The sequence below is a fragment of the Humulus lupulus genome, chromosome 5 (genome assembly GCF_963169125.1).
Source record: "Humulus lupulus chromosome 5, drHumLupu1.1, whole genome shotgun sequence".
In the NCBI taxonomy this organism is placed as follows: Eukaryota; Viridiplantae; Streptophyta; class Magnoliopsida; order Rosales; family Cannabaceae; genus Humulus; species Humulus lupulus.
The window spans coordinates 14647079-14719167 of NC_084797.1; the positions used below are offsets into that span (position 1 = coordinate 14647079).

The window sequence follows — 72089 nt, forward strand, 5'->3', positions numbered from 1 at the left end:
AAAATTGGAGATAATATACAAATGGAAAGAATTTTTGAGAAGAACCAAAATTTACTAAAATCTTATCTATTCAATATAAAATAAAGATGCAGTCAAAGTTTCAAAATAATCACAATTTTTTTTATGGTTTGATAATCATTATAAAAAGGGAATTTACTTATTTGGTACCTTATGTTTTTGCAAAGTATCATTTTGGTATCCTTTGTTTTCAATAATGCTCATTTGGTACCTTGTATTTTAAAATTATACATATTTGATACCCTAGACTCAGATTTGATAGATAAAATTTTGTAAATATGATCAAACTGTCATCAGTTATAAGTAATTAAGTAATTAAATTTAAATTTATAACTTACATAATTGACAGTAGTTTGATTAAATTTGTAAAATTTTATTAATTAAATTTGAGTTTAGGGTACCAAATATGTACGATTTTGAAATACAGGGTACCATATGAGCATTATTGAAAACAGAGGGTACCAAAATGATACTTTGCAAAAACACAGGCTACTAAATGGTTACCTACCCTTATACAAATCAACTAATCTATTGATTTAAAATTGAGTTTATACTTTTTTGGACTATGTGTTTTGTCCCATTACCTGTTTGGACCCTGTGTTTTGACAAATTCATTTTTGGACCCTATGTTTTGTAAAATAGTTAAAATAGAACCCTAAACTCAATTTTGATGAAGAAAAAATTGAATATAACAACACAGTTTTTAAGCTGAATAGTTTTATTTTTGTTCTGAATTGTTAGTTTGGTAAATTATTTGGAATTTTAGTTGAGAAAACATTGACTAAAATTGGGTTTAGGGTTCTATTTTTAACCATTTTACAAAACATAGAGTCCAAAAAATAATTTGTCAAAACATAGGGTCCAAACAGGTAATGAAATAAAACACAGGGTCCAAAAAGGTATAAACTCTTAAACATTTATAGCCTTGTTATATAGGTTAATGTTGGATTAAGCAAATTAATATGTTATCATGATACAACCTTGTTATACCCAGATTTCGAGCTATGTTAAATATGACCTCGAAAGTTGGATTCGCAACAAATGGTCTCGTAAGGTTTGACGTATGCTCCAGGATTGAATATCGAGCCTGCAAGACTCGATATGACCTCGAATGTGGCGACCTCGAAACATTCACAATCTCGAAAGGTAGCTCCCTTAACGCATCTATCTTCAGGAATGACCTCGGATCAGGGGGTCCGAGCTCGACGCACATACAATCTCGAAAGCCATGTGACCTCGGGAGATGTCTCTAGTTCGAAAGATGACGAGAAACCTGGGAAGCTAAGGCCTTGGAGGATATATGATAAAAACCTTGAATATCTATAAGTGTTGTCCATACGAGATGTAATTCCCATTTATTACTGTAAATCCCCTAGAATCGTGGGATATTATTTGGTCAGTTATACGTCCCCTGGTTTTCAGGGGACGTTTCCTTTTATATATGATTATAGGCATTTAAAGCCATTTATTTTATTTACACAAAAAGAGTAACTACCCAAAATATGTGGGATAGTATTCTGCAGCCTTCTCTATAAATAGAGAGGTCATGCACCATTGTAATGGACCGAAATTCTGAACCTTGGGAGAAAACTCTAAAGAATTCATGTTTAAGAATTTTCAGAGATAATCTTGAGTTTAATAACAGAGACTCGTGGACTAGGCAGATTTAACTGCTGAACCACGTAAAAATCGTGTGTTTGTATTGTCATATTTTAATTGGCCATTATCAGTTATTGTTTACGTGCTCTCCTTTCACTGTTGACAAAAAACGGCGTCAACAAACCTAAATTGTCATCTCTCACTACTACAATAATCTTTGCTATGTTGCTTTATTGCATAGGTTAAATGTGACAACCAAAATGAAAACGATGTTGAGATTTTTATGTTGGTTTGTAGGTGACGGAAAAATTTCTACACTTTTTGAAGGTATAACATCTATTTAAAATTGACATTAAAGTGTTAAGTATAACCTAATGTGATATTTGGTTGGAGGTAATAAAATGAAAATCATTTTTTTTCCAGTCTTTTGTTTGATTGATTTATAAAGTATTAAAATGTCATTCCAATAGAATAATTTTTCCATTATTTTGGTGGAATGACTATCCTATCCAAAAGTGGGAGGAAATGCCATATCAATACACAAATAAAAAAATTAATAATTTTTTAATTAGTTTTTTTTACTTATATTAAATTTTATTTCATTCCATCTTTATTCATATTCTTATTACCATTCTTATTTTTATTTCATTGTTTTCATTACATCCAACCAAACATATTTTATGTGTTAGAAAACTCATGACAACATGTTCAGAGCCACATGGTGATAAATGAGTGTGGAAGCCCCCACTTAATTTTTTATTTTTTAATAATTTCTTTTATATATATTAATATTTTTATTATAAAAATTCTAAATATATAAATTAAATTCTATTTAAGCGCCCCTAAAATAATAATGAAATCTTAAATTTAAGAAAAATTACATTCAAACCTCTTAAGTGACAAAAAAAATCTCCAAATTTAAAAAATAATACATTTAAATCCCTTAAAATTACAAAAAGAAAATCTCCAAAATTAAAAAAAAAAAATTAAACCCCTCTAAAATTATTATAAAAAAAAAAATAGTCCACACTCACTTAAAAGCCGGGCTCCGTCCCTGCATGCCGATATATTAACTTTCATCTATCAATTTGCCACCCCTTCCATGTATATTTCAGAGCCAAGATTTTCATATTTATCTCATATTGGTATTTTAGGGGTCCCCACCATTCATGGTTTGGAGTAACCTTCATTCATTTCTTGTGCTCGTAGGCTTCGTTTGTTTCTCATATGGGTATTTTAAGGGTTGACATGGCCATGATACTGCTTTGTGGAAAGAGTATCACTAAAACACAAAATGAATAAAACTAAAAATAACACGGCTACCACTTAAATACTAACCAATGTCATCGTCCAACCTTTGCCATTGATTCTTATTGTTATGAAACATGGAACACCATCATTCCCACAAGATCGCTAGAACGTCCACATTTGAAATCATATATATGTAAAATGATGCATCTACTACTACAAAATGATCCACAGTTGATACTGGACTAAAGTGAACTAGGCTTGTGCCTAAAGCTCTTCAAGCCAAGGATACCTAAACTTAATTGGTTCGAAATTCGTCTAGATCTTCTGTTTTTATATTTTCTATTTCTTTATGTTATGTTCCGTTTTGTATTATTTAGATAGGGAAATTTGGGTATTTATGAACAATGTAGGTACATATATAAAAAATATATAATTCTTTAACATCATTCCAAAATAATGCTACTATTTGTTTGGTTTCCAAAAATACTCTTATCATTTTTTAGCCTTCATCTCTCTTCTCTCTTCTCTCTCTCTCTCTCTACTCCCTCTCTCTCTCGGGTCACCTTTATTATTTGGAGTTATGGTAGCCAACACTACCAAACCACCATCACCACCAAATTTCTTTGAGAAAACGTCTGCAACTTTGGTATATTCCTTTATTTTCTTCTTCTCTCTTAAAGTGTCCATGAATACTAAAATAAAATGTCTCATAATAGTTTTTGATGATATAAAACTTAAACCTACTAAAAGTTCAATTAAGACACCAATTTATGCATTTCGAATAGATCTGTGTCATGATTTTTTGGTTTTTTTTGCAATTTTTTTCACAATTTTTTAGATCTGAAACGTAAAAACTTGCTGAAAACTCAATAGACCTCGTTATACCTCGATGCCCAGCTCGATGGGCCGTTAAAATCATGATTTTCATGAAAAAAACCACTTGTCTCGATAGGCTACGATGGACCTCGACATGCCTCGATGCAAATTAATGCAATTCATAGAATGTGCATAAATTTTCACTCGGGTGTCCGTTTGAGGTGATTTTTTTTAATTTTGGTATTTTCTTGAGATCTACACGTCTGAGATATGTACACACATATTTGAGTAGTTGAAAGTTTGAAAACATACCCAACTTTGAAAATATAAGGGTATTATTTTGATCTTTGGTGTATTTTCAATCTTTCAACTTGGCAAATGTGCGTGTACACATCTTAGATGTGTAGATCTCAAGAAAATACCAAAATTCAAAAAATTATGTGTGTACACATCCATCATTATCTAGTCATTCTCTGATCTCATCAAACTATCATTGATCTTGAGCAATCAAATGATCCAATCAAGTCCTCCTATGAGATGGGTTAAAATGTTGTTCTTTGAAAACCCTTCTCAAAATTTCCTCAATTCATCCCATCAGTTCCTCTCATTCTACTTAAGGCTTCCTACCAATTTGGTGCGCTCCTTTCAAACTTGGACACATTAAAATTAACATGATACTCTTAAGATGTTCCCATAATGTTTATGTAATGACCCAAATTTCCTAATAAGATTTAAGAACTTGATTAGGAGGCCGAAAGGGCCATAATTGATTTTTTATGCCATTAAATGATTATATGCATGTTTATGTGAATTATATTATTATATGATGATAAATGCATGCATGTGGGTCCACATTTCAATATAAGGGCATTTTGGTAATTTGGCCCGTTGAGGACATAATTGTATATCTGCATGCATGTTGGTTATTATTGATGAGGCCACATTATAATGTGGATTTGTTCAAGCTATTCGCATGAGACGGTCTTTGAATGCAAGTTAGCGGTTTGGTCATAACGATGTTAATTTCGGGGCTCGGGGTGAGTCTCAGGATAATTTGGTGATTAGTACATTATCGGAAATTAAAAGGTAATGGGATATGATTTATTAGCATTTGAGAATATTGGGAATAACGGGAATTGGAGGACATTAATTATGATTAACGGGATTAGAGGAGAAATGACGACTTTGCCCTTGGGAGCTGTTAAGAAGAGAGTTAGGCTTGGGGGCATTTTGGTCTTTTGACCAAGGGATATATTTAACTAGGGAAGGCTGTAGAAAGCTTAAGCAAAACAGATCCCTTTTCCTTCCTCTCTCACGATCATCATTCTCCTTCTCCTTCCTTCAAAATTTTGAAGCAAGTTTGAGGATTCAAACTTAGAGATTGAAGCTTGAGGTCCTAGGCTAGTGTTCAGCCATTGAAGAGGCTTCAATTCGAGTTTAAGGTAAGGTTTTATTTCAATTTTTCTGGTTCCTTGCTCTGTTTTTGTGTTAGTTTTGAGATTGGAGTTTTGATCATAGGAATGGGAATTTGATGAGGTTTTGAATGGTTTAAAGCTTAGGTTTTGTTGGATATATGATGGATAAGTTGTGGTAATAATTGGGAACTTTGCTTTGTGGAATTGGAAGTGTTTTAGTAGGTTTTTGAAATGAGTTCAAAGAGGAAAAATAGGGGGTTTTTGGCTGGGTTTCAGGTGGGGCAGCGACTCTGTTCTAGAGTGTCGCGGCCCAAGCTTGATGAAGATGAAGGGTGGTGTTGAAGGGTCGTAGGGCCGCGGCATGGGGGAAGGCTAGTCGTGGCGCGTGCTGATGGCAGAAGAGGTTGGCGCCTCTGTTTGGGAGGCGGGCCGCGACATGGTGTAGTAAGGCCGCGACTCTAAGGGCCTATTTGGCCAGAATGTGTTTTTGTCATGGGAACTCCTTAGGCCTCGGGATCGTTCCTACTACACGGTTTAGTAGGATTCGACGTCCCGGAGGCTAGGTCTTGGTCCGGGAACCTTTTATTATTCATTTTATTGATGGAATCCCATATTTGGTTATGACTAGGTGACCACTAAGGGACTTAAGGACTGATCGTTCTCAATGGTCGTTCTTTTATTATTCTACGCTCGAACCAGAGGTAAGAAAACTGCACCCAGTATGTGACATGCATGGTTAGTGATGTAACATGTTGACAACTCTATTTGTATATCTGGAATGCATATCAAATTCTTAGCAATTTGCTTATCTGTGTATGGCACTGACCTATGAGTCAGGAATCGACAAAGGTGTCAGTATTGACCGAGAAACTGTGACTCATTAGTCAAGTTCAGCGGTAGTACTGAGCACTGGTCGTATGGTATTGACTTATGAGCCAAGAACGGTATTAGCGTGTTTAACGCAAGCCAAAAAGATTAGATCTAATCGACATAAGCATTATCATCATAAGCATGAAATGCTTGACCGAACTTAAGTTCGATGAAAACTAAAAGTGCTTGCCTAGTCTAAAGGCTAGTTATTTAGAGCTAGAGCCAAAAGGCTAAGGGGACTTACACGTCACATGGATAGGAGGGTATGGGACCTCAGAGATAGAATTATTAGTCATCTACACAGCGATAGAATTATCAGTCATCTACTCAGAGATAGACTTATCAGTCATATACATAAGGATAGACTTATTAGACATCTATACAGAGATTGACTTATCAGTCATCTGATTTTGAGAGTGACTCATTAGTCACCTATCCAGAGTGTGACTCATTAGTCACCTAATCAGGGTGTGACTCATTAGTCACCGATCTCAGAAAGTGACTTATTAGTCAATTATACAGAGATAGACTTATCAGCCATCTACACAGAGATAGACTTATCAGTCATCTACATAAGGGTAGACTTATTAGTCATCTATACAGAGAGATTTATTAGTCATTTACCTCAAAGATAGACTTATCAGTCATCTACCTCTGAGATAGACTTATCAGTCATCTAACAAAGATAGACTCATTAGTCATCTATACAGAGTGTGACTCATTAGTCACCTGTACAGGGTGTGACTCATTAGTCACCCACACAGAGATTGACTCATTAGTTATCTATTCAATAAGCAGGTTCCCAGAGATTGACTCATTAGTCATCTATTCAGATACAGGACCCCATAATCATTTATTTGGACTTGCTTGCATGCATGAGAAGAGTTATTACGGCTAGGCATGCCTATTATGATTTAGTAACATGTTATTACTTGTTCATGAGCATATTGAGTTTTCTTGCTGAGCTTCGGCTCACAGGTGCTATGTGGTGCAGGTAAAGGCAAAAGAAAGTTGGACCATCCTTGAGTTGGAGAGCTTAGGTGATGATGTGTACATATGCGGCTGCTCGACCACCACGACCGAGGGTTTAAAGAGGAACTAGGGTTAAGCTCTATTTTGTAGTTTAGGTCGGCTGGTTGTAAATCTTTTATTGTAATTAACCTTTAAATTATATTCTGGGATCCCAATGTATATAGTAAACGTTTTAGTGAATTGTTGTATCTTAACCAAAAATTTTAACCCTAAACCGCTAATCATACTTAGTTACACGATTATAACCAAATGACTTGATTAGCGAGTTTAGCACTGTTTAAATTGCACACCGTAATGGTCCCTGGGAAGTAGGGTGTTACAAACTTGGTATCATAGCGAGCCAAGGTTAAGAGTTCCTGAAGACAAGTTGGGCATGTACACTCGTTACTAAAGATAGCTTCACTCAAGGAATGGTAACTATTTCTATAGTTATGTGCTTAACTGTTTAAATAGAATGTAAATGTTTTACGTGCACATTGTACTAGGGAGCATGAGATTCTTATAGAGCCTTACTCTTGACTATTAATGTGATTATATGATTACATGCTCCGTGAATATATATATATATATGAATGTAATAATTGCATGTTGGAGTTAGAGGCATGGTATATATGTTGGAAGAGCAGGGATTATGAATTGATGAACAAATCCCATGGGCATGTTTTTAGCACTGAAGTGGTTTGTGAATGTAGTGTGGTAAGATTGTTTCCTGTGGGAAAAGCTATTGATATGCTCATCATGTTTAATGGGTCAAGTTATTGACTGTAGATGAAATCAACATGTATGTATCCAAGGCGGATAATGAGACCTGGTGGTAGTTATACCGGGGTTGAGAGTTACAGCCAGGGTTTGAGTTCTTCACCTGCTCCTCAGAAATTCCAGCAGGTGTTTACAGATATGCAATTAAGATTGCAGAGGCAAGAGGAAGAGATCAGGTGTTTGAAGCAACAACGGAACCTGTCAGGGAACACCTCTTCCTTTGTTATGCCAGGAGTGGCACCAGTATTGGCTCAGCCTAGGGTTAAGAACAGATGAGAATTTCTCCTTGGAAGATTCCAAGAGTATTACCCTCCAGTCTTTGAGGGAGGCCTAGATCCATTCAGAGCTGAGCAATGGATGAGCATGATAAGTTCCATTCTTGACAGTATGGGGATGGTAGGTCACGATTGTAACGCCCCAAACTCCAGGGACCGTTACGGTGTGCCTTGTAAACAGTGCTAAACTCGCTAATCGAGTCATTTGGCCAAAACGTGTAACTAAGTATGATTAGCGGTTTAGGGTTTAAACATTTTGGTTAAGATGTAACGTTTCACTAGAACGTTTAATATATACATTGGGATCTCGAAAATGAAGTTTCAGAGTTTATTACGGAAAATATTTACGGCAGGCCGTTCTAAGCGGCAAAACAGGGTTCAACCCTAGTTCCACTTAAAACCTCGGCCATGGCGGACGAGCAGCTGCATATGTACACGTCATCACCTAAGCTCTCCAACTCAAGGATGGTCCAACTTCCTCTTGCCTTTACCTGCACCACGTAGCACCCGTGAGCCGAAGCCCAGCAAGAAAACATAATATATCATGAGGTAATATCAACAATAACCAAAGTAACCATTCAGAACCAACGGTCCATACAGATGGGTGACAATAGCCAAAAGTCACAATAATGAGCATCGCTCCCTCTAGCCATGTGACGATAGGGTCACCAGGGCTCAACTGATAAGTGATTCTTTCATATGCTTGGTTAGGACAGGTGCAAGGTGATTAGTCACCAACATAACCTTCCTCACGACTCTAGAGTCGAAACTATGGACAACGTCCCTTAGCCATGTGACAAACAGTCACCGGGGTCATATACCTTGGCTATAGTCATCTGGTCGTAGACCAGGCAAGCGCTTGTAGTTCTCATTGACCTTCCGGTCGGTCCAACACTAATACCCCATATGAGTCATTCAATGCCGACCTCGATTAGATCTAATCTTTATTTGGCCCGGCGTTTGCAACGCACTGCCACCTCTGACCCTTGGGTCAGTAAAACACGACCAGTGCTCAGCTCGTGGTGAACTTAACTAATAAGTCACAGCTTCACAGACGGATCTGACATCATTGTCGATTATGACTAATAAGTCAGCGCCATACACAGGTAAGCCATGCCACCAACATATATACCACATGTCCAATATCCAATAACAAGTATTCAGCATGCTTACTCAACAGATATTAGTACAATTAGGACTATGCATTAACACAGAGGCTCAAGCTCTGAACGATATCACACCCAGTATACAAAGCATGTCCTAATCACATGTTTCTCATGCATCATATGCAATATACCCAACAGTCCAACATGCACCAATAACAGCCATGCATGTCACATTTAACAGTCAACCAACACGCATCAAGAATAGCCATGCATGTCATACATAATAATCAACCGACATGCATCAAGAATAACCACGCACGTCATACTCAATAATCAACCAACATGCATCATAATAGTCATGCATGTCTCATATACACAGGGTGCAGTTTTCTTACCTCAAATCCGAGCTAGAACCAATATAAGAACGACCCTTGAGAACGATCAACCTTTAAGCCCTTAGCGGTCACCTAATCATAACCAAATATGGAACACCGTCAATAACATGATAACCAAAGGTTTTCAAACCAATATCTAGCCTCCAAGAGATCAATCCAAACTAATCCAAGTAGTAGGGACACTCCCGAGGCCCATAGCTAAGTTCTCGGGGTCAAAACAAGCAAACGGGGTGAAAACAGGGCAAGGGCTGCGGCCCTAGCACCTTGGGCCGCGGCCCCCAGAATTTCCAGAGGCAAGCGCCGCGGTGCCCCACACAAGGACCGCGACGCCCAGCGAAACAGAAAGGCCACCTGCTAACTCGAGCTAGGGCCGCGGCGCCCAACCCAGAACCATTCTCCAACGTGTTTTCAACACTTCAAAGTCCCCAAAAACACACCTAAACATTCCACAATCATCAAAACAAAGTTCCCAAGCTTCCCAATACCTCAAAACCCAAGGTTCAAACGAACCGAAAACTCAATGATTCACAAAATCAATTCTAAGCTTAGAAACTCGGAATAACTCAAAACTTAAACTTCAAGTACCTTTGATTTGGTTGTTTTCCGTCAAATCCTTCGGTTAAGAAGCTTCTATTCTTTCCTAGGATCGCTATGCCTCGACCCTCGCTTGATTCCGACTCCTAGAACTCAAGATATCTTCGAAAGCGCTCAAACGGTAAAACGGACCGTCGAGAGAGAGAACGAGAGGTTTCCTAACGTACGTTCTTATCTGACAAGCTACTTCAAGCTTAAGTAACCTCAAATAAAACCTAGTGCTCGGGGTCTCGAAAACACCCCCGGGGATACTATAGTCAAAACTTCCAGAATTCCATCCTGATCTCAAATACTCCCAATCCATCACCAAATAAACATTTCTATTACCCCGAAATTGACCCCGTTATGACAAAACCGCTAATCCATTATATATGACCGTCTCATGTCGAATAGCTCGAATATATCTCCATAATAATAAAATCTCATTCACAAATTACATTATGCACCCAATTTACAAATATGCCCTCAACAGGCCAAATTACCAAAATGCCCTCATAATTAACATACGAGCCCATATGCATGCTTTCACCATCATATAATAATATAATTCACATAAACATGCATATAATCATTAAATACTATAATAAATCAATTATGACCCTCCTGGCCTCCTAATCAAGGTCCTAAACCTTATTAGGAAATTTGTGGCATTACAACGATAGGATGATCAATGCTACATATGTATTGCGGGATGATGCCTAGACATGGTGGGAAGTAGTATCCCAGACACGAGACACAACTGTGATGGACTGTAAAGAATTTAGGCAGCTGGTTAATGAAAGATATTACTGTGATGCAGCCCAGACTGCTAAAATGAATGAGTTTATGAACCTGGTTCAGGGCAATGCAACAGTAACCGAGTATGTTAACAGATTTGATGGATTGGAAAAGTTTGCTTTTGATATGGTACCCACAGATGTAGCCCGGAAGGAAAAGTTTATTCAGGGATTGAATCCTAGAATAGATCAAGGCAATAGAGTCGCCCCAGTGCACGAAACCCCTACCTACGCTCAAGTGGTAGGGAATGATCTTGCTGTTGAGAACACAAGAGATCAGATTGAGAAGAAGAGTGACAGAGAGCACGAAGCTTAGATAGTGACACCTCCATTTATTGGAGCGAGCAAGAAAAAGAACTGGAGGACTTATCCAAAATGCACCCAGTGTAAGAGACGTCATCTAGGAGAATGATGAGCAAAGTTATAGTGCCGATATTTCTATCGATATCGATATTTTCTTCCTTATTACTCCTTGCGAGCCCCATTCTCCGAGAAACGCGTTGACATATCTCTTGATAGGACTCCTCGAGCTTCTGAGAAGCTCATGTGCCTTAAACTGTTCGATAAGGTGTTCGAGAATCTCGTTGGCACATCTTCGAACACTTGTTCTCGAGAAATAGAAGGTCAAGGTGTGATCCTCTTCTGATTTCTTTCTTGAGGTCCGTCATTTGGGGTAGACGACGGCCATGTGTCGAAGGACTGTTGTGGTGGTATTACCCTCCAAAAAAATACCTTAATCACATTTTATTTATTGATTATTTTCAATAAAATTATTATTGCTGATAAAAAAACACAATTTAGAATACTTTTTCTTTCTTTTAGAAAAATAGCTTTTCATAAAAGGCTAAAACGTCAAAAGAGATGGAGACCGGTAGCCAGGCCACCATTAGATAATAACATTATGGTGATATATAAATTATGAGGTCATGGATGTAGCTAATAATTACGTAATAACATGTATGTATATAAATATGTATTTATATTTATATATGTGTGGACACGTGAGACTTGGGAGAAGGAAGGTCAGTAGTGGTGAGTGGCTCTTCGCACCTGTCCTTATGTGTATGATAACGATGAATCTCTATCTTCCTTTTTTTTAATAAATTTCCAGCACATTACTTCCCTTTTACCGGAGATCATTTTACTCTGCAAATTTCTAACCCCAATATAATTATGTGTGTATAATTTTTCGGAAATTTTAGAATAAGATATATCTTTTTATCTTGCTTGTACGGTAATTTTATTTTAATTAGTTACATACATTAATTATAATTTTTTTAATAGTTTTCATTGTAGTTATAGCAAAATTTATGTAAAATTTTGAGTAATTTATAATGACGAAATAAAAGTTCAAAAAATTTGTTTTCCCCACGCATATAAATAAACAAATTTGACTATGTCTGTAACAAAGTTTTTGAAACTTAATTTCAGTATTGTAAATAATTTGAATTTTTTTAAAGTTTTGCAGAGACTACTAATAAAAAAAGCTTACCTTATTGTAGAATTTTACCATAATTTTATACATAAATAATGCAACACATTACATCTAAATTTATACTTAATTAATACGTGCAATTATATATATATAACTACGTAATAATATAATTTCATTAATAATTAATATCATTTAAATATATATAGATATTAATGCGTGTTGCTATGCCACCCATAAAATGAACTATTTCATACTTTTAATATATAAAGAAAGACTCATTATTTAATAATATTTATATGTGTAAAAGTTATTGTCTAAAACTATTTTTGATAGAGATTGAGCGCCGCCGCACCTTAGCAACTACATCAAATTTTCTTTTACAGAAAATTGAGTGCAATCGCACTAGAACAGTCATGACCGTACATTATTTTCCGACCAGTGAGAATTTTCAGAAAACAAGAGTGATTCATATCAGAAAACAAGGGATTATCACTAAAAGCCAAGCCATATATTCATTTATTTTTTTGTCCTTCATGGAAAATTTTCAACATAAATATCTAATGATCACTACATTTGTAACCAATTTTTCTAGATTATATAGGTTTAGATGTGTATATGTACACAATACATATACATGGCTACATATATGAATACGATGTTGACAAATTGAATATGGGCAAACCCAACCAATTGAGAAATTATGTTTATTAAGGATTTATGTTTTTGTATCATGTGATTTATTCTATTACTTGTTTGAATTATGTATTTTAACAAATTATTTTTTGAATTATGTGTTTTGTATAATAATTCAAATAGAGTCATAAATCCAATTTTGATAAAGAAAAAAAAATTAAATATGACATCACAATTATTAGATAGAATAATAGTATTTTAAAACTGAATTACTAGTTTTGTGAATTATTTGTGATTTTACTTCAAAAAACTTTGGCCAAAATCAATTTTAGGGGTTAATTTGAACAATTTTACAAAATATAGGATTAAAAAAAAAAATTGATCAAAATTCATTGTCCAAACAGATAATAAGACACACCACAAAAAAATGCAGGTTCTACCGACAACATGTGTGGTCGGTAGAAGCCATGAAGTGGTCGGTATATCCCTTTACTGACAGTATTAGGTTGACGGTATTAGGTTTTCAGTATTAGGTAGATCCCTTTACCGACAACGCGTTGCCAGTATTAGGTTGACGGTACAGCTCCGTCGGTAGAAGTCACCATCTACCGACAATAACATTTTCGTAGTCGGTAAATGTTCTAATGAAAATATTTGTGGTCGTTAGAAGGCTCTTCGATTGTCGACAGAGACTCTGTTGAATCATTTGTTTGGTCGTTCTATGTCGACTATAGTGTTGTTAGCAAAACCTTTGCCGACAACACTTTTTTTATCCATATTAATGGTAATAGTATTATAACATATATTTTTTTAATTCATGTATAATTAAATTATGTTTTATATCCACATTAATAATAATAATAATAGTATTATAACAAAAATTATACTAGAACACTTTCATTTAAGGCTTAAAGCTAAATACATATGAGTTTTTAACTTAAAGTCATACATTCTGAAAATTAAAATATCATAATTTATGAAAACAAAACATATAAGTAATAAATTGACATACTGGCTCAGTCCTCAACATCAGGTGGTGGAGGTGGATCTCTCGGGCCGATGCAGAGAGTCTAGATGTGCTCTTCCAATTCTCGAAGGCGCTCCTTCATAGCTTCATTCTCGTCATCTCTGAAATAGGGAAGATGCTAAGATGGAGGATTTTGGGTATATGTAGGTGGATGTACGCTGCCCTTGTCGTAATTATGCGATTGTATCCCATTTGGTGGCCACGTTTGTGGCGCCCCACGTCACTATGGCTGCTTTCTGGAATGACGATTGACCCTACAAACCAACACGAGTCTTTTCATCGTGCTTTGTCCTCACTCACATGCTTCCTAGGAAAACTTCCCAGGAGGTCACCCATCCCTAGATTACCCCAGGTCAAGCACGCTTAACTTTGGAGTTCTCAAGTGATGGGCTACTGAAAAGAAGATGCATCTTGTTGATATAGGTAGTACCCATCAATCCATTTAAGCCCTCTTCAACTGTGTAGTCCCATACCTACACAGTCTTAGAATCATCACACTTGACCTTCCCCAAGCGGTGTGGGATTGCACAGCTTACCCGGTCTTTCCCCTTACGGATCACGGGATTATGACTGTCACAATCACCCCCCCTTACGGGCCCGACGTCCCCGTCGGCCACACTTCCGGCTGGGTCAAGGCTCTGATACCATTTGTGGCGCCCCACGTCACTATGGCTGCTTTCTGGAATGACGACTGGCCCTACAAACCAACACGAGTCTTTTCAGCGTGCTTTGTCCTCACTCACATGCTTCCTAGGAAAACTTCCCAGGAGGTCACCTATCCCTAGATTACCCCAGGTCAAGCACGCTTAACTTTGGAGTTCTTAAGTGATGGGCTACCGAAAACAAGATGCATCTTCTTTTCGGTAGTCCATCACTTGAGAACTCCAAAGTTAAGCGTGCTTGACCTGGGGTAATCTAGGGATGGGTGACCTCCTGGGAAGTTTTCCTAGGAAGCATGTGAGTGAGGACAAAGCACGCTGAAAAGACTCGTGTTGGTTTGTATGGCCAGTCGTCATTCCAGAAAGCAGCCATAGTGACGTGGGGCGCCACAAATGGTATCAGAGCCTTGACCCAACTGGAAGTGTGGTCGACGGGGACGTCGGGCCCGTAAAGGGGGGTGATTGTGACAGTCAGAATCTCGTGATCCGGATGTTTGGATGGATAACCGCTATAAACATGGCAAATGGTGGGTGTCGAGCAAGGCAAAAGAAATATGCATATGTTAGTCATTATTTTTTTTTAACAAATTGATTTTATTTATTTTGTTAATTTACAATTCATTATTAAATTTATCTTTGTTTTGTAGGAAAAAATGTGTTCCGTTCGTGACACGCATGCGTCACAGTCTACTGAAACTTCATCACCCCACTCGACTATGTCGGAAGAAGAAGACTTGTCTCTAGTGCAAACGGTCTTCGGAAAACAACGTGGCCACCAAACAGGATACGGTCGTATAATTAAGACAAGGGACAATGTACATCCGCCTATGTATACCCAAACTCCTCCATCTCAGACTCTTCCCTATACCAGAGATGATGAGATTGAAGCTATGAAGGACCGCCTTCGAGAATTGGAAGAGCACATCTCGACTCATTGCATCAACCTGAGAGATCCACTTCCACCACCTGATGATCCTGATGTTGGAAGACTGAGTTAGTAGGTCCACTTATTACTTGTATGTTTTGTTTTCACAAATTATGCTATTTTAATTTTTTAGAACAATGTATGACTTTAAACATAAAACTCACATGTATTTAGCTTTAAGCCTTTAATGAAAGTGTTTTAGTATAATTTTTTTAATTATTATTCTTATTATTAATATTAATGTGGATATAAATTTTTTATAATTATACATGAATAAAAAAAATTATGTTATAATATTATTAATATTAATATGAATATGGATATTAAAAAAATAATGTTGTCGGTAAAGGCTTTACCGACAATACTATGGTCAGCATAGAGTACCCAAGAAAAGGATTCGACAAAGTCTCTGTCGACAACCTAAGAGGCTTCTACCGACCACGAATGTTGTCGTTAGAGCCTATACCGACTACGAAATTTTTTTTGTTGGTAAATGATGGCTTCTACCAATGAGGGTGTATCGTCAACTTAATGCTGACAACTCATTGTCGGTAAAGGGTACTATCGACAACTTCATGGCTTCTACCGATCACACATGTTGTCGGTCATTTTTTGTAGTGAATAGAAGCTTGGTCAATAATAATGAAGACCACACTAGTTTAGGAGGGACAGTGAAGAATGATTGGCCAACTCCATTAAATTGGGAAACAAAATAGATAATATTGAATCATAAATTGTTGGTTTCCTATTTATTTTTATTAAAGTAAATGTATAAATATAACATGAAATCAGTCCACTTCTTTAGGAAAGTTGTTTAGGAGATCTCACTATAAATAGGGGGCTAATTTTTTCTCTTGTAAACACCAATTACAATTGAATAATATCACTCCAATAAACATAGGTCACTTTCTTTTGGACCGACTCACTTCAAAATCTTGTCTCCTTTTCTTCACACGTTGTTGTGTTTTATTTCTTGATATCTTTGATTATCTCAGAGCTACGTGACAATTCAATTATTTTTGGTTGAAATTTTTTAACCTCAACAATGTTGATTTGGATGTGATTTTGTTTGTGTGATTTGAATATTAAATTTTGGATTTCGTCTCTAAATTTGTATGAACATCTAGGTTTCATGAATATTGAAATGATTAATGGTGTTCTTGAACACAAAAGTGAGTTTTTATTGTGTTTTTTATTTGTAAGATTTGTGTTTTTTTAATTACATATTTGAAAATAAATCTGTGTATATGGGTATTGCGTAAATCTATGTCTTTTATGGAGAGCAAGAATAGATTACATTAGGTTTGAATGATGAACGTACATGAACAAAAAGTGCTTGGATTTATTTATTTATTTAATTTAGAGTATGAGTGATGAATACATCTTTGGGTTTGTTTGATTGATGAATATGAACATGAACGCGATTAGTTTTGATTTAATTTAAATTAACCATGGAAAGATAAATTAGAATCTAAACATTAAATAAGGTAGAAAGATTGAAAGATTTTGTTTTATTTTTAATTAATTTAGTTTAAAGTTATGCTTTGAAACTATTAATAAATTTTAGGGTTTATACTGGACTATGTGTTTTGTCTCATTACTTTCATAAACCTAATTTGATAAAGAAAAAATTGAATATAACAACATAGTTGTTAGGCATGATTTTGGTTTTTTTTTGAATTGTTAGTTGGTTAATTATTTGTGATTGTAGTTTAAATTTTTTTTATTAAAATCGAATTTATGGTTCTATTTGAACTATTTTATAAAATATAGGGTAAAAAAAATCATTTGTCAAAACACAAGGTCCAAACAGTTAATTGGACAAAACACATAATCCAAAAAGATATAAACCCTATATAATATCTAATATATTAAAAAAATCAACTTTTATCAAGTTTCTAAAAGTTAAAATCTAAGTTTAAAAATGAAAAATATTCAAATAATTCTAAGTAATTAAAACCTAAATTTTTAAGACATTAATATTTTTTAATTATTTTTTATACTAAGCAATTATCTTTTAAAAAGCATTGCTACATGAGTGTAATGCTTGATGATTTATTTTAAGTGGACATATTATTACATATATCATCATTAAGTCATCATTGTATGGATCTAAATTCCAACATATTAATCGTTGAATAATTATTTATTAAAGAAAAATCACTAGTACAATGAACCAATCGTTAGGTCTTGCATGCATGTGGGTCCTTTCAAGCAAACATTTTTCAACATAATATACATTATCATTACCATCACCATCACCATCAAATTAATAATTAACTCATTCTTAAATAATATAGAATATATTGTCAGTGTCTAATTCATAACATTTCTAGAACACAATATATAATTAATCACAATGTTCGTAACAATTAATGAGATTGGAAATTTTAATTCGTGGATTGGGCTCTTTTTGTTTTTGGTGGAAAAAGTTATTTGCTCTTTTTCAAACCCTTTGCGTATATAAAAGCAATAATGATCCAATTTTATATCATTTTCAGTGTTAGTGAAAGAAATTAGCTACAAAAGATCAAACCGACATCTAATTTTTTTTTCTGATTGGACTTCGATCTGACTTTAGCATTTTTTTTTTTATAAATTTAATTTATTTTAATACATACCCTTTAAATTAAATGAGTAGCCTTTCAACTTTCTTAGTAGTAATTAATTAAAGAAAAGAAATTAATAGGCTAAAAAAAGCATCACATATATGTAGTTATTTACCAACTGCCAAGTGTACATGATTGAGTTTGGTGCCGCTCTTATTTTTTTAACAATAAGTTAAAAAAAAGTAAGAAAGCAACTTTTTATCTATTAAATATTAATTGTTTATCATCTTCTTGTGAGTTAGTGACAGGTAAAAACGACCGTCAAATTTGATTAATTATCAAATTATTAGGACCCATTAAACAAACTCTAGTTTCCATTACAGATAACTCTACGAATAAAAAAAGAAAGTTATTGGCTCTTTATAGATTAATTAATTCTTTGTTAGTTCATATATACACATTTTATCATGCTAACTAGATTATTGGTTTAGACATTGACTTCTTAGCTCCTTTTTAATTACCAAAAAGTGACCCAAATAGTTAATTAATTCCAAAATATGCAGTGTGTGGTACATGTAACATAATTCTCGTAAAATATATTATAGGATAATTAATTGTTCAAATATATACATGTATAAATATATAATTAATGTATTTCCCAAAAAAAAAATCTCTAAGAACATATACTTACATACAAATATGTGCTTATCTAGTGTCATCATTATTATATGGATTTTAAGTTTTTTTGGTTCAACCATATTATATAAATATATAGATGTAATTATTAAGGCCCCATTTTAGAAAAATATGGTTGTTCATGATTGCATGATCCTATGGCAGACCAATATTTACACTTCTGTAACAGAAACAACCCATATATATATTCATGTTACTTTGCATATATAAATTATTTATGTATATATATATATAATAACAACCTAACTTTGGACCAGTCTATTTTAGTACTCTGCAAAAATCTTAGTGGGTACTTTAGGTGTGTCCATTTACATTCTCCAACAATTTTATAACGATCATTGAAAGAAAGAGAATTAAAGTGACTATGAAGTTAGTTCATGAGACATTATATATCTAAAGTACATGTGAACATGTATGTATGTATGTTATATTATTACAAAGATGTTTGAGTTGAAAGAGTGTAAATATATATATATATATGTATATATAGTGGAGGTGTAATAAAGGAGTGTTTGTCAAGTACTAGACTTGAGCTCTTATCTTATTAATTAAGTTATATATTAAGCTTGACCACTTAGTTCCATATATAATTAATGATGATGCCTTGACTAACTAGGAAACATATTACTTTAATTCTTTATGATTTGCTCGAATACTTGATTATTATGCCTATTTGTTTTAATTAATACCAGAACAAAACACTAAATAAGTTAAATTATTCCTGAAAGTTTAATTTGAATCAAAATTAATTAATTTAAATATAGAAAGAATGTTTAGGATAAAGCAAATGAGTGTGACAAAACATTTAAGAAATTATAATGTACATTCATAATATTCCAATAATTCTCTCCAACAATAAAATGTATATAATATGTATGTATCTAATCTATATATGGGACAAGGTTAGGCCCATTCCAAAAGGCAAGGACTTGTGAAAGTGTGTACCCGTTGAACTTAATCTGATCATGTTCTTTGACCATTTGATAATAGATCTGAGTTTGCATAAATACATACATATATATATATTTATATAGTGATAGGGAATAGTGATGATGGGGTCTCAAGCAGATTTAGATGTGATGAATTCATTTGTGCTGGGCTGTTCATCAAATTCATAACCAGGTGAAACAATACAGAATTATTATTATTATTATTATTATTATTATTATTTTGCTACTTCATTAAATCATTGAATATTATTCTCTGGGCCTTTCTCTCTCTCTACCGCAATTATCTCATCCCAATTCAGTGGTATTTAATTATGATGTATGAACATATATACAAATAGTATTTAAAAAAAAAAAAAAGGAAAATTTACATTGCAAACTTTTTTTTTCATCAATTGTATTTGTACCTTTATTTTATACCCTTTTTAAAACTTAATAGATCTTATTTCCACTTTCTTCTTTGTTTATGCACTGTACACTTACCATTTTTGAGGTTATTTTTTTTTGCGAGATGATAAGAAATTCATAATAAAAAGTAATCTTTGAGTTTATTTTTTATATTTTGTTAACCAAAGAGTAACTAAATTTTAAACTTAAACAAAATTTAATATACCAAAATTTGTATTATTATTTTACATTTAATAGATATATATGATATTCTAAATAACTTTAAAGTTATTTTAAAAATATTTCAAGTAATTTTTTTAAAATAAATTCTTTAAGATATTGTTTCGTAACTTTTAAATAAAACATAAAAATAATCTTTTTGGTAACTCACTAAGTTTGTTGGTTGCTTTAAATTTGTGGCATACCAAAAAATTTAGTATATTAAAAAGTAACCAATTGATATCTTAAATGATTTTAAAAACAACGAAAATATAGCTTTTAAAAGTAACTATGCAGTATCATTGCATAATAAACTATTCATGGTAACTTTGAATAATTGGAGTAACTTTTTATACTATATGATAACTAATTAGTTTCAAGATTGACTTGAATATAACGTAAAAATATATTAAATAATAAGACATGTAAATTACACGAGTGACTAAAAAAATCTATTAAAAGTTACCGTAGAGTATACTAAATTAATTTTTATTAATAAACTATATGGTAACTTATAATACTATATAGCAACTCATTAGTTTCTGAAATAAGCTTGAAGGTTTCCAAAATGTATCTTAAATAATAACATATTATAATATAACCTAAAAAATAACTAATTGATATATTAAGATGTCTACAAATAAATTTCGGAGGTAACCAAAATGTACTGAAATAATATGATAAAAAAATAAAGCTTTTAATAAAAAAAAGGATTTATACATTTTTAGACCTTGTGTCTTGCCTCATTACCTTCATGGACCCAGTGTTTTGACAAATTATTTTTTGGACCCTGTGTTTTGTAAAATAGTTCAAATAGACCCCTAAACCTGATTTTGATGAACAAAAAATTGAGTATAACAACACACTTCTTAGGCAGAATGACTGTATTTTTGTTATGAGTTGTTAGTTTGATGGATTATTTGTGATTTTAGTTCAAAAAACTTTGATCAAAATTGGGTTTAGGGGTCTATTTGAACTATTTTAGAAAACACATGGTCCAAAAAGTAATTTCTCAAAACATAGGGTCCAAACAGGTAATGAGACAAAATATAGGGTCTAAAAAGTATAAACCCTAAAAAAAATGGCCAATTGTTATCTTATCGGTATCAAAATTCGTATGTTATGCTGATGTGGCACAAATATTTATGTAAATAATTTGTTTGAATGTATTTTTGTAAATATTTTGGTAACTAAGTATATAAATGTAAAACTCCAAAAAAAATGTACCAGTAAAAATAAGGGAAATCTACACAAATGCACTAAAAGTTTAAAAAAAATATGAAAAATACAGTACATTACAAAAATACATAATTTTTGGATAAAAACACAGAATGATAAAAGTGTAAATACGGAGTGTCAAAATCATAAATAAAAGCTGTAAAATATAATTTTTTGTGATCAACGTTTACAAACTAGTAAATATCTGTTACATGTTTGTAGATAATATTTACAAAAATCAGTTATAGAATTGTAGATTTTTTTTTTGTAAATAAAACTTACAAACAAGTTCGTAACTATTTTTTTTTTTTTTGTAACAATAGTTTACAAATCTAGTTTTACAACTAAGAAATATATTTTTGTAATTAACATTTACGAAAATATGTTATAGTTAAGAAATTATAACCAAAATATACATAAAAATATTATATTTTTTTCACATTGTTACAATATTGTACCAAAAAATTACAGGAACCTCCATATTTATGTTATACAACTTAAAAATATAAATTTAAGATGTTCATTATTGTAAAGTCCTTTTTTGGCTAACTTTATTTTAGACAAAATATTTTAAAGTTATTAAGAAAAATCAGTAGCATATCTCCATATTGATTTTCGGTTTTATTTGGCAATATTTTCAGCTGGTTTTGTAATGTGAAAAGATCTCTAAGTGTGAATATATTTGTTGCCTTTTTTTATCTCAAATAATCAATTTTTGGTAAAAATATATTGTGCAAATATCTTGAGATTATTTTCAGGGATTATATGGAATTATGGTTATCCTGGAAATAAAGAAGGTGTCGAAAATGAACATGGTCAAGAAAAATGACCATGTTCGTTCTGCCAGATCAAACGGATCACGTTGCTGACTCATTCGTTTCCTTTTCTGTCGACATAGAATCCATCTGGCTGGCTGTTTTCCTAAATCAAAGGAATTCGCAAATTGATTTCAAAGATACCAGAAAATCATGGCCTACGATTTCCCTTCCTATAAATACATTGCCAAGGCCTTTGGAATTTTTACCTCTTCCATTTTCAATATTTGTAAACATTATTTTGAAGAGTGTCTTTATTTGTAGAGATTAAGTTTGTTCACCTTAATCTTTGTGAGAGTGTTGAGTGTACTTGTGGATATCTATCTAGTCCATTGTAAACAGATAGTGTCTATTGTGAACGTGTTCATAAGGATCTTCGGAAGAGGATTCTATCTAAGTCTCACTTCGGGAGGAAGTGTGTACTCGCTATTCTTTGAAGGGAGTTCAAGAGAATCAGCGTTTCATCAAACCAGATTCGTAGAGAAGAGTACAACAAGATTGCGGCAATAGTTTAAGAGGGAGTCTTACATCGTTTAAGTCAATGCTTTTGTACACTTTGTTTCTTTACTAATTGGTTTATTCTCTGGGCGTGGCCCCAAGGAGTAGGTTATCTGAAAGGGTTTCTGAACCTTGTAAAAATTCGCTGTGTTCTTTAATTTTTGCACTGTCTATTTATTGTGTTCAGTTCTGTCGTGACAAGTTCGGATTCTGTTCCGACAGAACTGGTATCTGTGTAAACAATTAATTACCATTCCGCATTTTAATTAATTCATGGTTTAATTAATTTGGTAATTACTAAAAACGGAATTTCAATTATCTATAAAACACTTTATTAAATATATATATATAGTGGTGAAATACAATATATTTTTTTAAACAAGTTTTACATTTTTGTAACAAGAGTCTACAAAACTAATTTCACAACCAAAAAGTTTAGTTTTGTAACTAACATTTACATAAATATTTATAAATATATTTAACATGATTGTTACAAAAATTTATAAAATTAAGTTGTGATTTTAGTACATGTTTGTAACAAAATTTATAAAACTAAGTTTCTTACTAAAAGACACTATTTTATTTTGTAACTAATATATACAAAAATGTTAGATTGCATAAAACAAGTAACAAATATTAGAAAAAATATATAACTACTAGTATAGAAATAGATAATATTTATTAAAAATATTATAATTTATGCAAGCATAAAAAATTGTTTAATATTAATAATACATTCATTTTAAATATATAAAAATAAAAATAAAAATTGAAAAAAAACTGATTGAATATTATTATATCACATCAATATAATTATATTACATTAATTAATGATGTATCTTTTTTACGAGTACAAGACAAAATAAAAGTTCATCATGACATAAAAAAAAAAAGTTCTTCATTACTTATTAGAGACCAAACTTATACATTAGTAAGTTATATTCTTGTTTTATTTCTTTTTACTATTCTCCGTTATTTTTTGTTGTTGAAGAAACTGTATATTTGTAATTATTTGTATTCATCGTATATTTCAAATTTTTTGCAGCGTAACTAAGAGAGCCATTCCATTTAGGGCGAGACAGAATGGGCGGGCACGAGCGGTCTGGTGTCCGAGCCAATTGGTCAGACGACTACTTCACTTATTAGATTAGTATTAGCCGCCTATCCCGAAATGAAATGGGATGGAATAGAAAGAACGCGAAGCGCTAGCGCTATAGGATTGGTTTTTTTTGGGGGGGGGGGGATAAGCTTGCTTCTTCACAAGCTGCTTATCCCCCCCCGACCGGCAGCTGCTGGGTCTCCCCATCTCTCCTAAACTTCCCCCGGTCTTCGGCCCGAGCTGTATGAGTTCAAATTTTTTGTAAATATATAGTGTTTTATGTAATTAATCCTAAAAATAAAGAGTTAAAAACATAATTAATGTTAAACTTGGGTGGTAATAAAGAATAACCCATTCGTTCATTATAGTTATTAATTCCTAGATTTCACTTATATAGTTCTATTGCTATCATGGTCACTTCTATAGTTATAATGCTATGATGTATAATAATTGTTCTAGATTTGACTCTATACAAATGTTTGCGATTTTCAATCATTTTTATGTGAGTACGTGAAGATAACTCATTGAAGCATAATCACAATATCATCATCTCATTTTTATATGAGTACATGACGATAACTTATTCTCGTCTGCAAGTGTGAAGAGAATTTAACAAAAGTTTTCCTTTGCATAATTTTATATTGTTATAGTACACAAATGTCTTTGTCAATCAATAGTATTAAATAACCAGTACAAGCAGTTTGTCAAAGTTAAACTATCGATGTGGTTCATGCAAAGAACCACAATATTCAAAACTTGGTCATTCACATGACAAATCTTGGTCAATTCCATGATGAACGATAGATAAATGCATCACAGAGAAAATTTACTACCACTATAGTATGGTATAATATAAGCTTAATACTGTAGCAGTATTAATGTTTAGGTTGCGGTAGTTAAGAATTATGAATGAGGAACTCAATGGATTGAGACTTGGATGAGTACCACAAGTTACAAAAAAAAAAAAAAAACACATACTCATTATTGCTTTCATTTCATTTGATCTTAGTAACAAATCTCATCATCTGAACCAACCCTATTTTGTTAGTTTGAATTTCCTCACTATATCAAAGGTTCATCAAGTATTTTCCATTATATTTTGATTGGCTCAACTCAAAGTATCTATTGACCTCTTGAAATCACATATGCAAGCTAGAAAAATGAAAGAATGACAAAAGGGTATAATAATAATTTATGTATATACTCATCTGCAGCTTATTACCCAGCAGTACTTCAATTCATTCTTTGGTAAAGCTTAGCCTTGAAAGAACCGCAGCTGCTTGGTCACCACCCAACAAGAAATAAGGATGCCTCAAAGCCGCAGAAGCCGATAACCGTCCTCTTTTAAGGGGTCCCCCCCTTTCTGAAATTAGCTTTGTTGCTAGATCCCAACCTCTACCCGAATCAAGATCAAGAATTGTTAAGTCAGGCAATCGCCGCGTGTATTCTCTCCATTGGATCAAATCATAGTTGAATGTTTTTAGCTCTGAATTGAAATTCTTTAAGCCAGCAGCAGACCTTAATGTTGGTACTGCCATTTGCATGAGTACAATTCCAGCAGAGTACATATCAAACAGATCAGGACTATTCAGCTGCAAAAGTATGAAAGCAAACTCTACTGATCACTCCAAAGAAAAAGATTCATTCAACTAAATCTTATGTAATAACAACTCAGTTTAACTGTAACAAATTGCAATACCTGCCAAAGAAAAGGAGAAAGTAAGGCTGCAATTGGTTCAGGAGGAGGACTTGGTGTCTCCTCTGGCATGACATATAACTCAGGAGGACAATAATCAGGATCAAGCAGGCCACGGTCAGGTACATAGTTTTTGCCTATCCTAAGGTCTGTTGCTGCACCAAAATCTATGAGCTTGATCTGTCCTCGTTTCGTTACCACTAAGTTAGCTGGCTTAACATCGCGATGAACAATGCCCGTGTCATGGATTTTCTTTAGCGAAGTTATAATCTGGCGCATGATTTGCTTGATTATCAATGCACTACGTTTTACTGAGTCCACTCCTTGCAAAACTTGTCCAAACATGACAGACTCTATGTTGAATGGAAAGTTTCTCTCTTTCATATAATCCGCAAGACTTTGATCCCCCTGGTAGGTACATAGGTATTGGTTTTCATTTAGTCTTGAAAAAAATAACTTGTGCAACATTTTATAACTTTACAGAATGTATAGAAAATTTCTCCATGGAGCCATGGAGAAAGTGAAAGTAATCACCTACCTAGGCCTAGCTAGACTCTCCAGAAAAGCATACATATACTTGGTTGATTTCCAAATTGGTATATAAAAGGAAGAATGTACCTCAAATTTCCAAACAAGCCATTTCCCACCCTTTGTAAACTGGGAATTGGTTTTGTCAGACACAAAACTGCCAAGAAACTTAGCACATGTTTCAGGAGCTGCTCTTGACAGTCTATAGTTAAACCATTCTTCAAAATCAGCACACTCTTCTGCCCCTTTGACTCCAACTTTGACCTGCACATTCCCACTAATAAGAAATACACAAAACAGAATAAAACTTAACTAATCATACATTGATAACAAAACAAATCGCAATCTATACTTGGGTGTGATAAATACAAACACTAAATGAACTCCAAAATCTCAACATTATACAATAGCCATAGTATGCAAGAAATTCCAGTATTTGGACAATGTCAATAATGATGTATAATTTCAAACAGTCAAAAATTTCAACTATATTACAATTAAGAAATCAGGGGCAGAATTGTTTGAATGACTATCAATTAAAAGCATCTAATTAAGCCCTCAAAATCCATTTAAAGATTGAAATTAACTATGGAAAATAGATTACCATTTTGAGAATGACTTTTTCCTTGAACCTGCTATCCAACTTCTTTGTTTTGGCTTTTCCTCTCTTCTCTTCAAGAGTCACATTCTTAGGAACAACAGCACCAGAATAAACAACCCCAAAGGACCCTTCACCCAACTTCTCACCCACAACAAAATCAGCCCTCTTCAAGTTTCTCCTTCCAATCAAACTATTGAAACCCAGTTGCAGAGGAGCAAGAAGGTAAAAATCAATGGCACCCAGAAGTACACCAGGCCTTGCAGTTAAGTATATCCAAGTGAGCCCAGCAAAAACCACAAAACCCCACTTCTGAGTCTCGGACAAGTCCTCTGTAATCCTCTCGAATTGCAAGTACCCAGAACGGAAGAGAGAGATTTGGTCCAAATGGAGAACCTCCTGCAAATGTTGAGGGATATCTCCAAAGAATGCATGGCACCTTACGGTTGAGTTGTTGTGATTATTCTTGACGAAACTGAGACGGTTTGTGTTTGGGAAGAAGCAAAAGTTGTGAATGGCGGGTGGTCTTAGAGTTAGAGAAGAGGTGCAAATGGGATTTGGGTTATTATGTTTGAGTGTGCTTGCGCTTGGAGATGGTAGGCTCATGGCCATGGGTGGTTGCTGGTGCAGTGACCTTTAAAATGGTGATCACTAGTACTTTGCGCATGGCAAAGTTCTGTGCTTTGAGTAGTAAGTAACTAGAAAGATAAGGGTAAACAAAAGGTCCGCATGTAACGTAAAAAAAAGTGTGGACGACGTTATTTACTAAATCATTTACTTCAATTAGGATGAGGACTTCTAATTTTAGTTTTCTATTTTCCCAGTAAAGAAAAACACCAAAGCACTTTAACTTAAAGTGAGTTGTGAGTACTATTAGGCCCAGCTAACCAATGTAAATAACAAGGTTAGTCCCCTGAATTTTTAAATATTAAAATTTACATGTAATTTATTTTTATATAAATTCTCACCATTAGGAGTCGGTAATTTTTTTTTGTAGTTTTAATTGTAGTTTTTTATTTCATTTGGTACTCATTTTTATATTTACAGTACTATGTTTTTATACAATTTTTTTTTTGCAAATATATATTTTATCTAGTTACTAAAATTATTTAAGATAAGTTTACATAAATATGTAAAAAAATAAATATAATTTTTGTATATATGGAGGAAAAAATAATTATACAAATTATGATTAGTTTTGGAAAAAAAAAATTTATATATGACAATTCCATAAAAAAATTTAAAAATTTCCTATAAACATAATTACATAAAACTCTTTCTCCATCTCTCCTCTTCTCCCTCACACTATCTCTCCCTCTTTTCTCATTTCTTCCTCTCTCCTCCCCCATTAGGTTCCACCCTCTTAGCCCTCCACCGGAGACGCCACCTCCACCCCAACCGGTGACACTTTTTCGCCCTCGCCCCTGACAGTGATGCTAGGGGTGTTAATCAAACTGCCCACATCGCACAAACCGCCCACATTGCATCACATCCGCAATTTGTGGTTTGAAACCCATTATGGTGCGATTGCAGTTTGTATTTTTGCCAAACCACACAGTATGGTGTGATTTGCGGTTTTTAATTTTATAAATACAGTTCAAACTGTACCGCACCGCACCACATCATTATATGTATTAATTTTTTATATGTTTTTTTTTAATTTTATTATATTTAAACTTAATACATATTTATAGTATAATATACACAATATCTAGAAAAATTATTATGTTTCGTAGGATGTAACACGTATTCTACTTTAACCTAGAAATATTCTTCCTTATTTTAAATCTTTACTTCTATATCACATTTTTATTTGTTATTAGTACGTTTTTTTTTATTGTTTTGCTAAAAGTTTATTAATTTGTTGTATATTTATTGTTTTGTTAAACAATTTTTAGTTATGACCTTTATTATGAATCATTATTAATTATAATATTTAATTATTAAATTATTTGTTAAAAAACTTATTCAAAAAAATATGATAAACAAAAATAATATTACCAAAATATGGAGAAAAAAATCTCATAAAAATGTTAAAAAAAACCTATAAAAAATGCACAAAGTTGAAAACTCCATATTTATCAAACTTAATGAGAAAAAATATATTTTATGTAATTTCCTCATTATTTAATTTTTTCCCTCGTGAAGAAAAAAAAAGTATAGGTTTGCTATTGGGTTAATACTAATCTAATAACAGTATGATCAATTGGCTCCAACTTCAAATTTAAAATAAAATATCAAGTGCATAAATAAAAAATTTAAGGAAGTGAAAAAACTTGAAACCTAAACTCTGTCTATGCTTTATTTTTCTATCTCATTGGCTCTTATTTCCTCTTCTTTTTTCTTTTTTTGCTAAGTAATCTCACATCAATTTATACAACTTTGGCCCCTCGATTGAGTTTACGTTGTGTTGATGTCGTTTTTCGTCAAATTAATTATGTAGAGAAATAAGCAACGATTTATAAAAAATAAAAATCGGAGATTTTAATGTGGTTTAGTAGTTAAAATCTACATATGTCCACGAGTCACTGTTATTATGAACACTCTCCCAAAGCTTCGGATGAAAGCAATTTGGCAGAATCTCTTCTCAGTCCAAATTTGTGCGTAAATACATATGACAAAGTCCAAGCTATTTATAGACCTGGTTGTAGGAATATCTTCCCCCCAATTCGGGGAAGTTACAATCAAATGTTTAATTTCAAATAAATATCCCCATTAATAATACAATTCAAATGCATTAATTAAATAACGATCCCATAAAAATAGGGATCTGTTACACGGTGTTGACCAATCCCTAGGAAATAGGGATTTCCTAACAGCTTTCTCGTGTGATAAACGTGTGATCGAGCTCGATTGTTGCCTTAACGAGCTTTCAAGACCAACCGAACTTCGAGCTCACCATTCCAGCTGTTGCCTCCTCATTTTTCACCAAACCGATCGAACTCACTCCTCAAAGAAGGATGATATGTTCGAGCTTGCAACTCATGCTCGAACGCTGATAGAAAATCTGGAACCATTTGTTAATTTATACAAGTGTATTGCTAACACTTGTTATTCTCGAGCTTACTCTTTACCAACCTACATTTCGAGGCTATTTATTTAATCTCAAGATTTGGGAGTAACATTTTGCCCCCTCAAAAGTGTTGGTTTGAATCCTTTGAGAATGAAACTTTTGAACTTCACTTTAAAAAACGCATCCACCTACTACACTCGAGTATGGACACGTGTCATTAGGGGATTGCATACCAAGAGTACTCGAGTACTCTATTCTCTTCGCACGTCCCTTCCTATCCCCTTTTTGCCGCCAATTTTTTGAAATCGAACGTGGTCCCTCGGATTACGTTTTAACCCAAATCAAGAGCTCAGATTCCCCTTTGAGCACCATATTTTTTCCTATTTAAATCCATTTGCCATCTTCTACCTCTTCACTTTTCTTTTTATTTTATAGAAAAGAAAAAACGAACCAGAGCTCTCACCTCTTTGCATGTTCTCCAAGCCAAAGAAGCAATGCGATCTCAGCACCTTCGGCTTTGTGGGATCATTTCTGCTTCCCATTGTCCAGTCTACAATCTCTACATTCCCAAGATCAACCTTGTGTAGTAAGTTCACTGGACTTTACTACTCACTTCTTGTACGTTTTTTTTTCTTTTGTGCTTTTGTACGTATGAAAACCACTCTGGTTCTTACCACATTCTTGAAATTTTCTTTGCAAGAGGTAGTTTTTTTCATTTGTGTAGATTTGTAGTGATCAAAAATATGTTTAGGCAAAAGGTTTGGTGAAAGCAGATAAAAATGAAACATTTTTTTAGGTTATGGGGTAATAGGTTATAGGTTTCGTGTAGCCTAAGAAAAATGGCTTTGGATTATGGTTTTAACACATGTATCCCGATAATCTCCTTTTTGAGTAACTACCCATTTTTTCCTAGAAATTTGGGATACCCCAAACTAAAAGTAACTGCCCCACTCTCGCGTGGGTCCATTCTCAATGCCCCGAACTTTTAATAGCTTGGTTTTTGCATTTGAGTTAAACTTGCTATTTCGAGCCTTCGGGCTGGATTAATGCGATATCGTTATCTCGAGCTTGCAAACTCTAGTTATCGAGCCTTAATTCTTTCCACTTTTTAAATAATGGGCCCTCACCTTTTTCTTTCTTGTTAGATGTTGCAGTCTTCAGAGAATTGGTCGGGGCCCGAGCTTGCAATCCCTAATCACCCACCGTTTCCTCAACCTGAGTCACCATTTTCTCGAAACTAGCGATTGATCCAGGAACACAAGGAACGCCTCAAACAGGATGATATATGTGCCCACTTTCTACGTCAGATCGATGAGGTCGAAGAGGGAAAAAGAAAGAAGCTTCGATTTGCCATGTATCCTGACCCAGACCCCGAAATCTGAACAATTCTGTTAGATCCCAAGTGTAGGGTCACAATAGCCTTTTCCCTAAGTGAACTCTCTTTTGAATTCATGGAGAGCACTTTGAACCAGCCAACCATACACATCTCCACCAAAGCCATTTCCATCCCAGTCTCGGAGAGCTCTTTCTTCGAGGCTGAACAATACCAAAGCTCCATTACTTCCACCAGGAATATTCCATAATTGTTGTCCTTCCATGGGTCAAAGTTATCTAGTAAACTGGTGTGTCGGCCTGCAAGCTTTAATGAGAGGAGTTGCTTCGCTTCGGGTGAAGATGACCTTGAGAGGAAGATCAAGCTCGCGGCCTGGAATCGCGAACATAAACGAGCTGGGGCATTACTGCCCCTGAAATACTATTTTTGGAACTTCACTGATTACGCCAGTATCGCCCCGTTCCAGCTCCAGTCCAACTCATACAGAGTCCTGGCCGCTCTGTGATCATTATACCACGAGATGAAGTGGGAGGGACCCTCGGCACATGAGATCCTATACCTTTTCATCCTTAAAAGCAATCCTTCTCGAGCTCATGGAGGGAATGGCTTTTATTACCTCTCGAGCTACCCAAAGGAGAAGCGATTGTTCAAGGACATTCCTAACCATCCTCCCAACTTCAAAACTATCTTCTTCTGGACAAACGGTCTCGCTCCTTCCCAATTCCACTCTTTTCAATGTATTCGTAAGTATCTCATCATAGTTTTCTTTGATTTTTCTTTTTTTTGTTTTGAGCTCGAAACACTCATTCAATCTTTTCATGCAGCCAACTATCATTGCCCACAACCCACAAAGGCCATGAAGGACCACAAGGAAGCGATTCTCAAGCTCCCATACGGTTGACAGCCCCTCAATTACCTCCTTCATGAGGATAAGCTGCGACTATGTGGTCTCCTTGGTGAGGGCGAGTCCATGGATGACTCGGGAATCCGCAAGTTTGCGAGATGGGAAGACGTCCCTGTCCCAACCACCAAGCTTCCCTCCAAAAAGAGACCCTCAAGCTCACACACTCGGACCTTTATTCCTCGCTTAGCCGAGGCTCGATGCTCGGGAGTTGAAGTAAAGTCGTGTTAGATCTGTCCAAGTGATCTCCCACTCTTCTTAGATGAAAGCCTAATGTTGTAGTTCTTTTTAACGATCCAATGAATAATTTTATGGTCTGGTCGGGGGTAGATCTTAAGGTACATAGGTTTGATAGTTGGTTAGGGAAATACCAAACTATGTATAGTTCAAATGAAGTTTGGGATGTGATAGTTGTCTAGTATGAGACCAATGATTATAGGGACCTATCGAGGATGTCCCCCACTTATAGAGAGGGAACCCCCTTCGAATGATCTGAAGACAAAGGGATTTCCTTGTAGAGTCCCAGAATGTTTACTTAGCTAGCTAGATGGTAGTAGTAGTAGTAATTAGTATTAGTTAGTAGTATGTTAGTTACCGTGGATTTTGGTTCAAGTCGGGACTTAGTTGGAAACTCATAGCAACAATTGTGGATTTTATAAGTTTAAACTATAGTTTAAGAATATTAATTATAACATAAGGTTTGATTAATATTGATGGTCATAGATATATATTTATGATAACCTATGGTTTAGATAGAGCTAATAAGAGTGTGACCCTTGTCATAATTATGATTATTAAGGAATTAAGTATTTTTTATGGATAGTCTTAATAAAAGAAAGATCTAGAAGCTTTAGACCTTCCAACAACTATTAAGATCGTATTATGACTCAGACAAAGCTGTTTATCCAATTCAAATTATGTTGAAAAAGTGCAATTACGCGTTTAATATATTCATGTATGCCGATATATCGCCTATGGAAGATACAGAGAACACGTCGACTTTGCACGAACGTACGAACGGGGACTCGGGATTAAGGTAGAGCTGATATAACGCATATAGGGGCGATATATCGCCCTTAGTGTTGATTTTTGAAAGGCTTAGTTTTTTAATTTAAAAATTACCCTTAATCACTTAGACCTGCCTTTGAATGACTTTGACCGAGTTCTGGGCGTCAGTTGAACGAAAATTCAAATATTTTTTTATTTTATAAACATTTATTTATTCAAATTAAAAGGGGTTAGTTTCACTCCTTGAACTCTATAAATAGGACCTAGTGCTCAGCCATTTTCTTCATTCTTCAAGCATTTGATCAGAGCTTCCAAGGTGCTAGTGTTACTATAGAGAGATACACTTGGGTTTTGGGTTAAAGCTTTATCATTCTAAGCTTTTATAAACACTGGGAAGTGAGAAATAGTGTGATTTCTGTATTGAGGTTCAGACCAAACCATAAGGTCATTCAAGGTATTCCTCTTCCTTAAGTCCAGTTCTTTATAATTCTATAGTTTTCTTTAGTTTTTTTTTCAGATCCTAACTCTTGTTTATGATTCTTGATTAGGTATTTAAGTTCTTAAAACTTAAGGTCCTTCTTGGTAAGTTTCTTCTTGATGGTTTAGTTTTTATATTCATATTTATTCTTAAAGATTTTCACCCTTTTCTACTGTTGGTTTATAGGAGTTTCTAAATCCCGTTCTTGCTCCCAAATATCCCGGCTTTTGGTAAGGAAAATAGGATAGTTTTTATATGCTTATATGTTATGATATGTTTATGTTATGATATATATATTGTTATCAGGTAAATTAGCATTGGTGATGTGGCGAATAATTTCTTGATACGTGGCTGATACCTGGAAGCATCTACTAGAGTATTGACCAGGAGCACACACCAGAAGCATGACAAGCCTATCTTTGCCACGACCAGACTGGTCGGTGGTCCCACTGGCAAAGCAACATTTGTGAGAAGATCTTTGTGAATCCCGAATTTATCTCATGCAATCTTTCGAATATCCCACTATTCAGGGGATAATATCTGCAACAATATTTTGTAACCCTCCATGAGCCTATAAATAGCAAGATATAGCTCAAGGGGAAGGGACTTTTCTTTCGACTAAAAAATCATAGAAAGAGATAGAATTTCTCCTAGAAAACTTGTATTGCTTTAAGTGAAGTGCTGAAACTCATTGAACCCAAGTTCTCTGATCACACTTCTGATTTCATATCAATATAATTCTAAGTGGACGTAGGTCATTACCAGATCCTGGGGCCGAACCACTATAAATTGCTGTGTTTTCTTTACTTTCGTCATTATATTATTCTCTTTATATTTGTCCATATCATTCATATTTTGACTCCGTGTCATTTGGCCAAATCGTGGGTCAACATTCTGGTGCTTTCATTGAGAGGACAATTCATTGCTGTTAAGAAAACCGATGGCGAAAGCAGGAAAGAAAGCTGGCCAGACTGCCGCTGCTGCACCGTCGAATCCACCACCTCCTCCTCCACCCGCAAGCATGGCGGAAGATGAGCCGCAACTAAATTTTGAAGAGAAGGAAATGGATGATGCGACACTGAAGAGCACCCTGGGCGCGTTGCAAGAAGAATTGGCTAGTCTGAGGGCCAATCAAGAGACTGCCGCAGAAGCCATGGCAAGGCAGCAGCAGGAACTTGATCGTCAACGGGCGGAGTTGAGCGAGAGACAAGCAGAGGTGGATCGCCGCCAGACTGAGGCCATGGCAGCCCTCGAAGCAGCCTTGCTGTTGACAAGAAATCAGGCCGCACCTGCCTCGCAGCCTAACCAACCTGAGAATGGGCCACCTCGGGAGGGTCCCAATCCTAGCCCACCAATCCATCCTTCAAGTCCGCAAAGGCCCGAGCAGCCTCAGATGCCCCATGACGACGTCCCACTGGACCCCGAGGCAAATCCACCATCCCAAGATGCTCGAGGTAATCCCCCGCAGCAAAGGCAGAATAGGGCCGAGCGACAGCCTCGTAGTCCTAGACGCCGTGAGAATGATGGGCCACACCAAGCGAACAGAGGTCACTACCCTCCTGGTAACAGGAGGGACTCGGAGTTAGGATCTGCGGTCCGTGGACCCCCACAGCATGATAATGCACGGGGACATCGCGACCAGCGCAGGCCACCCTCTAACGCTCGGGGCGTTTCTGCCAGGGACGGGAATAGAGGGAACAGCCAATCTAACCACAGCCAATCAAGGTTCAAAGATGGCCACGGATACAACGAGGCTGACTCAGGCAAGGGCAATGCCGATGGGAGGAACGGAAATAGAGGTAAAAGCAGGAGCCAAATACCTCAAGGTGACCAACCAAATAGACAAGACGCTGGGGGGCAACCCAGGCAAAATAATGTCTTTAACCAGCTCGGAGGTAGCGAGCAACGGAGAAGGGAGGAAGACCTAAGGGACATACTCAATGATCGTCGAAAGAAGCATGGTGAGAATATCCCTCCAGCAGCAGAGACCGGAGCTATTCCTACTGCATTGCAAGCCCAGATAGACGCACTGAATCAGGCTGTGCAACAGCTGGTCGGGGGAAGAACCTCATACATCGACCACGATAGAAGAAAGGGCACTCCTTTTTTCCAAAGGATAGCCAACGCAGAGACTCCCAGCAAGTTCAAGATGCCTACGCTCCCAAACTTTGATGGATACGGGGATCCTGTCTCGCATGTGAATAAGTTTGAAATTCAAATGGACATTCAGAAAGTGTCCGAAGACGCTGGGTGCAGGATCTTTCCTGCAACACTTTCTGAAGCCGCGCAGGAGTGGTTTTTTAAGTTCCCACCTGCAATCATAGTTTCCTGGGAAATGTTCGTAAGGGAGTTCTACGGACAGTTCTACGCGGGTCGTGTCCACCCAACCGAAGCAAACCAACTGGTCGAGATCCGCCAGCAGGACGGAGAGTCAGTGAAGGACTACGTCCAACGATTTATGAGGGCGGCGGCTGGAGCAAAAACAGTAGGAGACGAAGGCAAGATGATGGCCATTACCGCAGGGGTAAAGCGTTGCTCTCCCCTCTGGAAGAGTCTCCGAAAGGAAGGAGTTAAAACGACCCAAGAGTTCTTGGATCGAGCCGATCATTACATAAAGCTCGAGGAAGCCATTGCTGACGATGGGGAACCCTCGAACAAGGGTAAAAAGGCCGCCGAACCTTCCAAAGCCGCCAATGGGTCCAAACCTGATAGCAATGGCAAAGGCCATAAAAACGGCAACGGTAATGGCAAAAATGGTGGGAAACGGCCATATAATGAGCCTTCCACCTCCGATAATAAACGAGCAAAGGGTAATCGTTATGAACCTAGGTTCACTAACTACACTGCCCTCATCGAGTCTCGGGGAGAGGTTTACCAGGCCACAAGCTCTAGTGTGCCTTACAAGAAACCTGGGCCCATTCGAAAAGACATTTCGAAAAGAGACACCACCAAGTTCTGTCGTTACCATAACGACTACGGACATGACACTAATGAATGCAACCAGTTAAAAGACGAAATCGAGTTCCTTATAAGACAAGGACACTTGAGAAGGTACGTACGGGCCTCGGGAACTTCCCAACGAGAAGCTCCAGGTGGCAATGAGCAGACGTCCACACGCTAGCGCTCGCCACCATTACAGCCTGCCCCCGTAGCCGGAACGCTCTTAACCATCTGTGGAGGCCCGCACCTCGCGGGAAATAGCGGAAAGGCCAGAGAACAATATGCTCGAACTCTACGCCACGACCAGGACATCGAGATGATGACTGTGGAGGACCGCGTGCTGAAAAAGGCTCGCTCAGAGGAGTACGGGATAACCTTCTCTGAGGGCGATGCCCGGCACGTCCGGTTCCCACATTCCGATCCGCTGGTCGTGGATATCCAGATGGCCAATATGATGGTAAAAAGAGTACTGGTCGATACAGGAAGTTCAGTAAACATCCTGTATAAAACAACACTGGAACGCATGAAGTTGTCTGTAAAGGACTTAGAGCCCTGTAATCAAACCATATACGGCTTCTCTGGAGAAGGACTCGCACCAACCGGAATGATCAAACTCCGAATAACAACGGGTACAGCGCCTGCCTCAAGGACACTACTCGCCACTTTTGTAGTGGTTGATTGTCCTTCAGCGTATAACGCCGTTATTGGAAGACCCATACTGGTTGAGCTGAAGGCCATCATCTCCATGTGGCACCTAGCCATGAAGTTCCCAACGGACACAGGGGTAGGATGCGTTTTGGGAAACCAAAGGGAAGCCCGGGAGTGCTATAACGCCTCGATCACAAAGGCAAAAAGTGGAGCATCGAGGAGCGCTACCCCAGAACGATTGCAGATGACAGAAGACAGACAAACCCAATCAGGTGGTAAAGTCACCAAATAGGGTGTTGCCCAAAGTGAGGATATAGATTTGGATCCTCGCTTTGGGGATTTTGAAGAAAATATAGGACCCATTGAGGACCTGGAAGAGGTCCAACTCGATGAAAAAGACCCAACCAGAGTCGTAAGGGTTGGGAAGAATTTAGAACCCGCCACAAAACAGGCACTGGTGAGATTCTTGCAAGAGAACCAGGAAGTTTTCGCCTGGTCGCATAAAGACATGGTTGGGATAGACCCTGCAGTAATCAACCATGTCCTGAACATAAACAAAGCCTTTCCACCGGTGCAACAGAAAAGAAGGCTGCTCGATAAAGATAGATCAAAGGCCTTAAAAGAAGAAGTCGAAAGACTTAAAGAAAACGGGTTCATCAGAGTAGTGTTTTATCCGTCGTGGGTCTCAAATCCGGTGCTGGTCCCCAAGCCTAACGGCAAGTGGCGGACCTGTGTGGATTTTATAGACCTCAATAAAGCCTGCCCAAAAGATTGCTTCCCACTCCCGAGGATCGACCAGCTAGTCAATGCAACTGCAGGACATGAGATCCTCTCGTTCATGGATGCGTATTCGGGTTACAACCAAATCAGCATGCATCCCCCTGACGAGGATCACACCAGCTTTCGGACCGATACGGGATTGTATTGTTACAAAGTAATGCCCTTCGGACTGAAAAACGCAGGTGCTACTTACCAACGACTGGTCAACCACATGTTCAAAGAGCTAATTGGGATAAGCATGGAGGTATATGTGGATGACATGCTCGTAAAGTCCAAAAGGGCAGAAGGACATGTGAGGGATTTGCAGAAATGCTTTGACGTGTTGAACAAGTATCAGATGAAATTAAACCCCCTCAAATGTTCCTTTGGAGTCGGATCAGGGAAGTTTTTGGGGTTTATAGTAAATTCAAGAGGAATCGAGGCCAACCCCGACAAGATAAAAGCCCTGATCGACATGAAGTCGCCGAAGAAAATCAAGGATGTACAAAGCCTGACCGGAAGGATCGCTGCCCTGAGTAGATTCATCTCAAAATCAACTGACAAGTGCATTCCATTCTTCAATCTACTCAGGGGAAATAAGAAGTTTGAATGGACGGAAGACTGCGAGCAAGCATTCCAGACCTTAAAGGCTCATATGTCGTAACCTCCCATCCTATCAAAACCAATCGAAGGAGAGACTTTGTATATTTATCTGGCGATTACCGAAGTTGCTGCTAGTGCGGTACTAATACGGGAGGAAGAAAGCGTACAGAAAGCTATTTATTACGTCAGCAAAAGGCTCATCGGTGCAGAATTGAAATATCCACCGATCGAAAGATTAGCATACTGCCTGATTCTAGCCTCCAGAAAGTTGCGTCCATACTTCCAAGCCCATCCTATCACAGTTCTGACCGACCAGCCCCTTCGGCAAGTCCTCCAAAAACCTGAGGCGGCTGGACGACTGTTAAAATGGGCGGTCGAATTAGGACAGTTCGATGTAACTTATTCACCGCGAGCAGCAATAAAAGGGCCAGCCTTGGCCGATTTTATTGCGGAGTTCACCGAACTCCCCAACAGTGAGCTGCGCAAACAACCTGACGCGCCCATGCCTCAAGACGAGACTCCTTCGTGGAAGCTATTCACGGATGGATCATCCAATGAATCCCACGCTGGAGCGGGAGTGATATTGATAACGCCCGAAGGGCATCGATTTCACTGTGCAATCAGGTTTGACTTCGCAGCGTCAAACAATGAAGCAGAATACGAAGCGCTCCTCGCTGGACTAAGAATGGCCAGGGATATGAGTATAAAAGCGCTCAATATTTACAGCGACTCTCAGCTGGTCGTGAATCAGGTCCTGGGAGAATATCAAGCGCGAGGATTGAAGATGATGGGCTACCTTAACAAGACGAAAGATTTGCTAGCCCAGTTTACAAAGTACACCCTCCAACAGATCCCGCGAGACCAAAATTCGAATGCAGACGCCTTGGCCAAACTTGCAAGTGCTAAAGATGCTGACACCTTGAACATAGTCCCAGTAGAAAGATTAAGTAAACTAAGCATTGATGTGGTCGAAGCCAACATGGAAATTCGTACAGAAGATACATGGATGGCTCCTTATCTGGAGTATCTGACAAATGGGACATTACCAGCAGATAGAAACAAGGCCAGAACTCTGCAAAGACGGGATGCTAGATACATAATGCTCGACGGTGTTATGTACCGAAGAGGATATTCAATGCCACTGCTCAGGTGCATTACATCAGAAAAAGCTAAGGAACTCATGAAAGAGGTGCATGAAGGCTTCTGCGGAGATCACGCTGGGGGGCAGAGCTTGGCGAAGAAAGTGCTTAGACAGGGCTATTTCTGGCCAACAATGAACGAGGATTCAATGGAGTACGTACGAAAATGTGATAAATGTCAAAGGTTCTCCAAAATCCCACGAGCAGCTCCAAACGAGCTAAAGCAGATGCAAAGCCCGTGGCCTTTCGCAATATGGGGAATAGACTTGATTGGGTCACTTCCAACAGGAAAAGGAGGAGTAAAGTACGCAATTGTAGCAGTCGATTACTTCACGAAATGGGTAGAAGCTGAACCACTCGCAACTATCACGACCAAGAAAGTTCTCGACTTTGCCATCAAGAACATTGTATGCCGGTATGGTTTGCCCAGAAAGATAGTATCAGACAACGGGACCCAATTTGACAGCGACATGTTCACCGATTTCTGCGAGAGGCACGGAGTTATTAAGAGTTTTTCTTCAGTCGTGCACCGCCAAGCGAATGGGCAAGTCGAAGCTGTAAAAAAAACCCTCAAGGACACCCTGAAGAAAAGGCTTGAAGAAGCTAAGGGAGCGTGGCCAGAACAGCTACCTGAAGTCCTCTGGTCGTATAGAACATCTCATCGAACAGCGACGGGGCATACCCCATTTTCTCTAGCCTACGGATATGAGGCAATGTTACCTGTCGAGCTAGATCCCCCCTCACATCAGCGTTTGACTTACGACCAGGACGCGAACAGCCAGTTGATGATGGAGTCCTTAGACTCGATCGATGAGATAAGGGAAAAATCTCAACTCCGAGTTGCTGCTTACCAGCAAAAAGTCGCCCGGTACTTTAACTCCAAAGTTAAAGAAAGAAAATTCAACGTCAGAGATTTGGTGCTACGACGAGTTTTCTTAAATACCCGCGACCCCACTGCTGGCGTGCTCGGACCTAACTGGGAAGGACCTTACCAGATTGAAGAAGTCCTTCACCCAGGCACCTACAAACTTGCACGCTTAAACGGAGATCTCGTTCCGCGCTATTGGAATGGAGAACACCTGCGCAAGTATTATCAATAAACAGCCCTTCTTAAAGGACTGGCTTGTTTAGATTTTTCTATTAATTTTTACAAGTTTTGCAAAGAGGGTTAGCCACGATGTATGGCTAACTGCTCGTATATGTAAGATTCTGTTTCAGAATCACTCGTAAAGACATGTTAGTCCATTTTTAATACGAGATTATAAGGGACTGTGCTCAGCCAGTCATTCTTGCCAACCTTTTGTGAATTTACATTTGCAAGTATTTGTTCATTACGTATGTTGTTTTGCTGTATCACAAGTATCATTTTTTCCGCACGAACAGGAATGTTCGAACAGGCCATGGTCAAGGCAAGTGACCAAGGACCTAAAGCTCCTCGATCACTTGGGGGCATATAAGGCACATCGATAGCAAAGCATACTCTCAAGGTATGTAAACACATGAACAAAATGAGTGAAAGCATGCTACAGTACTTAGTGTATTTTTCAAAATTTGTGTTTGATAAATCATGGCAAAGTACTATGCTAAGTTCGGTCATACGGACAAATGTTATAATAAGTAAAAATATTATAGCACCAAGAGTTAAGCTTTTACACCGCAAGCATTGCTGCTTGGATGTAACTGTTCAAATAAAAAAGATTTACTGCCCGTGCAGAAAAGTTTAAAAAGAAACTAGTGTCTTTACATCACGACCCGTGGGTCGCATGTTCAAAAAGAAAGAAAAATAGTTAATAAAAGTTAAGAGGCCTGGGGGGCAGGAGGGTCTTGGGCAGCATCCTGGTCAGTCACTTCCTCGATGGTTTCTTCTTCCAAACCAACGACGCTTGGGGTTGCAGGAGTCGCAGCTCTTGCCTCCTCTTCAGCCAGTTGAGCAGCGCACCGGGCCAACTCCGCAGCTCTGACTTCCTCTAAAAGGTAGCTAAAGTCAGCACCCTGATTGTGTTTCCAGAAGTTATAGAAACATCGGAGTGTGGTCCTTTTGTACTTTTCCAGATTCTTGGAGTTGTCAAGCTCCAACTGCTGCACCTTGCCCTCAAGAGTGGCAATAGTATCATCCTTAGTCTTGACTACCCTCTCCAGATGCTTGATTTCGCGGAGATGAGTTTTTTTGTACGACCGGTACTCTTCCCTCAGCTTAATCACTGCATATTTTGCAGCTTCGGCCGCGGACAGTTTGGTCACCGCTGCATCCCTCTCTCGGACCATCGCTTCCAACTCCGTAGCATGCCTGGCCTCAGCAGCCGAAAGCTCCTCGGCTGCCTTCACCTGATATTTCTCGATAGTTTTTGCCTCAACCTGCTCGACAAGAACCTGAGCCGGGTACGAGCAGTAGTGGCAGAAAGCAAGGCTTGTGCACAAAGAAAAAGGAGTTAGGACTTATCACAAGGTTTAAAAAAACTACAAGACTTGAAGAATAAAGAAACACTTACGCTGGAGATCTCGTTCAGAGCCCTGTTCAGGATCTGGTCGACCGGTAACTCTTCAGCTTGGAGCATGGCGGTCCCAATTTTCTCGCCTTTGCCTATGCGGTCAAGACGATCCTTGGCAGATCTGATGGCACGGCTCACGATTCTAGCCCCATGGGCCTCTTCACGAGAAAGATGCTCCCTAGCAGGCGCAGCTGGAGGATTGAGCCGAACAAGAGTATTTTGCTGTTCAGAAGGAGCAGGAGGAGGAGTAGGAGTTCGCCCAGTTGGCGCAGGATTTTGCCCAGTTGGTGTGCCCTGAGGAGGGTCTTCTGGTCGACTCTTTTTGGCCGAAGGGCCTCGACTGGATTCACCAGCCCTCTTTCTCGATCTCCGAGAGAGTTGGGGGACTTCTTCTTCTTCCTCGGCCTGGTACATGTCGAAGATGTTGGGAGTCGACATATCTGCATGAAGGTAAACGCAAGGGGCTAATAAGGAAAGAGAAAGGTGAAAGTAAGTAATACAATAGAAAGAAGATAGCAAAGTAAATACCCGAGCTACAACTACTGGTCATTACATTATTGACTATATTAATCATAAACTCATTTTCTGGCATGAAGAAGTCTGGCCCTAAATTTGGAGCATATGTAAAGTTACCGTCCCCGTCAAACATATGACAGGGAATTGGCAAACCATTTAAAAGCGAAATAAAGTTACCATTGTCATCAGAGGACTCTCCCAAGTCAACAACAGGCTCTGTGGCCTTTTCTTTCCCCTTGCCTTGGGGAGCAGAAGGGCTACTCGTGGGTTCCCTGATCGAAACTCCTGTTGGCCTCCTCCTGGGAGAAGGCACAGGAGGTTGCTGCTCGGGAACCCCCTCGGCAGTGGCTTCGTCCACCACGGACCCTCTATTTTCATGGCGAGGAGCCAGGAGGCCAGACGACCTCAAGTTCTTTTCAATGATCAGGGCCTTGACGCTTTTCGCTGCGTCAGACATCCTGGCCAGAGCATTGGACCTCAACACCATGTCTGGTGTTGGAGTCGGACGTAACCAGGGGCCTGAAAAACAGGTCAAAGTTGAGAAAAAAGAAATGAAAGAATATACTCTGGGGAAAAGTATCGACCAGCGAAAGGCAAGCTCTTACCTCCTCTCACGAAGGCCAAGTTGTTACTGGCTATGTTCGGAGTAAAGAAGTACTCCTTATTATAATGCCCCACGTTCGAGACATGAGTAGTACCACTCAGGAACGTCCGGCCGGTTTCCTGGTGACAAAAGTGAAAAAAGCCCGTCCCGTTGTGCTGAGGATTGGACTTGAGGTCGAAGAGGTAGTTGACCTCATGAGGTGAAGGTTCTGGCCACTTGTTAAGTTTGTACAGGACATAGAGTGCAGCCAACATCCTATATCCGTTGGGGGTTATTTGGAAGGGGGCGACGCCGAAATAATTGGCCACCCCTACAAAGAAAGGATGAAGAGGGAGATAAGCCCCCGCTTCAATGTGATACCGGGACCAGGCGCTGTACGCTCCTCCTGGACGGTTAGCCCTCTGGTCCGCAGTAGGACGTGTAATGGTTACCCCCGTAAGGGGAAATTTTCTGAAGTAGTTGGTGACCATCCGAGGGGTCATCGAACTGGTCGGGGGAGTGTACCACTCGACATCAGGCGGATTCCTATGACGAGGACGAGCCCTAGTTTGGATATTAGGGTCAGGAACAAAATTCTCTCGACCACTGGTCGAGGGAGCCCCCGCCTGCAAGCCAGACTGGGCAGGAGAAGTAGGGTTACTCTCAGATTCGGGCCTTTTCTTGCCAGAAGACTTTGAACGGGCCATTGGAGAAGAAGTATGTGGTCTGGAAGAGGCTCGGGAGAAAGGTATCTGGTGAATGCGATCGGTTGGTTGTTCTTCTCCCTCGAGCAGCTGGGCGAGAAGGTCGTCGTCGATGGGTCTCTCACCTCCCCACAAATCTGGCATTAAAATCTGCAAACAGAAGAATGGGGAGGTGAGGTCAGAAGAGTCTAGAAGGCTTTTGGAATAACGCTGGTCGAGTATAAAAGCTAAGCCTTTATACAACAGCATTCTAGCAAGAAACTAAGTCTTTCTAAGCAAACAGTTTAAAAAGCGGATCAGAGGATGAAAGTGAAAAGTTTTCCTGAAAAGCTTTTTCGACTCCCCTTAGGGCAAGAAAAATTATTTTCAACTGGCTTAAAAATCAAAATGCTACTTCGATTTTACGTCCTAAAAAGCACTGATCTTGGGTTTTAAACCAACTCATAAGCCTACTCTGCCTACAAAAATATTCTGTCTACGGGCGCTTAAAAAACCAGAGGCCAAGAGACTCAAACAGTACGCCATCAAAAAGCATGCACCACGAGAAGTTAGAAGCATGAGTTTTCAAGAAACTTACCAGGGAAAATGGTCGTGAAGGTGGAAGTGAGAACTTCGGGAGTCAAGGAGCCCACCGTCTGAGCCTTGAAAGCGCAAGAGAACGTTTGCCGGAGAAGGTAAAGCTCTGGTTTTTAGGGTTTTCGGCAGAGTAGTGGCGTACGTGAAAAGGAAAGAAATGGCTCTGGTGATCTTATATAAGTTTGTCTCTGATATTCAAAAGGCGTGATCATTAATTTTCCCTTTTCAAAGTATGGGGAAACGTGATGGCCGTCAAAAGTGTTTCTGGGGAACTGAAAAGCCATGATTAGACAGGAGTAGTTTGCTTTTTTCAAGAACGCACGAAGGGTCCTGACACGTCAGGAGGGGTTACCGAAAAGTCATACGTTCAAAGTTCATTCACTGTTCGTAGTAAATAAACTTTGGGGGGCAAATGTTATCAGGTAAATTAGCATTGGTGACGTGGAGAATAATTTCTTGATACGTGGCTGATACCTGGAAGCATCTGCTAGAGTATCGACCAGGAGCACACACCAGAAGCATGACAAGCCTATCTTTGCCACGACCAGACTGGTCGGTGGTCCCACTGGCAAAGCAACATTTGTGAGAAGATCTTTGTGAATCCCAAATTTATCTCATGCAATCTTCCGAATATCCCACTATTTAGGGGATAATATCTGCAACAATATTCTGTAACCCTCCATGAGCCTATAAATAGCAAGATATAGCTCAAGGGGAGGGGACTTTTCTTTCGACTAAAAAATCATAGAAAGAGATAGAATTTCTCCTAGAAAACTTGTATTGCTTTAAGTGAAGTGCTGAAACTCATTGAACCCAAGTTCTCTGATCACACTTCTGATTTCATATCAATATAATTCTAAGTGGACGTAGGTCATTACCAGATCCTGGGGCCGAACCACTATAAATTGCTGTGTTTTCTTTACTTTCGTCATTATATTATTCTCTTTATATTTGTCCATATCATTCATATTTTGACTCCGTGTCAGTTGGCCAAATCGTGGGTCAACATATATATATATATATATGAATATGTCTTGTATTCCTTGGGGCTTATAGTTGCTTAGCTAGCAAACCTCAATGCTTTTATGTCGCTTGAGGCTTATAGTTGCTTAGCTAGCAAACGCCAATGTTTTTATGTTGCTTGGGGCTTATAGTTGCTTTGATAGCAAACCCCAAGATTACCATGTACATGGGTTAGAGTTGTGATATATGTTTTATAGAATATGTTTATGATATAGCCTTATGTTTATGATTTATGTTATATGATTGTTAGTATATTTTCCTTGCTGGGCATTAGGCTCACTCCTTTATTTTTAGTGTGATGCTGGAAAATAAATATGGAGGCGGAAGGATTCTTGGTAGCTTGGCTTCTATGTTAAGGATGAAGGGATTCAATGGATTGCGTGTCGATCGAGGACAGAGTTATTTATTTTTAGTCTTTTAAATTATGTTTTTCTTAACGTAATTCCGCAAATTTGTATTTAAAGTTATGTTTTATTTTTTAAAAAAACAAAGGGATCCCAAACTCTATCACATTTTATGTTATTGATACAATAATTATTTTAGAGTTTTAATAAAGTTGTGATTATTTCTTATGTATGTTTTATTTAAATTAGTAGCTATGTCTAGTAGTTTTAATGGTCCAAGGTCTTTGAAATAGTTGGGTCATTACATTCTTGGTCCCCGAGTTCAAGCTCGACATAATCTTCCAGTTAGGGATTTCTTTAGCCTCTTCGAGCCTTTTCTTAATGGAGATCTTTAGAGCATTGTTCACATCTTCAACCTGACCATTTTCTTATGGATGGGCAACTGAGGAAAAACTTCTGATTATCCCATTCTTTTCGTAGAACTGTGTGAACAGTTTGCTATCGAACTAGGTTGCATTGTCTGACACTATTTTCCTTGGTACCACGTATCTGCAGATTATACTTTTTACCATGAAGTCCAAGACTTTCTTCGAGGTGATAGTGGCCAAAGGTTCGATCTCAGTCCACTTAGTGAAGTAATCAACAACGAATACGACATATTTTACTCCTCCTTTCCCTGTTTGTAGGGATCCTATGAGGTCGATTCCCCATATTGTGAATGGCCACAGGGAGCTCATCATGGTGAACTTGGTTGGTGGTGTTCGCGGGATTGAAGTGAATCGCTGACACTTGTCACAACGCTTGACGTATTCGAAAGATTCCGCTTTAACTGTAGGCGAGAAGTATCGTTGCCTAATTATCTTTTTTGATAGACTATTCCCCCTAGTGTGGTCTCCGCAAAATTCTTCATGGATTTCTTCTAAAAAAATTTCTAGCTTCAGGTGGAGTTGCACACCTTAACAATGGCATAGAATATCCCCTTCTGTACAATTTTCCCTCCAAGATAGTGTACCTTGGTATCTTGTACGTAAGTTTTCTAGCCTTATTCCGGTCTGCTAGGAGGCTCCCAGTTTCGAGATAGTCTATTATGGGAGTCATCCAGGTAGGCTGCAAGTATATCATGTTGGCGTCATGTAGAGTCCCAGGTAGGCTGCAGTAGTAGCAGTAGCAGTAGCAGTAGTTAGTGTTAGTTTGTAGTATGTTAGATTCCGTGGATTTTGGTTCAAGCCGGGACTTAGTTGGAAACTCATAGCAATAGTTATGAATTTTATAAGTTTAACCTATAGTGTAAGAATATTAATTATAACATAAGGTTTGATTAATATTGTTGGTCATAGGTGTATTATTTATTATAACCTAAGGTTTAGATAAAGCCAACAAGAATATGACACTTGCCATAAGCATGATTATTAGGGAATTAGAGTTTGTTATTTTATGGTTAGTTAAGAAATTTGTGAATTAGGTTGTTATTTAGATAATTAAATAGATTTTCCCGTAACTTTAGGGTACTTAACTTCCGACCTATTTTTGACCCAATTATATTATGAATTTCGAACAATATTATTTCTAGAAAGTTGTAGGTAATTGAATTAGCTTTCTAACGGTACAAAGATGGTCTAAATTGGAGTCCTACAACTCCAGTTATGTTAATTTTACTACATTTGAGTTTAGAGTTACGAGATTTAGGAAGTTAGAAGCTAGGATTCTATTTTTTTTAATTTTTAAAACAAGCTTTGACTCCTTAGTCCTACCTCTGAACAATTTGACCAAGTCATAAGCCTTTGACTGAAGAATATTCAAATATTTTCAATTAAATTCATTATTTTTATTCAAAGCCAAAAAGAAGATTTGTATTCCTAGAACTCTATAAATAGGACTTAGAACCCAGCCTTTCTCCTCACTCTTCAGCTATGATCAGACTCCAAGGTGCTAGTACTACCATAGAGTGATAAACACTTGGGTTGGAAAAAAGCTTTGCCATTCTTAAGCTTTATAAAATACTTGGGAAGTGAGGTTTAGTGTATTTCGGTATTGGAGTTAGACCAATCCATAAAGTCAACTAAGGTAGTCCTATTCTTTAAGTTCAATTCTTTAAAACTCTTTAGTTTTCTTTAGTTCCTTTTATTCAGATCCTAACTTTCGTTATTGGTTCTTGATTAGGTTCTTGAAACTTAAGTTCTTTCTTGGTAAGTTTCTTCTTGATGGTTTAGTTTCCACATTCATTGTTTATTCTTTAGAAATACTCACCATTTGTATTGTTGGTTTTAGGAGTGTTCCAAATCCCGTCCTTGTTCTCATATCCCGGTGTTGGTAAGGAAAATATGATAGATTTTATGTGCTTATATGTTATGTTATGTTATATGTTTATGTTATGATATGTATATGTATGATATGTTTTAGTTCTTGGGTATATGTTTTGTTTAGATAACAAGCATATAATTTGTTTAGATAACAAATAACTTGTTTAGATTACAAGTCTCAATAGTATATTCCTTGGGCATAGGATTTGTTTAGATAACTAGCCCTGTAGAACTATGGGCATATGATTGCCTAGCTAGCAAGCCCCAAGATGTATGATGGTCATTGTAATAGATGTTTTTGTAGCCATATGTTTTATAGTGTATGCTTATGATATATGATATATGTTTTAGATAGTCTTATGTTCTTTTATAGTATTTGATGTAGTCTTATGCTTATGTTTACAATGTATGTTTTGTTTTTAGTAGATTTTCCTTGCTGGGCATTAGGCTCATTCCTTTATTTTAGTGTGATGCAGGAAAATGATTATGGAGGCGGAAGGATTCTTGGTAACATGGCATGTGTGTTGAGGATGAATGGAATGGATTGCGTGTCGATCGAGGATGACGTTTATTTTAGTCTTTTGAAATATGTCTCTTTTGTAATTTCTCATTCAACTTTTTTTTGAACTTGTTTTTAGAGCAATGTTTTATGTTTTGTAAACAATGGGATCTAATACCATATCACATTTTATTTTACATTTTTAATAAAGACATGTTATTTCTTATATTTTGGGTTTTCAATAAAGGCATGTTATTTCTTATGTTTGTATCGAAACAGTAGCTATGTCTAGTAGTTTTAATGGTCCAAGGTCTTAGAAATAGCTGGGTCATTACACGTCATCTTCTTTAGGCTCAACTATGCTCGGTACCAATAGAAATTCGACCGCCACCACATTAAGTGTATCGGCTTCCTTGGTTGTGGCGAGTCGAGCCAAAGCATCTGCATTCGAATTTTGCTCCCGCAGAACTTGTTCAATGGTGTAAAACTCGAATTGCCTGACTGCTGCTTTGAACTTCTTCCTCTTGTCATATAGGAGCCTCATTTTCTATTGCTTAGGTGGGAAGCTGTAACGCCCCATGTCACTATGGCTACTTCCTGGAATGACGACTGACCCTACAAACCAACGCGAGTCTTTCCATCATGTTTTGTCCTCACTCACACGCTTCCTGGGAAACTTCCCAGGAGGTCACCCATCATAAGATTGCTCCAAATCAAGCATGCTTAACTTTGGAGTTCTCAAGTGATGGGCTACCGAAAAGAAGATGCATCTTGTTGGCATAGGTAGTACCCATCAATCCATTTAAGCCTTCTTCAACTATGTAGTCCCATATTTACACAGTCTTAGAATCATCACACTTGACCTTCCCCAGGCGGTGTGGGATTGCATAGCTTTACTCGGCCTTTCCCCTTACGGATCACGGGATTCTGACTGTCACAATCACCCACCCTTAGGGGTCCGACGTCCTCGTCAGCCACACTCCCGGGTGGATCAAGGCTCTGATAACATTTGTAATGCCCCACGTCACTATGGCTGCTTCCTGGAACAACGACTAGCCCCACAAACCAACATGAGTCTTTCCAGTGTGATTTGTCCTCACTCGCATGCTTCCTAGGAAAACTTCCCATGAAGTCACCCATCATAAGATTGCTCCAGGTCAAGCACGCTTATTTTTGGAGTTCTCAAGTGATGGGCTACCGAAAAGAAGATGAATCTTGTTGGCATAGGTAGTACCCATCAATCCATTTAAGCCATCTTCAACTGTGTAGTCCCATACCTACACAGTCTTAGAATCATCACACTTGACCTTCCCTAGGTGGTGTGGGATTGCACAGCTTTGCCCGGTCTTTCCCCTTACGGATCACAAGATTCTGACTGTCACAGAAGCTCTTGTCTATGTTCAGCGCATGGCTTCTAATTTTTGGGTTGATCCTAATCATATTTGAGTGCGACCATGTGAACACATCCCAGTTTTTCCTCAAGAAGCGTATTAATTGTTATCTCGCATTCTTCGGAAGGTTCTTCCATATTTTTACCACTCTAGTGGTGTCTATAGCATCGAGCTCAATGTCTTCGAGCTCTTCAATTGGCCCGAGATTGGCCCTGTCCTCATTTATCCTGGGGTCGATCTCTTCTTCGACCTTGTACACTGTCTCATTTATTTCTTAGATGACAACAAGTGCTATTATGAAAAATAGTATTTGCCTCAATGGAAATGGTAAGAAAATACAACTCTATGCAATAATATTACAAATAAATATTTATTGATTAAATAAGGTTACAACTCTATAACTGAAAGTACAAATAAACAAAAGAAGAAGAAGAAGAAGAAGAGAAGAAGAATAGAATAGTGAAAAATACAACTCTAAGCAAGAGATTACAAGTAAAGTAAAGGTGTTTGAAACAAAAGAGAAGATTACAACTCTAAACAAAAGTTACAAGAAAATAGAACAAGAGAATAAGAAGAAAAACAATAGAATAAAATGTAAGAACAGAAACACAAGTAAACTCTCACTTACACAACCTAAGTGAAGAGGGTTGGGAATCACCAACTTGAACAAGGTTTAAAACCTTTGTCCAAAAGCTTATTTTCCCCTAACTCAAGCACTAAGGGATCTCTCTCAGATTAAAGGAAATGCTTTCTGGAATTATCTAGCCTCAAGGTGTTTCTAGCCAAGTGCTCCAATGGATAGAAATGTTGTGTCTTTCAAGTGAGCTATAGGCTCCTATTTATAGAGTTTAGAGACACCCTTTGAATTTCAAATTCCACCAATCCCCATAGCTGTTACCGATGTTTAATTGGATTAACATGGAATTAAAAATGAGATTTGGGAGTTATTTTGGTTTTTTGAGCTGTTCAACAAAGATTGAAAAAACTGAAAAAATTGTCAGTTTTGGCCTGTGGCCGCGGCCACTACTCTCTGTCCCACTGGCCGCGGCCACTGACCATTTTCAGCACAAAATTTTGTGCTATTTTTCCAAACGGTTCCAAACCCTCCCAAATGATTTTGTAACCCCCAAAACATATTATTGGGGTTAAAATCATATCTCTAACAACCATTTCTCAAATGGCTTTATGAAATTCATCTCAATATTGTGTAACACCAAATTTACACAATAAAGGGTAATATTTGGAAGTTACAAATTTGTAACACCAAATATGTTACATATTTGGATATATCACATATATCTAAATATTGTAACTCTCTATCATATGTTACAATATGTGACACTCTTTGTCACATTTATTTAATCTAAAACATTATATTATAATATAATATAATATTACATTATATTATAAAATAATATAACAAGTGTCTGTGAACTTGTTTGGTTCTTTCCCCTCATCGAGATGTTGTGTCATTCTTGGGCAGCCAATTGGTCTCCTTTCAGCATCCCAATGACACTGGGGGTTGGGAACTTTATAGCTAGGTGCCTCACAGATGTAACTGCCCTCAGCCCAATCACGGTTGGTCTCCCGACCAGTACATTGTAGGCTGATGGGGTGTCTACTACGTTAAACTCCATTATCTTGGTTATTGAGACCGGATAGTCTCCCAAGGTTACCGGGAGCTCGATAGATCCTGTATTGGATATTCCTTCTCTTGAAAACTCGTACAACATTGTCACACAAGCCTTTAGGTCTCGAACGGAGAGTCCCATTTTTTCCAGAGTGGCCTTATAGCGGATGTTGACTGAGCTCCCGTTATCGATTAGGACTCGATGCACTCTCTTATTGGTGAGTTGAAAGGTAATGACCAAAGGGTCATTATGGGGGAATTGGACGTACGAAGCGTCTTCTTCGGTGAATGTAATTGTTTGGGACTCAACCTTCTGTTGTTTTGGAGCTCGAGGTTCAGGTTCATAGGGACATCCATCCCCCATTTTGAGCTCATTAACATGCCTCTTTTAGGCATTTCTACCCGACCCCACGATATGCAGTTCCTCTTTGATGGTTATTACAAATTCTCCATCGATTGGGGGAGATCGGTTATCCTCCCTCACATGTGGGGTTGTAGTTTGTTGGGCAGGCTATGTAGGAGCTACCTTCTATCCAAGCGAGGCTTGGGCCGAATTTCTCTCTTGAGATCAGACCATTGATCCCATCCTTTAATTGTCTGTATTCATTAGTGGTATGACCAATGTCCCTGTGAAATTTGTAGAATTTTTTGGCATCCCTCTTGGACTTCTGATGTTGCATCGGATCAGGTCGTCTGAAAGGGACCTTATTTTCGTTTACAACAAAAAAAATTTCTCGAGTATTTGTGAGCTCGGTATAAACTGTGTAAATGGAGAAGTATTTTTCACCTTTTTACTTCTTGTCCCCGTCAGTGTCCGAGTTATTACCTTCATTCGTCTTTCTCTTGGAAGGGTTATCTCTTGAGGGTTGCAACATAGAGGGGGTATCCGAGGTGGAAGTTGAGTTAACATTTGTCGTTGTAGTTATGGGCTGAGGAGTCAGCTTGAGTGCCAACCTTGCCTCTTATACATTGACAAACCTCTGAGCTCGGGTATTGAACTCGGTTATCGTCCTCACGAGTTTCCTTTGCATGTCGTCCCATAGGGGACTCACTGGCAATACTCCAGCTCCTACCGTCATAAGATGACCAATGTCATCGACATTTCGAGCTCGTGCCACTTCTATGTTGAATCTCTCCAGGTAACTTTTTAATGACTCACCTGGCTATTGCCTAACATTAGTCAGTGCTGAGGCCTCGAGCTTGATACTCTTCACAACTTGGAACTAATTCTTTAATTCCAAGGGCAGTTGTTCCCATGACGAGATCGAGTGTCTCTGGAACTTGTCAAACCAATTTTTTGCTAGTCTGATGAGTGTGGTCAGGAAGAGCATACATCTTAGCTCGTATCTGACTTTGCTGGGTCGCATTACCGTGTTAAACATACTCATATGGCTGCCTGGGTTGGAAGTCCCATCGTAGGGTGCCACATGGGGTATTTTAACTCCATGAGGAAATGGGTTATTTGAGATGTGGGGAGCAAAAGGCTCGAGCTCCTTGTCGGAATCGTAAGCCTTGTCCTTATTTTTTCCTTCTTGAAGAAGATTGAATGCCTCTTCAAGCTGGTTGATCCTCTCTTGGACCGAATCCACAGGAGGAGGAGCTTGCCTCAGTGGTAGCTGATTATTGTTCGTAAGAACTCCTGCTCATTGTCTAAGTACACAGTTATATTGATTCCCATATACGAGCTGCAAAGGCTCTCTCTGGTTGTTTAAGTGTGTCCGTAAGTTCGGGTTTGGTAGATTTGATTGCCCTCAGTTGTGATTTAGATGATCTCGATGATTAGGATAATTGTTCTCATAATTCTCGTTATTTCTGGACTCTGTGTTGTACACACTCACCGACCATCTGTAGTCCTGACTTCCACTAAGGAAGTTGACATTCCTCTATGGTTGTTGTTGTTGCGCAGCTCGATTATTACGAGGAGAGTTCTCTACTTGCACCCTTACCCCGGTCGTTTGTGACCTCGACATATGACTTCCAGATGGCTGAGGTGCTCAATGTCCTTGATGAGCCTCTCGTGGGGCCTCACGTTCACACCCGTGCTCAAATCGAGCCCTATGGCTTCTGTCTCGGCTCCCACTTCGAGCGCTTTGAGAGGGCCTCAGAGGTGCTCGATCCCCTGCCCCGTTCCTACTAAGAACTGGCTGGGGTATTTCACATGCTAGAGAAAGATGTCTTATTAGAAAGGGTGGATGCCTTGTTGGTGATGGTGGTGGCCTCCCATTATTTGGTTTGGAAGGTCTAGAGTTAGCCTGGGTAGGCTCCGGGTTGTTCCTGACAGTTTCTGGGTTACCATTCCTAGCTGTCGAAGGAGCTCGATTATTCCAGGTTCTAGTAGGGACGTTTCCCGTAGGATTATTCCTAACAATGACACCTCCCGTAGGATTGTTCCTACAGGGTTTGAGCGTTTTCTCCAGGTCAACCGTTGTCAGTGCTTGTGCTAGGCCTCTGTTGAGCCTGTTGGGCCCTTTACTCAGCCATCCTGTCCACCGTAGTCCCTTGGGGTTGTCCTCTGGCCTTCTGGGGCGGTACTTTTACTTTAGTGGCTTGCCTCATAAACTCCTCGTTTCGCCATGTAGCCTCAGCCAGCTACTCACACAATATGCGAATTTCCAATTCCACGATCGGTATGTTCCTTTTAGGATTATAATATAAGTCTTCATCAGGCCTGGGGCTCAGATCAGGTCGCCCCTTAGAGGCTGATGATGCACTCCCCTCATCAGGGCTTTGATCCACCACGGGTTGTTTTCTAGGCCTCCGAGGGTGGTTCTCAATCTGAGGAGTACGCTCCTCCGTGATTTGAGGTAATAGTCCCCCACTAGTTCCAGGGATGTTCAAGGCAGCCATTAATGTTGTGTGGTAGGTTTTTACTAAAAAAAATATAATTAATTGCTTACTTCTCTTAATAAAAGCACCAAATTGTTGACGTTTTTTTCATCAACTTAATTATGTAGAGCAATAAGAAACGATTTATATAAAATAAAAGAAATTAGAGATTTTAACGTGGTTTAGCAGTTAAAATCTACCTACATCCACGAGCCACTATTATTATGAACACTCTCCCAGAGCTTCGGATTAAAGAAATTTAGCAGAGTCTCTTCTCATTTCAAGTTTATGCGTGAATACATATGACCTAGTACAGGCTATTTATAGACCTGGTTATAGGAATATCTTCCCCTCAATTCAAGGAAGTTACAATCAAATGTTTAAATTCAAATAAATATCCCCATTAATAATACAATCAAATGCATTAATTGAATAACGATCCCATAAAACTAGGGATCTGATACACAGTGTTGATCAATCTCTAGGAAATAGGGTTTTCCTAACAGCTTTCCCGTGTGATAAACGTGTGATCGAGCTCGATCGTCGCCTTAACGCGCATTCGAGACCAACCGAACTTTGAGCTCACCAATCCAATTGTTGCCTCCCCCTCTTTCGCCGAACCGATTGAACTCACTCCTCAGAGAAGGTTGATATGTTCGAGCATGCAATTCATGCTCGAACTTTGATAGCAAATATGGAAGCATTCGTCAATTTATACAAGTGTATTGCTAACACTTGTTATTCTCGAGCTTACTCTTTACTAGCCTATATTTCGAGTCTATTTATTTAATCTCGAGCTTTTTGTGTAACACGTTACAAGGAGTAGCAAGAAGATCCATTAAGTCAATTATATAGCTCATATAGGACCAAAAGATCAGTAAGATCAGAAAAAACTATTTAGCTATCACAATACGCAGTGAAAAGATTCTTCAAGAATTTTATTTCCCCATGTTTCTATAATCAATTCAATCCATCGATTGTGTCGAGGACAAATGGCTATGAAAAGTTTTGTTTAGATTTTTTTAAATAATAATTTTATTTTTTATTTTATTATATGTATACATATTTTAATAAATATGCTATTTTATTTTTATTTTCATGTAACACATACATATATCCGATTATATTTTGAATTTGTGAATTATTGTTTTAATATATATATATCTATTTTATTGTATTGTTTTAAATTTTAATTTAATTTTTTCACATAAATGGGTCTTTGGTGGGTACCCAATCCTAATGGATATTCCGTGTTTTCCATGAGTACTGGCAGGCCAGGCCCTGTGTCTAAGTTTCCCAATTAAAAAGTTCTCAATTTTTTATGAATACTATTGTTTTTCTATACAAAAAGTCCCTAAATTTTGAAAATTATCATTTTATATATTACTTTTTATAAAAATACTATATTTTGTATTGGACCCCTTAAAGTCCAGGGTTGGTCCTGTGGAGATTCCCCGTCATTGTTCCCTTTGAGTATTAGTGGGGCAGGGATCGGCAAGGGAGGCATTCCTTAACTAATCTTTGCAAGTTTCTAACCCTAATAAGGAAATGAGTTTATACCTTTTTGAACCATGTATTTTGTCCCATTACCTGTTTGGACCCTGTGTTTTGACAAATTACTTTTTGGATCCTATATTTTGTAAAATAGTTTAAATTGACCCCTGTTGACCACGATTTTGGCCAACGACGAGTAGATGTCAAAACTACAATGAACCTTCAAGAGAAAAATACGGCACAGATAATTTTATAGTGGTTTAGCCCCAATTTATTAGTAATAGCCTAATCCACTTGGAGTTGTGATATATATCCTACACTTAAGATCAGATGAACTTGAGCCAACTGAGTTTCTTAAGTGTAAGTAAAATAATACATAGTTTCTCTCTCTAAACTCTCTCAGATGATGCCCCAAGAATACCCCAAGTAACAGTCCCAAAGTCTCCCAACTAGAGAGTTTTTCTCAGTCTCAAAATATCAGATCCCCCAAAATGATGCCATGAGCCATTTATTTATAGGCTCATGGATCGTACATCAGATATTCCCTTTGATCGGGTCATTTCTATTACTCTCACAATATTTAATTAATAATAACATTTAAAATAAGTACGACTAATTCCAGCCAAAGTCTTTACTGGAATTTCGCTTGCATAACGATGATCTGTCTAGCCGGCCAAATTCACTCCTTGAAGAAAGACTGGTTGGCCAAAACACTCGACTGGTCAGCCAAAACAGCTGACTGGTCGGCCATGCACTCCACCGGTCAGCCAAATACTTCACTGGTCGGCCATGCACTCCACCGGTCGACCAAACACCTCACTGGTCGGCCATGCACTCCACCGGTCGGCCAAACACCTAACTGGTCGGCCATGCACTCCACTGGTCGGCGAAATACTTCACCGGTCGGCCATGCACTCCACCGGTCGGCCATGCACATTACCGGTCGGCCAAATACTTCACTGGTCAGCCATGCACTCCACCGGTCGGCCAAACACCTTACTGGTCGACCATGCACTCCACCGGTCGGCCAAATACTTCATCGGTCGGCCATGCATTCCATCGGCCGGCCAAATACTTCACTGGTCGGCCATGCACTCCACCGGTCGGCCAAACACCTAACTGGTCGGCCATGCACTCCACCGGTCGGCCAAACACCTAACTGGTCGGCCATGCACTCCACTGGTCGGTCAAACACCTCACTGGTCGGCCATGCACTCCACCAGTCTAACATGACACATCTTTGGTCTAACATGGTACATCTCTGGTCTAGCATGACACTTCTCTGGTCTAACATGGCACATCTCTGGTCTAACATGGCACATCTCTGGTCTAGCATGATACTTCTCTGGTCTAGCATGACACATCTCTTGTCTAACATGGCACATCTCTGGTCTAACATGGCACATCTCTGGTCTAGCATGACACATCTCTGGTCTAGCATGACACATCTCTGGTCTAGCAATACATTTGACTGGTCAGCCAAAACAATTGACTGGTCGGCCAAAGCATTTGACTGGTCAGTCAAAAATCTTTACCGATCGGACAGAAATTCTATCAGATCGGTCAGATCACTTTATCACAACTCTGAAGAGCCAACACATTTATTGACTATTAATGTGCCATTTACTGACCATGCATTGCCACTTGTCACTTCTAATTACCACGTCATCGAACTGAAATTTTGGGGATAACATTTGCCCCCCAAGTATATTATATGATTTACTCGTATGATAAACTTTTTCTCTAGAAAAATGTTTTTGAGGTCATCCAAAAGCTTCCATCCAGTCAGTAACTTTCACTTTTGTAGTAAACCCACGATCAAACTTTTCCTTTAGCCCATCAAACTTGTTTCTTTTACCATTCCTAACTGATCAAATTTCTTTTGTCCCTCGAAAGCCTTGTGCCTCGGAACCTAAACAGCTTCTTGGCAATGCTACTCCTCGGACATACTGCTCCTCGGACGCACGCCATCTACTCGGATACCACAGCCTAACCGCTCGGATGCATGCCCTTATGTCCTCGGGTTTGCACAAAATCTATATGGTTCATGCAATTACACTCTACTTTTCTTTGTTAACTTGAAACATTTTGTCTTTTTAGACTTAAAAAGTTAAAAGTTGTTTGTGAATAGTAAAGTCACTCTGATGTATGCCTTATATTTTCGCATGAGTACTTAGTTTTCTAACTTAGAAATTCTAAACATTTCATAAGTCCACACTAAGTATACTTTCTCACACTCTTATTGCTCTAACATTTTATGAGCATAACATTTATTGTCACACGAATATTTGCTTCTAACTTGAAATTTTGAAAAATTCCAAGTTACTTAAGCTTTGTCAAACAAGTTAGCTTAATGGCCTTTTTTGACTTCAAAATTTTACAAGTTATCCTAAAAACAAATATGTTTACTCATGCTCTTATTGCCTGTGTTAAATTATATACCAGCGTACTCCATGTGCCCCCCAATCGATCGAGGGTTGAAAGATCCTGGGTCACTTGCTACTTGACCAAATCTGTTCGAGCAGTTAATTGCTCGCGAAACACATAGAATATATTAAAAATATTCAAGCAGTTGAACACTGCTTGAACGTATTGACCAGTTGAATAATGTTCGAATAATTAACACACATGCACATTTGTAGCAAGAATCGACCACGCTGCATGTCGTCTCTTTTATTACTCGTAAATTAAAAAGGACAAAATGTGTCTAATAACGAGTCTTAAACAACAAAAATTGTTCAAAAATAGATGACTGGTCAGCAAATAACCAGCTCATAAACCAAATTTAAATAACAAGTTAAATAACTTAAAATTAAACTACCACTCTGAAAGCGGTATTTAGAAATAATATATTCACAGACGCTCGCCGTTCCAGTGGCTCCTGATCCTAGCACTCCCGCTCAGCATACCTCTCCCTTGCTTCGTTGCTATCCTCAGCCAAGTGTGGACCTCCACATATAGTGTCTAAGGTAAAGTCCACAGGTCTGGGTTGCAAGGGTGGAGATCTTTGTCGTTTGAACCCAGGATTGCTGCTGCCTCCTTCTCCTTGGGGTGTCTCTGCCCGATACTTTCTCAACTTGCCCGAACGGAGAAGAAACTCTATCTCGTCCTTGAGGTGATTGCATTCATTCATGTCGTGACCATAATCTCCATGGAAATGACAAAACTTACTCATATCTCTCTAACTCATCTCTTTCCTGATGGGTGGAGGTTTCTTGTAGGGAACCTCTTCATGACTAGCAAGATATATTTCCGCTCGGCTGGTCGAGAGAGTGGTGTAATTAGTGAACTGAGGCTCATACTTGATTGGATTTTTGTTTGAACTCAACTTTGATTTCTTTTCCTCATGGTGGTCAGACCCATTATTTCCATGTTTCTTTCCACCATCCTTAGGAGGGTCATTTGATCCGCCTGGATTGTTTATGCCATTCTCCTCTTTCTCGATGCATCGTCCAATTTCATATACTTGTCTGCTCGTTCAAGAAATTGTTGAAGTGTTGAAATTGGATTTCTATGTATACTGTCCCACAAAGGGCTCTGATAAGTTATCTTAGCTGATATGGCAACCATCTTCCCCTCGTCTCCTACAGCAGTTGCTCTATTGGCTTCTTTCATGAATCTCTGTATATAATTCTTTAAAGACTCGTCTTTTCCTTGTTTGATATCTGCCAAGTGGTTGGCATAAACTGGTGGAGTCCTGGAAGTGTTGAATTGTCTACAAAAATCCTTCCTGAATGTTTCCCAAGAGGTAATGGAATTCGGCTTAAACTTCCAATACCATTCATGGGCAGTATCCGACAATGTAGTCGGGGAAACTCTACACCGATAATCGTCACTTACTCCGAGAAATTCCATCTGGTCCTCAAATTTCCCAACATGTTTGATAGGATCTGCCTTTTCTGTATATACTGGTAGAACCGGTGCTTTATATTTTGCTGGCGTCTGGGCTGCTCTAATCCAGGCACAAAATGGGCTGCCACTCTGGTGGTCTATCCATCTATCCTGGAAGGTCATTTTGACAAACCATGCACTGCAGCTGTTAGCACGTCAAGCTGGGATTGGATGGCTTGTGCAACTGACGAAGTTCCAAGGTCTTGACCGCCTGGTCGGGCATTACCATCTGGTGCACTGTCGTCAAGTATTTCTACTTGACTGGCAGGGCGGTTTAGATTTTGCCCTTCGACTGGGACAGTCCTCCTCTTGTTGGTGATAACGTCCCTTAGATCCTTCCGGGAAGCATGCTCTCCTGCCCGATCGAAGACTGTACTTTTCGATTTTTCAGATGGCTTACTACGCGGAACTTACTCTCTCCCACTACGTTGCTGGCTAGGGTGCAGTGAAGGCTTTTCAGTACGTCCCGGGCAGTCTTTTCCTCCTTGTTGGTCGTTGCCCCCCTTTTCCTTTTGACTGGTCGGTGTGATGACTATCAGCCTCATCATGACCATGCCCATCTCTGAATTGTGAAGTCCTCTTATCTCGAGGAGTCCTGTTCTGATCCTGCCTGGGTGGAGTCCTTTTACTGCCCGATCGGTGACTCCCTGATCTAGACATTTCTGATCGGTGGCTCCTGGAAGGGGTTCTAGAGTTCTCCCTTTGCGTCAAGGCAGTTCCAGATTGGACTCCATCATCTTCCCAACCAGGGGTTACTCCTGCTTCTGTCTGGTCCCTGGGAATTGGCTCTGTTAGTGGTCCTCCGACCAACATTATTATTTCTTGCTCCCTGGGTGGCTGCTTGTGCCGCGGCTTGAGCATTGGCTTGGGCCAACTGGATAGCCGCCTCTAGAGCAAGTGTTGCTTCACGATGTCTCCAGTCGACTTCCTCCTGTCGCTGTCTGAGTTCTTCGCTTCTGGCCTCCATATCGCACCTTTGCTGCTCTAACGCAGCTCTCTGCCTAGCCATCTCTTCAGCAAAAGACTCCTGCTGAGCATTGAATTGCACCATCTCCTCTTGGAAAGCACTTATTGCTTCCTGGAGTTGTTCAACTTCTGGGGTGGTCTACTTGAGAAAGACCCTAGGCTCAGTCTCTGGGTTCTGCGGTCCAGGACCTTCTGATCTAGTAAGCTCTTTTGACGTGCCTGACTTTTTGGATGCCACATTGGTATTCTTGGGCACCATCTTGATATGATAGGCGTGTTTTTCTTCTCTTCGGGCTCTCAATGAAAGCACCAAAATGTTGACCACGATTTTGTCCAATGACGAGTAGACGTCAAAACTACAATGAACCTTCAAGAGAAAAATACGACATAGATAATTTTATAGTGGTTCAGTCCCAATTTATTGGTAATAGCCTAATCCACTTGGAGTTGTAATATATATCCTACACTTAAGATCAGATGAACTTGAGCCAACTGAGTTTCTTAAGTGTAAGTAAAAAAATACATAGTTTCTCTCTCTAAACTCTCTCAGATGATGCCCCAAGAATACCCCAAGTAATAGTCCCAAAGTCTCCCAACTAAAGAGTTTTTCTCAGTCTCAAAAGATCAGATCCCCCAAAATGATGCCATGAGCCATTTATTTATAGGCTCATGGATCATACATCAGATATTCCCTTTAACTGGGTCATTTATGTTACTCTCACAATATTTAATTAATAATAACATCTAAAATACAACAATATGCGACTTCTTTGGGATAAACTGAGAGATTCCCGGGTAGGTACGACTAATTCTAGCTGATGCCGTTACTGGAATTTCGCTTGCATAACGATGATCTGTCTAGTCGACCAACTTCACTCCTTGAAGAAAGACTGGTTGGCCAAAACACTCGAGTGGTCAGCCAAAACAGCTGACTGGTCGGCCATGCACTCCACCGGTCGGCCAAATACTTCACTGGTCGACCATGCACTCCACTGGTCGGCCAAACACCTAACTGGTCAGCCAGGCACTCCACTGGTCGGCCAAATACTTCACCGGTCAGCCATGCACTCCACCGGTCGGCTAAATACTTCATTGGTCGGCCATGCACTCCACCGGTTGGCCAAACACCTAACTGGTTGGCCATGCACTCCATCTGTCGGCCAAATACTTCACCGCTCGGCCATGCACTCCACTGGTCGGCCAAATACTTCACTGATCGGCCATGCACTCCACCGGTCGGCCAAACACCTAACTAGTTGGCCATGCACTCCATCGGTCGGCCATGCACTCCACCGGTCGGTCAAACACCTCACTGGTCGGCCATGCACTCCACCGGTCTAACATGACACATCTCTGGTCTAACATGGCACATCTCTAGTCTAGCATGACACTTCTCTGGTCTAACATGACACATCTATGGTCTAACATGGCACATCTCTGCTCTAACATGGCATATCTCTGGTCTAGCATGTTACTTCTCTGGTCTAGCATGACACATCTCTGGTCTAACATGGCACATTTCTGGTCTAACATGGCACATCTCTGGTCTAGCATGACACTTCTCTGGTCTAGCATGACACATCTCTGGTCTAGCAAAATATTTGACTGGTCAACCAAAACAATTGACTGGTTGGCCAAAGCATTTGATTGGTCAGTCAAAAATCTTTTCCTGTTGGACAGAAATTCTATTAGATCGGTCAGATCACTTTATCACAACTCCGAAGAGCCAACACATTTATTGACTATTAATGTGCCATTTACTAACCATGCATTGCCACTTGTCATTTTTGATTACCACGTCATCGAACTGGAATTTTGGGGATAACAACCCTTAAACTCGATTTTGGTCAAAGTTTTTTGAACTAAAATCACAAATAATTCACCAAACTAACAATTAATATTAAAAGCACAATCATTCTGCCCAATAATTGTGTTGTCATATTCAACATTTTCTTAATAAAAATTGAGTTTAGGAGTCTATTTGAAGCATTTTACAAAACACATGGTCCAAAAGTAATATATCAAAACATAGGGTCCAGATAGGTAATGGGACAAAAAAAAAGCTCTAAAAATGTATAAACCCTAAGGAAATTAGATTTATATGTTGCATAATCATTTTGACTTATATCTAATCTCTAAAAAAATATCACTTTAGACACATAAAAAAGCTATAATATCTATATAAGTTTGGTAGAAACCAAGGTCCCGAAGGCTAGAGTTATGTCTCGAAGTTATTTAATGGATTAGAACTTGATAGTTAATTTTTATTCATGTGTTGTGACTAGGTTTTCTTCAAGGCTCAGGTTAGAGGATTGTGCTCGTGATCACGGTGCTCGGCTAGCTTGGGACACAGGTACGAAAACTGTTGTACCCATAGAGTAGGGCGTGGCCCTATCGTTTGTGTTGCACATCACGACCCTATGTGCTTGAATTGCAGGGCGTAGCCTTATTGTTTATGTTTTGTATTCATTTAAGGATGTGTTGATTATATGCTATGTGTCACATATTTGTGAATGAACAACGAAGGCCAGGAACGACGAAGGCCAAGAACGGCAAGGGGCCGGGAAATGCGTTAAGTACGTGGAGTGCAAGGCCGAGTACGGCAAAAGGCCAGAAGCGGCATTGGGCACGCGGAGTGCAAGCCATTAGGGTGAGACCCTTCTCGGGTGCTTGAGTCATCCTGACGGTGTAGACCGCAAACCCAGGGCCTGGTAAAGCGCCTAGGATGGCATGGCCGCTATGTGTTTAGTCTGTTGGCTGCTTTGTTATATGCTGATTGAGAGATATGCATATGTTAATTGTTTGTGTTGAGTTTTCATGCTGGGCTTCGGCTCACGGGTGCTCTATGGTGTAGGTAAGGTAAAAGAAAGGTCGACCAACCATGAGTACGGAGAGTGTGAAGCGACGTGTACATGTTCGGCCTACCTGGCTGCCATGGCCAGGGATATTTTTGAGGAATGAAATGTAAAACCTTGAATTTGTCGCCTAGTCGACCCTAAATGTATTTTGAGTTGTAAATATTTTCTAAACAGTATTTTGGGATCCCAAATGTTTAACTTTTAGTATTTCTAATGAATGACCACATTCTTATGTTTAATGCCTTGAAACGACTTTTAACACAATTTAGCCACACTTTTAACCTAAAACCTCGATTAGTGAGTGACTAGCAGATTTTAAACTCACTTAGTAACGACTTTAAGGAAGTAGGGTGTTACAGGTAGCAGGGTCTGCCGAGCAGGTTAACTCGAATTCACCCAATTTCTGGCGTACTTGGCCAAAGGTCCTGCCCTAATGAGGGTTTCAATCTCATCCTTCAGCTGTCGGAAATCATCAGTGTTATGACCGACGTCGTTGTGGAACCGACAGAACTTTGAGGGATCCCTCTTTGCCCTCTGGTTCTTCAATGGTTCTGGTTTCTTCCATGGATGGTGACTAGAATTGGCCAGAAAAATGTGTTCACGTGTATCCATTAGGTCGGTATACGTGGCGTAGATAGGCTTGAACTTCTCCGTCCCGCTCTGGTCGGGTTCACCATTCCCTTTTTCTTTTGTTATTCCCCCATTGGTTATTCTGGGTAACGATTTGGGTCGTAATTTCCACATTCGTTGCCACTCCAATGGGTTGGATAGGGGTTTGGCTGGTTCCTGCAACAGAGGCTCGCGCCTCCTTGAGATATATCCACTCTTGGGCCCAAGCTAAGAATTCATCCACGCTCTTAATTCCTTTTCTTTAGAGTTCCTGCCATAGGTCGTCTCCAACGAGGATTCCTATCCTCATTGCCATGAGTTTGAAGCTGTCATCAGCATCCCTAGCTCGTGCAGCAACATTGGCAAATCTACTCAGATAGGCTTTCATCATTTGGCCAGGTTGCTGCTTTATGTTGGATAATGAATCAGCCTCAACTCGAGCTGGCTGTGAAGCTCGGAATGCTTTTTTGAACTTAGAGGAAAACTTCTTCCATGAGATTATGGAATGTCTCTTGTATTACTTAAACCATTGCCTGGCTGGATCGACTAGAGTTGTAGGGAACAAAATACACCTTAAGTCAAGTCTGACATTATGGGCCATCATCATGGTGTTAAACATTCCGAGGTGATCTGACGAATCCCCATCTCCATCAAATTTTGACAAGTGTGGCATCCTGAAACCCACAGGATATGTTGCCACCGCAATATTTGGAGCAAAAGGCTCGAGCTCCTCGTCTAAGTCACAATCGTCCTTTTCTCTCCCAGACAAGAGTTTTTTCATTTGTTCTTCCATCAAAGTTAGTCTCTCGAGGGTTTGGTCCCTAGTCCTTAGGTTAGCTGGGGATTATTCAACAGCTCCCATCCTATCATACACGTTTGACGGGTTATTGTTCCTCCAAGTTCAAGCTTGGTTTTGTGGGGCATTCCCGTTTTCGCGTACTATGGATGGACTTTCCTCTTGTCAAGTATATCTAATATCTCCATCCCGAACTAGATACCTTCTCTATGAGTTCAGACGATCACGCAAATCGGGTTGTGGGTCATACCGAGGGCTTTGTGCTGAATTCAGATGATTCCGTAGATCACTCTCGGACCTACCGCTACAATGGCTTTCAGTTTAGTAACTCCCATTTGTGAAGCTTACAGCTCACGGTTGGGACGTAAGTATTGGCCGATGAGGGAGGATTTATCCTACTGTCTCCATGAGCTAGAATATCTCGTTGAGGATGAGGTGATGTTGGATGTCTTATAGGTAACGGGGGATGCCTTATTGGTGAGGCTATCCTCGTTCCATCAGGACGGACTAAATTAGCCCACCTCTGATCTACTCCAACGTTATTAGTTATCTGTGTCTGGTGATTCGATCGCGACATAGGAGGATTTGTTGGAGCACTTTGTCTTCGTGAACCCGTTCCAACCCTTCCTCGTGGATTGTCATGGGCATTCCTGGGGACCTGTAAAGGAGGCACCGAACTTAGGGTTGTATTCCTAACCGTTTGACTAACTTGCTGACAACCCCTATGATGGTCGCTGGGTCGAGCATTATGGGGATCTCGCCCCGCAGGTACAGAACTTGGAGTGGCGGTTCTGGCTGACCAACTCGATTTGGATCGATTATTCCTATGGGACTTATGAGACCCACTTTGCCTCTTTCCCACATTAATGTCGGTTGCAAGAGGGGGTAACCGAGCCAAAACCTCTTCATTCTACTTGTTTGCCCAAGCAAGATGGCTCCTCATTGCATGTTTTCCATCTCGACGGCAGTTAGGTAGTCTGGGTTTGGGTTTTTCACTAATGATGCCGAACTCCCAATGTCACCTTGACCCGCCGATTATTTTCCCAGACGTTGCTGAATCTTAGGGCCACATTCGTTCAGGACAGCGGCATGATGAGCCTCCTGCCCACTGAGCTGTTCCATCTCGTTATCGTGCATTGAGCGAGTGAGCACCATGATGGGAATCGACTAGGATTTTGGTGAAGCACTAACTTGCTCTCAATGAAAGCACCAAACTATTGACGTAGTTTTTTGCCAACGGTGTATTAAGAAATAATAAGGGCAAATTAGTGCTTAATGATAAACCGTAATGAAAATATCAAGAATTCACTTAAGAACACAGAACTTTTACGTGGTTTAGTGGTTAAAATACACCTAGTCCATGAGTCACTATTATTACTATTTTTCTCACTATTTTGGCACAGTTTCAGTATCACACAATCATCCCTCCTTTCCCTGTCAAACATTCCCAGTATTTATAGGGGAATTCCATGGATAGGTTTGGGTAATCATGTGAGTCAATCTCACATTTACATAATGTCTATATTCAATAAAAATTATTCCCATTTATATTGGGATATGATTTGATAATAGAATAAAAATGTTCTTGCTATCTCGGATAATAAATATGACAGCCTGGTCATAAATAAACGTATAAATAGATCCCGAGTCTTTGGAGATCCCTGAATATGCATTATATTTTAATCGCTTGGAGTTGGATATCCCCTCCAAGCTCGTGCTTCGACAGTTATCTGACTCCCATCTCGTGCTTAATAGCCATCGTTTTATTAGTTCGTGATCAACTCAGGACGCCTAACACCGTGTCTGACATTTATTAATCTCGAGCTATCCATATGAATAATAAGCAGATATTCTACTCGATTATTCTTTCGTGTATTTATCTGCCAGTTGTACCCGAGCTAAGTGAATGGACTCGTGCTAAAAATAGGGTACAACAGTTGGGAACAGCTCAGGAAGCCAAACAGGCAAAGGATAAAATCTGGAAAGAAAGAGCGGCTGGAAAGACGCTAAGAAAAACAATTACGAACAAAAACGACCACAAAAGGAAACACGATGGTGGTCATAACCAAAAGGTGGAAAAGAAAGGGAAAACTATGTCGAAAGGCAATAGGAATAAGAAGCCTTACGTAGAATATCCTCAATGCTCAATTTGTAGAGAAAACATTCAGGAGAATGCTGATATAAGACTAGAGGTTGCTGCAATTGTGGAAACGAAGGTCATCTCAAGAAAGGCTGCCCAAAATTGAGAAACCAAAAGAAGGAGGAAAAGCTAATACCAGCCAGAGTTTTCACTCTTACATAAGGTGAGGCAGAAACTAGCAATATAGTAGTATTGGGTCAGATCACAATCGCTGGCAAGCAATTCAATGTTTTATTTGATTCAGGAGCGACACATTCTTTTGTCTTTATGAATATGATTCATAGCTTAAATAAGCCATTGAACTTTTAATGTTTACCGAGTTTTTTGGAAACTAGAAATATAATGAGAAATAAGAGCTAGAAAGAATGGATCAAAGATAAACAAACAGAGTTTTTCTGTGGTTGGGGTGTTAATGAGCCTTAGTCAATGAGTCTATTGTACTAATTTTTATAAAGCTTTTCACAATGGAGTTTTCTGCAAGTTTGAGCAGAGTGGTATCCTTGCTACAGTGCACAACTAGTCTATTGGAGGAGGCTTGGGCCGGACTAATCCGGGCTCAATAGGGATGTAATCATGGTTTGCTCGCTATTGGAGGCATAATACAAAGGATGTTTCTAAATAAAACATAGTAATCAGGGCCCATTGGGCTGGCTTGGGCATGGCTAAGCCTTACAACTGCCAATAGTACATAACCTCAGACTGGTTCACGTGGGCTTCTGAGGCGATCCTAGGGACAAGAGCTGTCAGAGTAGTGGAAGTACTGTTTCCTAGGAACAGCGTATGTAACGCCCTTTTCCTTAGAGTTGTTACTAAGTGAGTTTAAAATGTGTTAATCACTCATTAATCGAGGTTTTAGGTTAAAAGTGTAGCTAAGTTGAAATAAACCCGTCCTTAGTCATTAAATACAAAATATTTGGGTACTCATTGGAAATGTCAGAAAGTTTTATAGTTGGGATCCCAAAATACTGTTTGGAAAATATTTACAACTCAAAATACATTTAGGGTCATCTAAGCGACAAAATTCAGGTTAATACATCACATATCCCAAAAATACCCCTGGTCGTGGCAGCCAGGCAGGCTGAATATGTACACGTCGCTTCACGCTCTTCGTACTTATGGTTGGTCAACCTTTCCTTTGCCCTTACCTGCACCATAGAGCACCCGTGAGGCATAGCCCAGCAAGAAAACTCAACACAAACAATCAACATATGTATGTCTATCAATCAACATATAACAAAGCAGCCAACAGGCTAAACACATAGCGGCCATGCCGTCCCAGGCACTTTACCAAGCCCTGGGTTCGTAGTCTACACCATGAGGATGACTCAAGCATCCGAGAAGGATCTCACCCTAATGGCTTGCACTCTGCTCAATGCCTTTGTCATTCCCGGCCTTCGCTGTTCATTCACAAATATGCAATACATAGCATATAATCAACAAATACAAAACATAAACAATAGGGCTACGCCCTGCAATTCAATCACATAGGGTCGTGCCCGGCAATACAAACTATAGGGCCACACCCTGCTCTACGGGTACAACAGTTTTCTTACCTGTGTCCCAAGCTTCCTGAGCACCGAAATCCCGAGCATAGTCCCCTAATCCGAGCCTCGCTGAAAACCTAGTCACAACGTATCAACAATAGCCATCCATCAAGATCTAATCCATTAAATAACTTTGGAATATAATGCTAGTCTCTGGGACCTTGGACTCTATCAATCTGGGTGATAAAATCCATCCTGAGCCTTAACTTTTAGGTTCCCAAGCCAAAAACCCTTAAACAACCATTATATTGAATTAGGGTCGCGGCCCAACCCCTTAAGGGCCACGACATGCCCCAAGACAAAGGCAAAATGCCTCCCTGCTTGGAGACATGAGCCATGGCATACCCTTCCTAGGATCGCGGCGCGCCTCAAGATCAGAGGCCTCCCCAGGCCTTCACGCACACACAGGCCGCGGCATTCCCAGCCTTGGGTCGCAGCTCGAACCCCCAAACCCAGAAAACCTCCATTTTTCCTTCATTTTCCTCGAGCCTAAACCTTAATTCCCATATTCAAACATCAATTAAACCCACAACTAAGCTTGGATTCTTCATCTACCCATCCTAGGCATCACTTCCACCTAAGAACAGCTCCCTAATCCTTACCAACACCATAATTTAAATTCAAACATAGCTAACCAAACCAAACCTCAAGCAAGCTTGAGTTCTCAAGAAAACCAGCAGAATTCAAAAACTTAATTCAATTTAAAAGTTTACCTCTACACTTAAGTCAGTTCCTGAACTGATTCCCTGAGCTTTAAGCTTCTGAATCCTCAAAGAATTCAGTCAAAATCCTCAAACTAATCCAAAGCCTTCAAACACCAAGAAGAGAAAGGACAACCGAAGGAGAGAGAGAGACTTGAGAGTTTTATGCCTTATCTACTTCTAAGTTCCATTGATTTCCTAAGCTTCTAAGTGTATATCCCTGCCCCAATGACCAAACTGCCCCTTGAACTTATCCTCAACCCTTAAGTAACGCAAGGGAAATTTAGTCATTTACCAAATCCCGTTAAGTCCCCGAGTATTCCTATATATTCCCATTTAATCCCAACAGGTCCAAATCATTACTAAATTACCACCCGTTACTCCATAAATTCCAAGCACATATTATATACCCAAAATACCCCTAGGCTCCTCCTGAGCTGGATAGTCGACTCCGTTGTGACTTTCTAGCTACACTCCTCCCTAGGACTGTCTCGGATCATGCATCACAAATATATCACCACTCACACTGGTGTCAATCACAATGTAAACAAATATTGCATCTATGGTCCTCAGTAGGGTAAAATTACAGGTATGCCCCTAACAACCAAATGGGGCCCACATGCATATTTAATTCACCTAAACATGCATTTCTAATCACATACTCATCAAATTCACATATTAATATAATAACTCAGTTATTGCCCTCCAGGCATGCTAATCAAGGCCCTAAGCCTTATTAGCAAATTTGGGACTCTACAGGGTACGTTCCGTGCATAACCTATTCTGCAGGTTAGTTGAGGAAACCAACTTTCATAATTCTTGGGGACATGTTAGCATCAGGGAAGATCAAGCTTGCCTATCCGGACGTCTGGTCTGGGTTCCTTTACTAATTTCCTAGCTCATTTACCGGAGTCCTAGTTCGCTCACTAGGACAGGTTCATTCGTGACAAGGTCTATCCCCAGACTAGCGAGCCTGCCAACTCTATTGGCATCCTGAAGAATATAGGTAGGTTGGGACCGGGAAGATGAGTTCGGCCTGCATCTTGGTCCCGGTTCCCTTGTTATGGTCACGCTCATCAAATATTGTTGGGCTCATTGACTATTGGGTCGTTAGGACTTTCTTCTTCCCTGTTCATTGGCCTCGGGATGGACCTGGATCTCTTTGAGGGAGCCTATGGACCCATTGTGTCACGCCACGCATCCCGAGGGGAAAACAGGGATAACAGTACTCAATAGAAAAATGAAATCCCAGTAACTTTCTAATAAAATGTTGTTGCTCTTGTGTATGGATTACATGTGTTAGTAGCTCCCTTAAGCTTTTATGATCTGTCCAAATTATAAAGTGCCTACCCAAAAGATATTGACGCCACTTCATCACCACTTCCACAATAGCTCTCATTTCCCTGATATAGGCTGAAGCACCAGCGAACTTGGGACCCAATTTTTCGTTGAAAAATTCTAAGGGATGACCCTCCTACATGAAAACTCCTCCAATGCCTACATTGGAAGCATCGGTATCCACAACAAACTCCTTGGAAAATTTGGACAGGTGCAAGACAGGGGTAGTTGTCATTACTCTCTTAAGGTTTTCAAATGCAGTTGTTGCTTGAGTGGTTCAATTGAATCCATCCCGCGTTAAGAGCTTGATAAGTTGCGCTGCAATGGAGGCATAATGAGCTACAAACTAGGGGTAGTAACCTATAAGGCCAAGGAATCCTCTCAAATGCTTAATGTTGTATGGCATAGGCCAATCTACCATCGCATAATTTTTTGCAGGGTCAGCCCAAACCCCTTGTGATGAAACTAAATGTCCCAATTACTCAATAGTGCTCTGAAGAAACTTGCATTTACTCTCATTAGCATAAAAATTGTTATCTTGCAGTAGCTATAATACCAACCGCAAATGATGAGCATGTTCCTCCACATTATGGATGTAATGCCCCGAATTCTCTTATATGGTTTAATGGCGGGATTAGTAGGCCGGGAGGGCCATACTTGTTTAATTAGGCCATTAAATGATAATATGCATGTATATGTGAATTATATTATGATATGATGTTATATGCATGCATGTGGGTCCATATTTGTGTTAATTGAACTGATTTGGTAATTTGGTCCGTTTAGGGTATAATTGTGTATTTGGGTGCGTGGTATGATTTATAAATGAGATTCCATTATTATGGAGATATATTTGAGCTATTTGGCATGAGACGATTTTATATAGTGGATTAGCGGTTTTGTCATAACGGGGTCAATTTTGGGGTAATAGGAATGTTTATTTGATGATAAATTGGGAATATTTGAGATCAAGGTGAAATTCTAGGAGTTTTGACTATAATGTCCCCAGGGGTGTTTTCGGGACCCTGAGCACTAGGTTTTATTTGAGGTTACTTAAGCTTGAAGTAGCTTATCAGATAGAACGTACGATAGAAAACCTCTCGTTCTCCCTTTCGATAGTCCGTTTTACCGTTTGAGCCTTTTCGAAGAAATCTTGAGTTCTAGGAGTCGGAATCAAGCGAGGATCGAGGCATAGCGATCCTAGGAAAGATTAA

The 72089-nt window shown here is 38.9% G+C and overlaps 1 protein-coding gene across 1 annotated transcript; it reads right to left on the reverse strand.

Annotated features, from left to right (window-relative positions):
• Positions 1-24994: 24994 nt before the first annotated feature.
• LOC133834505 (serine/threonine-protein kinase STN8, chloroplastic) lies at positions 24995-27519 on the reverse strand. The gene is made up of 4 exons (XM_062264143.1): positions 26842-27519; positions 26328-26501; positions 25713-26117; positions 24995-25605 (listed from the first exon to the last, which is right to left on the reverse strand). Exons 1-4 carry the CDS (start codon positions 27445-27447, stop codon positions 25252-25254), a joined length of 1539 nt encoding a protein of 512 aa, XP_062120127.1. The 5' UTR covers positions 27448-27519; the 3' UTR covers positions 24995-25251.
• Positions 27520-72089: the final 44570 nt, after the last annotated feature.

Bases quoted from the DNA above. Each gene is read 5' to 3' on its own strand.
- LOC133834505 (XM_062264143.1), bottom strand. From the start codon at position 27,447: ATGGCCATGAGCCTACCATCTCCAAGCGCAAGCACACTCAAACATAAT. The intron at 26,502-26,841 runs GTAATCTATTTT...GGGAATGTGCAG, and splicing joins AAAAAGTCATTCTCAAAATG to GTCAAAGTTGGAGTCAAAGG. The intron at 25,606-25,712 runs GTATTGCAATTT...ATACTTTTGCAG, and splicing joins TTTCTCCTTTTCTTTGGCAG to CTGAATAGTCCTGATCTGTT.